Here is a 72,089-nt window from a genome sequence, read left to right on the forward strand (position 1 = left end):
AGCTTTTGGTCCCCTCCTTCTGAGGCCTTCTCCATCTCTGTTTTTGTTCTACAGTGCTATGGACAAAGTCAATGGCATGATAATTATCTGTAATATTTGTTTTTATTTTTATGATACTTTTATTTAGAAATAAAGCTATCATAAGTGTATGGAATAATCTACTCTAAAGATTTAGTAAAAAGGAATAGTGAGCCAGGTGCTGGTGGCTCACACCAGCAATCCCAACTACTGAAACCAGAAGAATAAAGTTTCAAAGCCAGCAGAAAAATCCTTGGGACTCTATCTTCAATTAGCCAGCAAAAACCCAGACTGGAGGCATGGCTCAAAGTGGAAAAGCACCAGCCAAGCAAGCAAGCAAGCCAAGCAACTCTTCAAGGTCCTGAGTGTCCCTGAACTTTTGTATTCAAGGCTTTTGTATTCTACCACTTTGAGCCACAGCACCATTCTAGTTTTCTAGGATTACAGGTGTGAGCCACCAATGCCTGGCTGAGTATGTGAATTTTTTTTTAACCAGAAATAATTATTTTCTAATGTGAAAGTAATTCTACTCATTGTTTAAAATCTGAAAATAATAGAAATACAAAGTCATAAAATAATCATCCATCTACTCACCACTCAGCAAGAGCCTGTGCAAGCTGTATGATTTTTTCCATGGTTTTCCCTTGAATGCTTGCTTTTCTTGAATGCTTAATTTCAAAGGTTTTATCCACCACTTTTACTTCATAGTTTCCTTTCGAATCTTGTGGCTCTGTATTTCTAACCAGAACTTTAAGTGAAATTAAATTCACAAACTGTTCAGTAGAAATTTGCCTCAAGCAGAAAAGGAAGGCTATATATCAGAGTGTCATTTGGGGATCAGACAGAAATTATTTTTTAAAAGCGATATCATGAAGTTCTAAGAGCCAACACGCAGCTGCAAACCCATAGAGCTCATCTGGGGACTATAAATCTCAATTACATGAACAGATAAAGAAGTTAGTGGATATTTGAAAGAAATGGAAAATGTAGCCCCTTGCTCCATCCACCAAGAAGCATGTGGATTTGTCCATTTGAAGTCACATATACAGACAGACCATGCAACCAGCAATCTGGGAATTGAATTAAATCTCTCATGGGGCGTTAATAAGAGACCATTTAAGAAATTATTTGTTATGTAGGCAAGTTACTTAGATAGTAATCTGAGATTAATGTCAAGGAACAGAAGTTCTCTCTTCTACAGTTCATGGGCTGCTCAGCAATCAATAAAGATGAAACAGTTTCCTAGGTAACTGGATGTGTTGAAGAGTGGAATCAAATCTGAACACAATAAATTCAGATATCAAAACATATAATGGATCAGAGAAGACTGTAGCAAAATCACTATCTAACTTTTTTGTACTGAAACCAAAGCAAAAGCATTTTCTACTTGCATCCTTTGACCTGGATTAATTCCAAATACATTGTCATCTTAAAAACAGCTTGAGAAGTCCAGCATTTGTGCTCATATATGTAATACTAGCTAATTAGGAGGCTGAAATCTGAGGATTGCTGTTTAAATCCAGTGTAAGCAGCCTTGAAAGTCTGTGATTCTCTTATGTCCAATAAATGAACAAAAATCTGAAAGTAAAGCTACAGCTGAAGTAGTAGAGCACTAACCTTGAGCAAAAAAGCTCAGGGACAGCACCCAGGATGTGAGCTCAAGCCCAGGACCAGTACAAAACAAAAACAAACAGCTTGAGAACTTACTTACTTTCAGGGAATTATTGAAAATAAAAGAAATTGTTACTCTAGGGGCTGGGAATGTGGCTCAGTGGTAGAGTGCTTGCCTAGCATGCCTAGCCCTGGGTTCGACTCCTCAGTACCACATAAACAGAAAAAGCTGAAAGTGGAGCTGGGGCTCAAGTGGTAGAGCACTAGCCTTGAGCAAATGAAGCTCAGGGACTGGGAAGGAAGGAAGGAAGGAAGGAAGGAAGGAAGGAAGGAAGGAAGGAAGGAAGGAAGGAAGGAAGGGAGGGAGGAAGGAAGGAAGAAAGGAAGGAAAGAAGGGAGGGAGGGAGGGAGAAGGAAGGAAGGGAGGAAGGGAGAATGGAGGGAGGGAGGATGCATGCATGCAAGCAAGAAAGAAAGAAAAGAAAGAAAGAAATGGTTATTCGAATAATTTTGTAAAAGACATCAAAAGCAGAAACCAGGAAGAAAAGCTGTGGCTCAAGTGCTAGCCTTAAGTAAAAAGGCTAAGGGGCAGTACCTAGGTTTATGTGTTCAAGTTTCAGGATCTGCACATGCACACACACACACACACAAATAACAATGATTTGATTATGCAAAACAACCCATAAAACATAAAAAGAAAAAGATAAATAAAGCAATGCTAAAAGGTTTTAACTTACGGATTGCTTGCAAGAAAACCTGTCTTTGTCTGCTTCAAGGGTGTTTTTAACACATAGTCTGTTGAGAGTACTTCATTCTGAGCCTTTCCCCAGGCTGGATAACCAACATCTAGTTTGATTTTGGATGGGGCATGGACATTGTAGTGACAGCTTTATTTATTTATTTATTTTGGCCAGTCCTGGGGCTTGAACTCAGGGCCTGAGCACTGTCCCTGGCTTCCTTTTTGCTCAAGGCTAGCACTCTACCACTTAAGCCACAGTGCCACTTGCAGCTTTTTCTGTTTATGTGGTGATGAGGAATTGAACCCAGGGCTTCATGCATGCTAGGCAAACACTCTACCACTAAGCCACAATCCCAGCCTAGAGACAGCTTTTACAACTACTTGGAACTAACCTCTGCCAAGGTTTTTACTGTATACCAAAAATTGGTTTGCCTTCATCAGGAAGGCAGAAGGCTGGTAGTGCTCCAGGAATTCACGGTCTTGGAAGATTGATGAATCTTGGTTTCAATCCAGTGTCCTGGAACTGCTAGCTGAGTGACCTTAGGCAGGTTACTTATATTTCTGATCCATTCCATCACTTGAAACAGATCTAAATAAATATCACATAAGCTTAACATGATAATTACATGATATAATTAATGTATATTTAGGTCTTTAGAAGAGTACTTGATATTGAATATTCCTTGGTGGAAGCCAAATAAGAAAGAAATCAACACCACAATTCTGAAGGAGATGAGTACTAAATGAAGCCAGGGAATATGGTCTCCACAAGTTAATTTGGGGGAGGGGTGTTCTTCAATATCAAGTCAATACTATCTTAGTTGAAGTAAAAAAGCAATGGCAATATACAAGAACGAACAAAGAGTATGGAATTTATAAAATATACCCGTGTTCTTAGTGAATATACACAGCTTTCTCAGAGTAATGAGATGATTGAGTCTCTAAAATAGAAAAAGTGTCTTCCTAACTTCCGAATTTTATCATTGCAGAGGTTGAATTGGGAGCCTGTGACAGAAAAAGCAAGTAAATTCAGAGGGTGTGTGTGTGTGTGTGTGTGTGTGTGTGTGTGTGTGTGTGTGTGTGTGTGTGTGTAATTCAGCACATCTCTGTACCATTAAAAGATTATTTTCCAGAAAGGGTAGCATCTAACTAGAAAACTTGACCATGACACTGAGAAACTTCTTAGCAGAAGTTAGAAGCTTTGGGGAGAGAGCTTCCACTGGAGGAATCAGCAAACTGTAGCCCAGAGACAAATGCAGCCTATGGCTGGAAGGCAGAAACTGGTCTTAGATGGTTAAACAAAATTTCATTTTTTTATGTGAAAATTATATGAAATCAAAATTTTAGTATGCATAAAGTAAATCCATTTGTTTAAGGATTAGCTATCTATGGCCTTTCATAAGGACAAGGATGAGTAGAATGTTGGAGATTATGGTCACAAAACCAAAAACATGCTCTATCTCATCTTCTCCAGAGAGGTTTTTCCATTTGTGGCAACAGTCCTACATTACCGTTAGTGCCCAAGCTAAAAGTACTGTGATTTTGAAAAATAACATTATCCATCTTAAAGTTTTAATTTATATTTAAGAACAAGTTACATTTGATGGCATTTATGCTTACTGTACAGAAGTGGCATTTTGATTGGAAGTATTACAATACCAATATGTTGATAATTGTTATCTAATACACAATTGGACAGAAATATTAAGGGAAGGTTAAAAAATGGGATAATTTCATTTTATTTTCTTTCAGTCAGTTCTGGGGATTGAATTCAGTCCCTCACACTCTCACTTGCTGGTGTTCTTCTATTTGAATCTATCTTTCTGCTAAGTAATTGGAGATAGTGTCTGCCTGGGCTGGTTTCAAATCTCAGTTCTCTGATCTCAGCCTTCTCAGTAGAGAGGGTTACAGCTGAGAGCCACTAGCACCCAGTGAGGTGCTAGGAGCCAGAGATCTAAGGATTGTGCTTTAAAGCCAGCCCAGGCAGGAAAGCCCAGGAGACTCCTATCTGCAATTAATCACCAGAAAACTGGAAGTGGAGCTGTGGCTCAAAGTGGTAGAATGATAATATTGAGCAAAAAGAGCTCAGATACAGCACTCAGGCCTCAGAGTTCAAGCCCCAGGACGGACAAAAAGGAAAAGAGGAACTTATTTTTATATAATTAATATGTGATAGCTTCACAAATTTGTTTGTTTTGTACCCATCCCAGAGCTTCAACACAGGGACCAGGCACTGTCCTTGAGCTTTGGTGCTCAAGACTAGTGCCCTATTTCTTAAGATACACCTCCACTTTTGGCTTTTTATTTTTGCCAGTCCTGGGGCTTGAACTTAAGGCCTGGACACTGTCCCTGAGCTTCTTTTGCTCAAGGCTAGCACCCTACCACTTGAACCACAGTGCCACTTCCAGCTTTTTTTGTTTATGTTGTACTGAGGAATTGAACCCAGGGCTTCAATGCATGCTAGGCAAGCACTCTACCACTAGGACAAATTCCAATCCCCACTTCTGGCTTTTTGGAGGTTAAATGGAGATAAGAGTCTCAAGGACTGTCCTGCCCCAGTTTGCTTCATAGGGATCCTCAGATCTCAATCTTCTGAGTAGATAGTATTACAAGCATGAGAACTAGTACCCAGTCTCCTGCTTACTTTTTTTTAAAATTGGGCTTTTAATGTGTAGAGGCTTTAATAGGCAGTGACTTTGAAATATTGAGGGTAATAAGCTTTTAAAAAATTATTAGGGGCTGGGCATGTGGCTTAGTGGTAGAGTGCTTGCCTAGTATACATGAAGCCCTGGGTTCAATTCCTCAGTACCACATTAACAGAAAAAGTTAGAAGTGGTGCTGTGGCTCTTGGTTAAGAGTAAGAAGCTTTTAAAGAAGAAATGCATGTAAGTGACTATTTCTCCTCCAATTAGATCTGCTATCATCAATCATTAATGTTCCTATCTATATTTCTAGAAATCTTATCTTAGGATATGTTCATTTGTCTTCTCTCTTCATTCTTTACTATGTATAACTGAATCAAGGCTTTGGTTGTCTGCTTAGTAAGTCCAGATCAGCTAGGACTAGGAAAATTTACAATAGTCTACTCTATTTTCTCTTAGGCAACAAAAGCAAGACCAAGAAAAAAAGACTAATGTGGAACTTACCTCACAAGCCACAGGGCTTTCCAACACCCTCAGGAGCAGGAAGTGGCTCTTTAGACTCTCTTCAAAGAACTTCAGTTAGGAGCATTATCCAAGTGTCACTAGATCCAATCACCATGATTCATTCATTCGCTTAGTCCAGGAAATTCTAACCTTACAAAAAACTGGAAAGAGAACACATCAGAAACAGCTTTTAGGAAGAAGCATTCTATTCATGCAGAAAACACTTTAAGACATATTCAGTTTTTTTGAACAAAGATTTAAAGAATTCCATGACAACAATCACAGGGGATGGTGATGTTCAACAAAGTACTGGGTTTGCTAATAAATTTTAAATCATTTTACAGAAGAAGGGATGCCCATCCATCGAAGGAAATCAAGACTTGAATACCAGTTTACGACAGTACAAGGGACATATGATGTAATGAAAATTATGAATGTCTTCCTAACAGTGTGTACAGATTATATTGGAAAAATTTGGAGGGACTGACAATTTCATAGCAAGTTCCTAAATATAGCCTTAGGCCTCTTTGACGTATCTTGAGCAGGAATTGCTGTGAGTCATGTAAAAAATCTTACACCTAACAGGAAAAACGTTAATTATACCCAGCTTTCTCTGGTAAGAAAGGACAAAGCAGAGCAAGAAAGTGAGATGTTGGCTAACATCTGGCAAGAATAGTTAAAAAGTCAGCAGCAAAGAGGGCAAGTGTATGTGTTCCTTTTTAAATGTTCTGAGCATTTACTCAGCCTGTAGCTATGTCATTGGTGGGTATGGCATGCTTGTAGTGGAAACAGTGAAGGGTTATGCATTGAAGTCTCTGCTACACGGAAGCTGGCTGTCTTAGCCCAAGCAAGAGTTCTCTACCCTTGGCCTCCTGGCCTCTCCACCTCCCCACAATGCCTTAATGTGAAGTCTCAGAGCATAAATTCCATTAAGTATTTATTCCACTAGGCACACAAAGAGAAGTTTAAAACACATGAGGGGGCTGGGAATGTGGTAGAGTGCTTCCCTAGCAAGCATGAAGCCCTGGGTTCAATTCCTCAGCACCACATAAACAGAAAAAGCTGGAAGTGGGGCTGTGGCTCAAGTGGTAAAGTGCTAGCCTTAAGCAAAAAGAAGCCAGGGACAATGCTCGGTCCAAACCCCACGACTGGCCAAAAATAAAACCAAAACCCAAAACAAAGCAGAACTATAACTATACTGATTATGAGGACTGTGAGGTATTTGCAATATCTGTGCATAAACTACAAATACATAACTATAGAAATAAAACTCCTCTACTAAAAGTTAATTATGGCAGGATATAGGTGGCCTCAAGCCTGTAATCCTAGGTACTCCAGAGACTGAGATCTGAGGATGAAGGCTACAAGCCAGCCCATCCAGAAAAGTCTGTAAGACTTTTATCTCCATTTAGCCACCAAAAAAGGCTGGAGGTGTGGCTCAAGTGGTAGTGTGCTGGCCTTGAGCAAAAAAGGTCAGGGACAGGTCTAAGACGTGAATCAAGCTCCAGGAACACAAAACCCAAACAAACAAAAAACAAAAAAACATTGATCAGAAAGAGCCTACATCCAGGCTCTGGCCAGTAATCCTAGCTACTCAGGAGGCTGAGATTAGAGGATTGCGATTTAAGCCAACCCGTCCCCCCCTTCTGCCCCCACTCAAGTCCTTGAAACTCTCTTCTCCACTTAACAACCAGAAAAACGAAAGTGACACTGTGGCTCAATGGGTAGAGTATTTGCCTTGAGCTGAAGAGCTCAGGCACAGCGCCCAGGCCCAGAGTTCAATCACCACAACTGACCAAAAAAAAAAAAAAAGGATTTTGGCTGGGAAGTTGATTAGTGTGATTAGTGGTAGATTGTTTGCCTAGCATCCATGAAGCCCTGAGTTCAATTTCTCAGTACCACATAAGCAGAAAAAGTTGGAACTGGCATTGTGGCTCAAGTGGTAGACACTACAAAAGAACCTCAGGGACAGTGTCAAGGCCGAGTTCAAGCCCCAGGACTGACCAAAAAAAAAAAAAATTCATAACTTCGTGAAGAATTTACATCTAGAGTGAAAGATACTTCTGTATTTTTCTATGATCAATATAAAAACAGTGGGCAACACTTTTAGAATTGAAGGTCACTTCCTAAGAAGTCTGGGGTCCTAAGTACCTCATCTTAGAGTACAGGAAGTAAATGCCTCATCTCAATGCCAACACCCATAGTTCAGGAGTGACTGCTTGTTGAGAAGTGCATCCACTAGCTATGTCTGCCTCTGTGTAAGGGGCTGCCTCAGGTACACTTACCTTCCATTAGCCATTTTTGGTTTAAACTAAGATGTTAATGGACACATACAGGTTAGAATCTAATATACATCACTTAGTGCTGTGTGATCCATTAGGCAAGATGCTTGAGTTCCTTAAATCTGTGACCTCATTTGTAAAATAAAAGCATTTCATCTCATAGAATATTCAAGGCCTAATGGATTAACTTTCAAGAGCATGTAAAAGCAGAGTCTGGGGCTTGCTAGACACAAAAGCTACTTCAACTCTTCTTATTATTGTACATAAATATCTTACAATTAATTTAGTATCTAAATATTTTTTCAAAGTACTGAACCCAGAAAGCATAAAGAGTTAGATAAAAGTGAAGATGTGATGGGTGAGACCTGGCTGGGGGCTCAGGCCCCACCTACTGCACTCAAGCCAACCCAACACCTAGCCTGGCCAGAGGCATCTTCAAAGGCCCCTTGAACCCCAGAGCACAATTTGAAAATCCCAAAAGAAGGTTATTTAGAAGTGGAAACAATGGTCTCTTTTGAGAGTTGCCTGCATTTGTTTGTCAGTTAGGCTTAAATAAGAAAGGTCACAGTCTGGGCAAAATGGACAGTTTTGAATTCAGAGAAAGCCTAGGAATGTGGTTTAGTGGTCAAGCGTGCCTAGCATGCATGAAGCCTTGGGTTCGATTCCTCAGTACCACATAAACAAAAAAAGCCAGAAGTGGCGCTGTGGCTCAGGTGGTAGAGGGCTAGCCTTAAGCAAAAGAAGCTCAGGGACAGTGTCCAGGCTCTGAGTTCAAGCCTTGGGACTGACCAAAATAAATAAATAAAATGAAATCAGAGAACAAAACATTAAGAAATTGTCCTGGAAGTTAGGTAATCAAATCAGGCAGTCAGGTTACCTGGTTGATGTTAAATATGAAAAATGAAAACATCCAGATTGTTTTTGGCAAATAAAATACATTTAACTTTTATTTTGAGTAAGCATGGGGATACAGTTAGTCCTTAACGTAGTATTTATGGCCAGATATGGTTAAAAGAGAACTTGACCAGAAGAAAAAAAAACTCCCCAAAGTTAGCCAACAGGCTAAAATAGGAATTCTGAGACAAAGGAGAAAAATATATGGACTGTCAGTCAAGCCCAAATGCAAAGAAGAAAAATAAGATATTAAAACCATGCATTCACTTTTAAAATTCATATTACACATAATTTAAATAGGTTATTTATGAAAACAAATAAATGATATTACTAGAAATTATCCAATAAAGAACTCTCTTTAAGATACGATTATAAAGTAGAAATGTTTTGGTGTGTTTGAATAGATTATGCTAATTAGCCAGTGTAGAATACAACTTCCATTTAGATCAATACTTACTGAAGAAAAATCAGAGTTTTGAAGAAAGCAATAAAAATATACTTTGTGGGCTGGGGATATAGCCTAGTGGCAAGAGTGCCTGCCTCAGATACACGAGGCCCTAGGTTCGATTCCCCAGCACCACATATACAGAAAACGGCCAGAAGTGGCGCTGTGGCTCAAGTGGCAGAGTGCTAGCCTTGAGCGGGAAGAAGCCAGGGACAGTGCTCAGGCCCTGAGTCCAAGGCCCAGGACTGGCCAAAAAAAAAAAAAAAAAAAAAAATATACTTTGTAACAACAGTGATCTAATACTGTACTGAGTGGTCTGGATATATTAAAGGAAAACATTCTTTATTCACCAACTTTCACTACTCAAACAAATAAAGCCAGTTCACATGAAACGGTAGTTTATTCAGAAGGTTTCTAAATCACATGTGTAAATAATTGAAATCTGGCTTTGAATCATCTTTGCAAATGGTGCCTCCTAACTTCCATACTCCCCTTCTAATGAAGAGGAACCTCATTCATGAGCTAGAACAGTAAAGCTCTCATCTCTGAAACTGAAATATACAGGCTTTAAATACATGCTCTAGTTTAATTCCCCAATGAAAATATTTTATACTTCAATTATTCTGATGGGACCCAGTGATATGATACAATTGTTTAAGAATCTTTAACAGTATGATCAAACTTTGCTTTTTGAGTGCATGTGATTAAAAAATAACACTGGTGGACTCATGCCTGTAATCCTAGCTACTCAGGAGGATGAGGTATGTGGATCATAAAGCCAACACAGGCAGAAAAGTCACTGTGAGACTCTTGTTTCCAATTAACCACTCAAAAACTGGAAGTGGAGCTGTGGCTCAAAGCAGTAGAGCAAAAGGAGTTCAGGGATAGCATCTAGGCCCTGAGTTCAAGCCCCACAACTGAGCAAAAAAAATATTTTTGTAAAATATCCCCAAACGTATTATGTTAATAAAGGAAAGATGTTGATAAATATTCATAATGTTATTCAGTGCTTGCTTAGTAGACATGATACCTTAGTTTTCCACAATTCTGTACCAACAAAACAGCAGGACATTAATGATAGCATGAAATACTGTAAACATTCTCAAATCTGATTTTGTTTTTGAAACAGTATGTTGCTATATAGTCAAAACTGGCCTCAAACTCACTATGTAGCCTAGACCAGCCACAAAGTCAGTCTTCCTGCATAAGCCTCCCTAGTTCTGAGATTATAGGCCTGTGCCACAGTCTGCTTTGAATCTGATTTTCCAGTTTACTTTCAATATATATGTAAAAGACTTTTAAACACAATCTTGTAAAAAATTGGCATCCCAATAATGTTTAAAGAATGAACATGGGCTGGGAAGGTGGCTCAGTGGTAGAGTGCTTGCCTAGCATGCATGAAGGCTTGGGTTCCATTCCTTAGTACCACATAAACAGAAGAAGCCAGAAGTGGTGCTGGGGCTCAAGTGATAGCACTAGCCTTGAGCAAAAGAAGCTCAGGGACAGTGCCCAGGCCCTGAGTTCAAGTCCCAGGACTGGCCAGAAAAAAAATAAAAAGAACATATGCCCTTCTTTCATATCAGTAAATTGCTGAACAACACAAAGAAATCCATCATAACCAAAATGTCCTAGGTTTCAAAGCTCTCTTCATTCTGTACAAAGATAAAGATGAAATACATAGTAGTAATTTTCAACTAGCATGCAACTGACTTTACAAAATGCACTTTGATATTTATGTTATTTCCAACTTCATGGTTTTAATTTTTTTGCTTTTCTTTGAGGCAGTCTTGCAATGTATGACAGGCTTCAAACTTGCCCTCCTCCTGCCTCAGCCTCCTGAATGCTGGGATTATAGTCAGATACTATCAGGCCCAGCCTGATTCATTCAAACTCCAACTATTTAGAAAAAATATTAATTGAACATATTTATATTAAGCCTATGCCTAGGCATTCAATACTTTAGGACTTAAATTGTCTGTTTAGTAAGGATAAAATCTGTCCATCTTAGTAACATTAATAAGGAAGCCTATACTCATATTTTTTCAAAATATGTATAAACACAAAAAAAGCTACACAGTTGTAAATTTATACTGATACTTACGAAAAGGAATTACTTGAGCCTTTGGGACTTGAAGTTTAACAAGAATTTAAAAATAGAAATTAAAGTACATCTCATTTCTTTTAGAATATAATCTGAAAGGTAATTAAAGAAAAAAAATCTCATCTTCCCTATAATGTATTTTCTAGGAAGAATTGAATCATTAAATTTATAAATGTTAAAATTATAATGCATTAAGTCAATTACTTATGAAAGTCTTAGAAGCCTTGATTAAGTGACATTGGATTTTTAATATCAATTTGCAAATTTATGATTGAACTTGCTACTCTAAGGTAAGTGTTATATCAGTGCCAACAAATTAATATTCTGAATATTAATCATTTAAGATGTTTTAAAACACCAATTTTTCATATTAAATGTGTAAAATATTCAATTCAAAATGATAAACACCATAAGCTTCTCACATGATACTTATAGGAGAACATCCAGAACTGTTTTCTGAGCATCAAAAATTGGTAAGGCCCCCAAACAAATGTCAAACAGAGTGTACCTTCCTCTCAGTAACAGGAATAATTGTATGGAAGGCATAGAATGATAATGAAATTAGGCTCAAACCTTGTGACTTCTGGAGATGGAAAAAGGGATAATTGGGTAGAAGCTACAAGGAGAGATTTTCACTTGACTTGGTTAGAAAAGAACTAGTAGAAATACTCCTATATTACCTAATATGAAATTATATAGTTAATGAACGAGGCATCAGTATTTGTGGAATGAGTTACTGTAGAGGTTAGTCAATGTATCAAGAGGAGCAGTTTCTAACATTACTTTAGTTCTCAGATTCCACCAGTCTGTTATATATGGTACAGAACACATACATGTTGATATGACATGATGAAGCCAGCTAGCTACCACTTCATCACACAGTGCTGACATGTTTAGCAGGCTTTAAAAACCTTTAGAAAAGTCAAGAATTTTCTAAAGGTGACTTTGACAGACATAAACTCATGGTGAGACTCCATACAGTAAAATGTAAATCTAAACACCTTTGAGAATATCCAACAGAAACTAAGAAACTATGACCCAAATGAGGAGTGTGACTGTAAATCCATTATGCATCAAATGATAATGTTTGGTCATTAAGGCAAATATCTGTGAGCTCTGAGGGCCAGCTGTACATATGTCACCAGGAAACTAAAAAAGGACACCAAAAGAAAGAACACTAGAAGTTAGTATCTAGCAGAGAACCAAGGGAAGACCAATCCTCTTTTTTTTCTTCCTTTGGAGACAGGGTCTTACTACATAGTCTACAGAAATTCCAAACTCCTAGAATCAAGTAACTCCCAGCCTCAGTCTCCCAAGTAACTAGGACTGCTGGCACACACCACTAGGCCTAGCCAGGAATGCCTCTTATAGGGTCGTTTTGTCTGAAGGAATTTAGTCATTAATAATACTAAATGATGCAGGAAGTGGTATAGAATTGGAAATCACTTACTCATGGCCTTTTCAAGTGGCTTCACTCAAATACTGAAGCCAGAATCTAGGCTACAGTGGGCTGAGTTGTATGTGGGATATGTACATACAACAGACCACACGATCATCTGGGGAATCTGATTTCTGTGTTACCTTAAAAGCTAATTAGTTCTTCAGGGGCTAACTAGTATTTTTCAAGTCACATTGTAGCTCACAAGCTTACTTTTTTGTATATGCTGGTCCTGGGGCTTGAACTCTGGACCTGAGCTTTTAGTGATCAACACTTCTACTCTACCACTTGAGCCACAGCTCCACTTCCAGCTTCTTGGTAATTAATTATGGAGATAAGAACTTATGGATTTTCTTGCCCAGGGTAACTTGGAACCTTGACCCTCAGATCTCATTACCTGAATAGCTATGACTACAGGCATGAGCCACCAGCACCTGGTACAAGCTCACATTTTCAAACTACACTAAAAATCTACAAGTCTAATTTACTAACATTTTTTTTTGGCCAGTCTTGGGGCTTGGACTCAGGGCTGAGCACTGTCCCTGGCTTCTTTTTGCTCAAGGACAGCACTCTGCCACTTGAGCCACAGCACCGCTTCTGGCCGTTTTCTGTATATGTGGTGCTGGGGAATTGAACCCAGGGCCTCATGTACATGAGGCAAGCACTCTTGCCACTAGGCCATATCCTCAGCCCCTAATTTACTAACAATTTTAATGAATAACTTTCACCTACAGAAAGTCAATGTCATAGTACTCAATGTTGAAACTGTTCAAAACCAGGATCTAAAATAGCATGATTCTAGACTGTTGAGGGCAATCAGTAAGGGAACTGTTGGGACGCAATAATTAAAAAAAAAAAAACTAGTAAATATAATCGAACCACACAAGTTTTATGAAAATGGCTATGAAACCACTAAAACATTAAGTGGAAAAATATGATCTAAGTACAACTATATGCTGAAATTGATTGCGCAATCAATTTGTGCTAATTTTTAAGAGGTCTGATTAGGAATATACATTTTGCTGGTTTCCTTCCATGAAGTTTTGAATGTATTCCTTCAGTGTATTCCTGAACCAGATCTCTCTCCTCTCTTTCTCTCTCTCTCTCTCTTTTACTAAAGTACTATGATATAAGTGAATCCCTAATAAGATGTTAGTTTTGCACTGGCTTAGCTTTTATGATGCCACCAAAGTCTCTTAGCTACTCCAGATTTTTGACTCTGGAAAGAAATCATGGATGAACAAATTGTGGCTTGCTGCCTAGTTTGTTAAAAAAGCATCACAAGTGTTCATTTACACGTTGTCTATGGCTGCTTTGGGGCTACCAGAGAAATGAAAACCTAATCAATCCAAAAGCCAAAATGATTATGTGGTCCTTAACAGGAAGTCTGACAATTCCTGGACCAAAATCCTGACTACAGTGAAAATACATGAATGTATGCTATCTATATACACAGAAAAATTAGAATTCTGGACACAGATTAATATTTGAGGCTAAGGCATGTAGTGTTTATGTGCCAATGCAGTGAAGTTGTGCAGACACTAAGCTTTCCTTGAGAAAAAATTGAAGTTTGTGGTTTCATCCTGAACAAAGGTGATATCTCTTCTACCAAAACCAAACTAAACCAAACCAAAATGCAGAGTGAATACTAACCCTTAAGTACTTGTCATTTTACTGAACTGTTGGTTCTGGGATGGTAAAGGACAGGAAAATACCTTTAAATCAAAGCTCTTCCTTGTGTAGGTTCCCTGAAATAGAAGGCAAACTCTCTTATGTGTCATTTCTGAGAACATGCTGAGTTATCTCGGAGAATAGCTTGTCTAATTCTACATAGCTGTCAATACAAATGATAGAGAAATCAAGAGGACTACAAAAATGAAAGATTCCTGCTCTAGGAAAAGGCAAAACTGGCTAATAGTAACTTATATGGCTTCCTAAGACAAAAATCAAGTTGATGACAAAATGAATGAGTAAAGTTATACAATACTTTCAGGTATCTTTACCTTTTTATGTTGAATAAAGCACTGTATATATATTGTCTCAACTTAATCTTCACTATATACTCATCCTACCCGCCTACCTTCCTACACTTTCATTTCAAAAGTAACTGAAATGGGGCTGGGGATATGGCCTAGTGGCAAGAGTGCTTGCCTTGTATACATGAGGCCCTGGGTTCAATTCCCCAGCACCACATATACAGAAAATGGCCAGAAGTGGTGCTGTGGCTCAAGTGGCAGAGTGCTAGCCTTGAGCAAAAAGAAGCCAGGAACAGTGCTCAGGCCCTGAGTCCAAGCCCAGGACTGGCCAAAAAAAAAAAAAAAAAAAGTAACTGAAAGTTTTGATAAAATTTGTTTATACTTTGCACTTTTTTTTGCCAGTCCTAGGGCTTGAACTCATGCCTCATGCCTGAGCACTGTCCCTGAGCTTCTTTTGCTCAGGGATAGCACTCTACCACTTGAGCCACAGTGCCACTTCCAGCTTTTTTTTTTTTCTGTTTATGTAGTACTGATGAATCGAATGCAGGCTTCATGCATGCTAGGCAAGCACTCTACCACTAAGCTCCATCCCCAGCCCTTTGTATTTTGTACTTCGTTACACATCCCAAATAGTGTGTAGTACTAGTGACTAGTTATACATACTATAGATCTTTATCAAATGGCCTAATCATTTCCTCCCAAAATGGCATTTTATCTATCTGTATCTATCACGGGTGGACAAGGCGGAAGAGCCTATAGACTTTATAAAACAGGAGCTCATACCTGGACGTGGCATAAGTCACCAGTAAAAATAAAAAGACCAGAAAGATAAAGTAGGATGCCAGAGTCAGCCACTTACATAGGGAAAAGGACCAAAAAGTTGGATAAGGCTTAAGTTGTATAGTTTCACTTACATAAATTCTAGACATTAAAATCTTTTATTTTTCTTTGTGTTATGTATGATACAACCCTGAACTTGGTATAATCCTAGAGATTGGACTTCTGCACTTGCTATACTCTTTGGAATTAGCAAACTTAAAGAGTACCTAGCTTTACTTGGTATCCTTGGACTGATTCTATGGCTTTTTGTGGCTACCAAAAAATCAGAGGATGCTCAAGTCCCTTAAATGGACATTATTTAAATACAACCTACATATCCCTTCTATGTGCTTAAAATACCTAATGCAATGTAAATACTGAATAATTATACAGTATTAAGAAATAATGAGGGGCTGGGGATATGGCCTAGTGGCAAGAGTGCTTGCCTTGTATACATGAGGCCCTGGGTTCGATTCCCCAGCACCACATATACAGAAAACGGCCAGAAGTGGCGTTGTGGCTCAAGTGGCAGAGTGCTAGCCTTGAGCTGGAAGAAGCCAGGGACAGTGCTCAGGCCCTGAGTCCAAGCCCCAGGACTGGCCAAAAAAAAAAAAAAGAAAAAAGAAAAAAGAAAAAAGAAAAGAAAAGAAATAATGACAATGTGAAACGTTCAGTACACATGAAATTTTTTTCTGGTGACTTTCAGTATAAGGTTGGCTAAATCTATAGACAGATCTGTGAATATAGAGGGCTTGGATTATACTTGAAAAATGTGTGGCAAATCCTATGTTAAGAATTGCTGTCTTAAAGGTCTAATATCCAAAATATACAAGGGGGTGAGGATATGGCCTAGTGGCAAGAGTGCTTGCCTCGTATACATGAAGCCCTGGGTTCAATTCCTCAACACCACATATACAGAAAACAGCCAGAAGTGGCGCTGTGGCTCAAGTGGTAGAGTGCTAGCCTTGAGCAAAAAGTCAGGGACAGTGCTCAGGCCCTGAGTCCTAGCCCCAGGACTGGCCAAAAAAAAAAAAAAAAAAAAAAGAATAAACAGCTTTCCTGATGATCCTAATATTTATACATATGATCCTAATACACACACACACACGGAGTTCAAGAAACCCCTTAGAAGCCGGGAACAGTGCTCAGGCCCTGAGTTCAAGCGCCAGGACTGGCCAAAACAAAACTATCCCCTCCTAAACCTTATAAGCCAATCAACTAAGTGGGCAAAGGAGTTAAGAAGAGAGACTTCTCAGAAGACAAGGTAAAAATGGCAAAGAAACTCATGAAGAAATGCTCATCATTCCTGGCCATAGAAGAAATGCAAATCAAAACAACTCCATCTTGCCCAGTTAAATCAACCAGCATTGTTAATTACAACAAACATTGGGCAGGATGTGAGGAAAATGGAACCCTATTGCACTGTGGGTGGGAATATGAACTAGTATAGCCACTCTAGACCGTGACCTGGAGGCTCCTCAAAAAAATAAACATGGATCTTCCCCTATGATGCAGCCACACCACTCCTGGGCAGCTACCCGGAATATCACACGCCAGGATCCCATAAAGACATTTGCACACCCATGTTCACTGCTGCACAAGTCACAATAGCCAAGATATGGAAATCATCCAGATGCCCTACATGAGTGAACCCAAAAAAAAAGGAATTTTACACAGACATGTCATTTGCAGGAAAATGGATAGACCTGTAACAAATATTAAGTGAGGTAAGCCAAGCTCAGAAAGACAAATGGTTCATATTTTCTCTCATATGTGGAAGCTAGATTTAATCTACACTAGAACATGGTAAATTATATATATAGGACTTTTCTGTGTAATTTACAAATATAGATGTTCACAGTGAAATCAAAGTAGGATAGTGTTAGGAGTGGAACACAAAGGTACAATTCTATGTGCACCTGGCCATATAAAATATTAATTGAAATTAACTTCAGGAAATGGAAATGAAGTTTTTTTTCTTGTGGCCATTTGTTTTCTTTTTATCTGTTTATCTGTCTTTGGGAGGGTAGAGGGGGGTACAGGAATGGGAGAACAAAGACTGAAGAAATAAATTCAGCAGTGGTACTTACTAGGCACTGCTCTGAAAATGAACTATAAATCTTGTTGTGTGGAGGATCAGAGGGGAAAACTGAGAGCAAGGATGACACTGTCCAAAAAGAAATGTACTCTTTACTTGACTTAACTATAATCCCCCAGTACATCACCTTAATTACAATTTTAAAAGTAAAAAGGAATCATCTTTCTATGTAAAGGTCACAATCCCAGTTTAGGTGATAGGAAAAATCCAAGTAAATGACTAAGAATAGGTGTAGGTTGGCAGAGGTGCTAATAAACTCACTTATCTTTCAGGTGAATGAACACATTGTCTTTCATATGGTAAAATGCAGCATCCAATATGTCTCTTCACAAACTGAAAAATCATAATGGCAAGTAAAATATAAGCTCAAAAATACCTTTATTGATGCATTGCTGCACTGTACATCAAAACTTAAAACGGGGCTTTCTTAGTTTTTCACATATGCACTGAGTGTTACACGTTTTTTAATTAGTGGAAGGTATGTCAGTTATTATAAAACAGCTACTTAGCAAACAGCTAATACTTTGAGTTATATAGATGACTTAGGAAATTCAAATCATGAAATGCTACTTGTAGTTTCCCTAGTATTTGTTGTAGGGTGTGTTTGGCTATTACATCCTGCATTATGGTCACCTATACGGTCTTTTTTAGTTGGGGAAAAGGTCCTTAAGGTTCAATGTGACCCAGATATTTTCATGCTTGTTAACACCTCTAAGTGAAGTTGGCTTGGTAGTTCCAGAGATAACTATACTACCCATGGATACTAATAAAGCAGAATCTTTAAAGTTGCTGACATTACTCACTAGTAAGCATCTTTGAGGCAGAAAGTCTGTATAGTCTAATTTGTCTTCCCCTATCTCAAATTATTTCTTAAATGACTTTGGCACAGAGAACATACTAAAATCAAGTTTCAGTCTTAGATCCTAAAATCAACTGCAAGGTCATTCTCTGGGGAGTTTTCATTAGCCTCTTTCAACATTGGTAATCACAACTGTCTTGAAACTATATCATATATTGTTGTCCTACCAATAGCTAGGGCATTTATCATAAAATTAAGCAACTTTTGTGTATCTTTTGCTAAGGTCTAACATATTCTTCATTAAGCAAAAATAAGATTATTCATGTTGTGAAAAAACATCAGAATTCATAGCAGATAAGGTACCAAGCAGTTTTGGAGCTTTTTTTTTTTCTTAAACTCAAGGCCCTGGGGTGCTGTCCCTGAGCTTCTTTTATTCAAGTCAAGATAGAGCTCTACCACTTGAGCAAGAGCTCTACTTCTGGCTTTTTTAGTAGTTTATTGAAGACAGCCTGGGATGGCTTCAAGTTGCAATCCTCAGTTCTCAGCACCCTAAGAAGCTAAGATTATAGATGTGAACTATCAGTGCCTGGCTGGAGCCTTTTTCTTTTTTGTTAATTAACCCAAAGGATTTCCTCTAGATCGTTTAAAGTTCCTTTAGATTCAGCTTCACTTATGCCATAAATCAGATTACAAACTTAATCTTGCATATTCATTCATAAATCCAATAACTGAACTTGTTATACAGCTCCAAACCTTGATCTGTGCAATTCTTCCCACAAGACTAAGCTTGACTTCTAAATTCTAAATTCTAAATTTTCTAAACTGCGTTTTAGTATCAAAACACCCTCCATTAAACTGTTACGCATAGAACACAAAATTTTATATATTATTTTACTTAAGCAAAACAATGTAGTAGCAAGTTTTACATCTAAAAAAAAAAAAAAGATCCACTCTGAAATATGTTTGGCCAATACAGTCTTAACCAAACTGTCAGGTAAATCTATTCACTTTTCTACATCTCCAGTGGTAGGCCTGTTCTTGCAAAGCAGCCCCGATTTATCTGTCAAGTAAAAACTACTTTTTAATCTTGGGCCAAGTGGACCTTCAATAATGTTTGGACCCACATAGACTATATCTTGTTTCTTCTGCCACATAAAGCTCTGCTTAAAGATAGTAGGCACTATGTGCTATGTGACCCTCTCATTTCTTTAGTAAAATTAAAAAGTATCTGGACATTCTGATTTCCTTTGTTCCATGACCTTAAAAAATACCACCAAAAACCTTTAAAAAAAAAGTCCTCTTTACATTAATGAGGTTCAAAGACTTGAAATTTCTAACAGTACATTTACTTGTAATCTGTTAGTCCAATATACACTAAATGAGAAAGAACGGTTTTACCAGTTTTTCAACCCCAAGATCACAGAAGTCTAAGTTACAGGGGATTTTTAAAAAGATGTTTTCTAAAACCTGGATAGCATCCTAAAAGTAAGAAATATAGTCAATACAAATCACTGCTACATATTAATTAAAGCAGCCCTCCAAGGAGGACTAGGAGGTAGTTTAAGTTCTTTCTGGACTTTCATATAAAAACATACAAATAAAACTCCCTCAGAATTCTACAATTCAAACATGTAACTCTTAAGTACAAATATATTTGAATTATACATAAGTTTTCAAAGGTGTTTCCCCTACTTCAATTAGGTCTAAATTAGTACACTTGCAAAAAATTACGAATTAAATGCCAGTCAATAAAATTCACAAAGCCAGAAGCAGTTTAGTGCTCACACGTTTATATTTTTAGTTTTGATAAAAGATTCCTGTGTATTTTCTAAATACACTGACAAAACAGTTTGGAAGTTTACATACATGTCTTAGGACACTTATTAGGTAGGTAAATTACATTAAAAAAAATTGGTCTTTGTAAAAGATCTTCCCAGAGAGCTTTTACAAACAGCAGGCAGAAAAGTGTTGTTTACAGTGTTTAAAACGCTGATTCTTCCATTTTATAATGGCCTCAACTACCCCTTCCTCAACCCAAAATGTTGTTCTCAATAGCTGAGTGTTCTCCAAAATTAAGTACCCAATTGTCATAAAATTCAGGATCAGAAGACATCTTTCAGAGTGTGCTTATCCCTAACACATCTAGAGTTATTCAATTCCACTTGAAAGGGATACAGCAGGGTGGGGGGAAAACCCTTCCATTTTAAATTCTAAAGTGACTCAAATACCTGTTTGTTAGTCCTAAGTGCGTATATTAGGTACCACAAAGTCAAGATTAAGGATCCGGGTGACTGAACGGCACACAAAGATATCTAATGTGTCAGATTAAAAATCTCTTTAAAAATCAAAATGCCACACCCCACAAATAGCATCTGCTAAAATGAGGTCCTGTGGCTTGTTTAAGTCAAAGTGATAAACAACTGCTTTATCAAGGGAAAATGATATGAATGTTTATTGGGGAAGAGAAAGGACATTCACAAAATTCCTAGCATAGTTTTATGAGGACAATATAAATCTCAATAGACAAGAACTGTTTATTCTACAAAAAGCTGTTTCAGGAGGCAGTAGAGCCTCCTCAACCGGCTTCACATCTGATTACGCCCCAGTCCTATTACAGTTAAATTAGGCAAGTTTATGAATCTTTGAGCCTTTTCTTATCTATAAAATGGAGACAGTAGCACCTATCTTACAGGGAAAAGTGAAATAATGATGATATCACAATGGCAGGTATGGGCATTAAAAAAAAATTGGTAGCTTTTGGAATCCTTCAGAAAAATGTATCTAAACCTTTCATGCAATGTTCAGAAAATTCTCAAAATTAAGCTAATTGGGGTTCTCAATTTTAAAAAAAATTTAAGCATTTTCACCACACTTTCCTCCATATACCATGCCAGCCAATCATCTTCATCTTTTATATCACTATATTTACACCATCGTATTTCGCGTCCAAATGCTTTCATTTCCTATTTTCTCTCCTTTCCACGTCTTTTCCTTTCTCTTTTTCTATTAAACTACTATAGTGTGTGCCTGTGCCTACTACTGTGTACGGTGTCAAGCTCACTCTTTTCTACCTAGATGACAATTTAAACACCAGCCAGTGTTTTCCCCCTAAATTTCAAAACTATTTCTATCTGTCCAGTTTTCTCTTCCTCTTTTTTTTTTTTTTTTTTTGGTTTCTAGGGCACAAAAATTTAGCAAATTACCTAGTAAATGTAACAAAAACATAAGGGTCAAGAACCAACAACAAGGGGACTAATTATATGACTACTATCTTGGAGAATCTCTAGGAAATAATGTGACCTCGAGAGGGCTATATGAAATATGAAAGTTTATATTCTTCCCCTTCATTAAAATTAAAGCTCTAAAATATTTTTCATTTAAAATATAAATTATAAGAAAACTTCAAACGTGTAATATCATTTTGCCAGCGTTCCATAGACAAAATTATGAATTCATTCCATTATCTCTGAAGACCAAATCTTAAGGTCTTAGAATCTACTGAGTTCCTGATATATCTATTGACTTCCTGAAATTGTTGTACTGTATGTTGGAAAAGGAATATATTTAAAAAAATAGAAACGTACAGTAGTATACCTTAGTACTAAAACTATTTTTTAAAAAGATCGAGAAGGGGGGAAAAAGCAGTCCTTCAAGATCATGAAACAAAATAAGTTAGGCAGTCAGCAAGTAGAAAAATCTGTCAGTTCTGTTTCTGGTAAAATGCTTACTTCACATAAATTTTTATATATGCTGAGGATAATATATTCAAGAGTATATAAACATTCTTCCTTTGGATTACCTAAAAACAAAACTTTTAAAGTATCATATTCCAGATGACTAAAAATATAGCCAAATCTGTCACAACACAACATTAAAGGTAATGGACAATTATAGAATACTTTAAATTAACAGAAATAAGCCATCGACATCAAACCTTGCTTCCAACTAAAACCAAAACAAAAGCACAACAGTCCCGTAGTGTACCAAGTGTATATTTCAATTTACTGCACGCAATCTAACAAAAATTTGGTCATAATTTACCAGATATACATAAGTGATTTAATAAAAGAAAACTCATCAATTCAAGAGAATAAGTTCGTATCTTGAAGTAAAAAAAAAAAAAAAGTACATTAAGAATGTAAAGCCAAGTCCAGTTTCTATGCAATAAGTGAACTATAGTCTAATAAAGCAGATTTAGGTGATTTTTTAAAAAGATATATATCTTTTCTCTTTAATATATATTTATATATAGACAGATCTACCAATTGTAAACTATGGTTTATTTTAAAGGAAGGGGATAAATGGGCTGAAAGAAATCTTTATACTACACTTACATATTCACAAAGCAGAACATTTTAAATTTAAAATACTTTTCCATTCATAATTACTTGCCCAACTAAATCTACTTTGGACCTCACTAGAGTTACATTTTACTCATTTGTCTCAAACACTGAGAGTAGGATGTACTCTTCAGTCTTAAACCAAAATCAAACCATAACTATGCATCTGCCAAGTTTATAGTTATATAGATAGTACAATTAAGTTTAGATGACAAAAGATGCATCTAACCATTTAATTGTAATTTTTGTTTGATTCATCTAAGATACATTATTGTCTGGCATTAAACTATTACTCTACTGAAATCAGAGACAATGGTAGTTTGTCTCCTAAAAAAATAAGCTTTCAACTTTGATCAGATGGAGCACCAAATAGATTGCATCTGTCAAAGCATCTTTGCAATTTCTTCCTACACAATGAGCATAATTTAGTTACCTGATATAAAATAGGAAAATATACTCAATTTTTATTTGAAAGAAAGCTGAAAACATGATGTGTCAATCATATAATATGCATTATGCTCCCAATAAATGTCTTTCATGTTAGTAAGTGAAATGTTGGAGAGTACCACAGTGAATTCTTTTCTCACCAGGCTAATGAAATCTAAACAATTTCAACATAATTTATCACCCTTTATATCCTACTATATTTAGTTAATAATTAAAGCCTCTGAACTTTATTACTTCAAAGATTTTTGTGGATCATTCAATCATGGGTGACCAGAAAGACTGAATCAAGGTGTGGTGACATTAGGAAGGACTGGAAAAATAAATTATCAACCATTATTTCAAAACACTCAAAATATCCCAGTAAGTATGAAACAAAAGAGAATGCACATTTTGTGTTAATTTTAATGATAAAAAGGGCACAGGAGGTAAAAACCTGATATTTCACTCATATTGCATAACAAGCTAACCAAACTGGACATGGAGGATAAATTATAAAACAAATCATTAGACTTATTGTTTCTATGACTTTTCTTCAATCAGATTTCTGTCTTCCAAATAAGGCTGAGGTATAGTACACTGGCAAAAATAAGAGGCAAACAAGAATAGTGCCAAAGTAACAGATACCCAAAACCAAAAACTATGTCAGAAAACATCATATAGTAACCATTTATCAAATTAGAGCAGCAGGAGAAAGTTACTTGTAAATCATAATCATTTTAGTGGTATTTGTCAGCTTCGCCACGTAACTTCGCACATCATTCTTCATTTGTGAAGTACTAAAATTCATGTCAAAAAGGAAAGGGGACTGGGGGACGTCAGTTAGTTCATTCCAATAAATTACCTCTCCAGTTCTTATAAACATGCCTATCAGCACAAAATTGAGAAATAATACCTAAGACTAGAAGAGACTTGTTTTTTTAAGTTATAAAGCAAATTAAAATGGACAATACAAGAAAATAGAACCAATGGGGTTGAAAAAGCCCCTCACTGAAAAATCTGTATTAAAAAAAATAAAATTAATAAAAATAAAATAGAAACAAAACTCTACTAGTACAAACTAGCCTGAGTGGTTTGATGGACAGAGCAATTGGGTCAACTGTAATTGTACTCCACAAATGGATTTTCTTCATTCATGTTAAAGTGGATCATGAATGCAAGCTCTATAAAGAACAAGCACTATATTTTCATAGGACCCAAATAGTTATTGTATCTCATATAAATAAAAATATTTTACTTTGACTGAATATGTGGGGACTCCATGTAAGCCAACCACATGGTTGTTTGCTGACAGTCCTGTGCAAATATAAAAAAAATTTTTTTTGCTATAAGGCTTTTTGACCCTACAGTTTCACAGCAACATAACTACCATCCAGGGTGTACCATATTTTGCAAGCCTTCAAAGTTCAACAATCCAAATTGTCGATTCATATTATGTCCAAATGCAGCATCCTTGAGGAGTATAGTATAGGTCAGTTAATCATCCAGAGACATACAAACATCTCCTGATTCATCCCATCGAGATGGATCATTCTGATCTTCTCCATCATCAACCAGTTCTTCATCAGCTTCTCCTACTTCATTTTCTTCATATTCTTCATCCCGAGGGAATTCTGTATCCTGTCCCTGATCTACACCTTCTTGCCCTCCCGGTTGTGATTTATCTGCACAGTCTACACAAACACCATAGCGTCGAGATCCATGTCTTATTCCAACACTGGCTGCTAACATGAAGATCTTCTTACACACCATACATTTGTATTTTTTATCCTTTTTATGCACCTAGTTGAAGGGGGGAAAAATTCAATATAAGGATAGTATAGAAATAATATTCGCTTGAACTAAATTAAACCATACATAATAATGAGTGAATATATACCAATGTTTTTCTGCATTGTTCATAAATCACTTTGTTTAAAAGCAAACATAATCTTAAATTTGAAAATAACTTAAAAATGCTTTCTACTTCACTGACAGACCAGTTTAACATTACTTACCAGGGAATGTCTTTTTACATGTTCTCTTCGAGTAAACAGCTTTCCACAAATGTCACAGCTAAACGATCTTACTCCCGTATGAATGAGCAAGTGCCTTTTTAGTGTTCGTCTGTATTTGGCTACATAGTTACAATGAGGGCATTTTAACTTGTTCATGGTTTGAGATGACTCACCTGTAAGAATATTAAAACACACTTATTGTACATTATTAAACAAAAACCTCACTATGTCAACAGCAATTGAATATTGGGCCACGATATACTTTTATAGAATCATGTAATTTTAGAATTCTGTGTTTGGATTATCAATACTTGCCATTTTGCACTGTTTCTTGTTTTGGCCAAGATTCTGGCAATAACCCATACTTGAAGTCATTTGAAGCACCTGGTAGCAATCCATACTTGAAATCACTTAAAGTACCCGGTATTAATCCATACTTGAAATCATTTGAAGGACCAGGCATCAAACCATACTTGAAATCATGTGAAGTACCTATTATAATTGAAAAACAGTGATTTTTTAAAGTAATTATGCTATTTATATAGTATAAAATACATTTATAGCCTACAAGCACTTATAGAGAACTGAATATAATGTAAATAGTAAGTCATGAGTCTCTAGCAGTGTAAACTAAGTATACCTTTTTTCTTTGTAAAATGCTTAGTGGTAAAAGAACTACTTTCCTCTGAATTTAATTCCATCTTGGACTTTGTACATTAATTTCGGGAGTAGTGGTAGTGGGGCCTGAATTCAGGGCCTGGGCACTGTCCCTAACCTTTTTTTCCCCCTTAAGACTGGCCCTCTACCACCTGAGTCACAAATCCCCTTCCAGTAATCTTGTATAATAGGAATATATAACCAGAATCCTCTATAGCTATCTAGTCACCCTGATCCAATCAATCAGCACTTCTAGCCTCTGGGTGCCAACTGTTTTCCTGGTTCTAGCTGTTAATGTTTCAGAGACTGTATTCCACAGTGCAACCAGCATTCTTTGAAAACACTAATTCAGGCCAGTCACTAGCTCTTCTCAGAAGGCTGCAGAAAAGCTACTCATCTAACACAATAAAAGGCCAAAACTTTCAGAAGTATCCTAACAAGCCTTACCTGATAGAGCCCCTTGCTTCTAATCACCCTCATGGGGGCCTCTCTGCATTGTTCCTCCATGGTAAACAGGGTTCTCCTTCAAAACACTTAGTAACAATTCCCCCCCTTCAAAATTATGACAAATTTAAGATGTCCTCTTAGATGAAAGTATCAATATACAATGAAGTTTAAGAGGTCTCTATTTTTTAAAATTGCACATTACTACTAATAAAATTGTTTCATTTTTAGAATACATTTACTATTTTTATGTAAAAAAACCCTCTGGACACATAATTATATATAATTTAACTACAGTGGGTTATCGTTAGGGAGGAAGTTTTTTTTAAATTCTAAAGTGAGATAACATTTCCACATGTATGGGATAGAGATGAGGATGAGAATGGTAGCCTGTGGAGAACAATCTATCAATTTTTAGACTCAGATTTCTAAATAAAGCCAGGGCTTTGTGAGTCATTTTTTACCTGAATCAGTAGAACATTAAGCTTAAGGAGAACAAGGAGTGCCTATCTTTCTCACCTTTGTATTTCTAGTTTAAAACATATATACGTATATGTACACGTATATACGTATGTATACATGCTCTCCAATTATTTGTTGAACAAACTGGCAAGGGCCAACTTGTAGCCCAGTGAAGGTGACTCATGCCTGTAATTAACCACCAAAAAGCTGAAAGTGGAGCTATAGCTTGAGAAGGAGACCTGGCCTTGAGCAAAAAAGTCAGGGACAGCACCCAGGCCCTGAAGTTCAAACCCCAGGACCACCACCCCCAGCAGCAGCAGCAGCAGCAGCAACAAAAAGCCAACATGTACCTATTATTTTTTATTTGCTCAAAATACTTAAAACACTAGTATGAGAAATAAAAAATGAAGTGGCACTGTGTCTTAGATGAGCTCAGGGACAACACCCAGGCCCAGAGTTCAAGCCCCATCACCAACAAAAAAAGAGAGGGGAGGGAAGGAGGGAAGGAGGGAAGGAGGGAAGGAGGGAAGGAGGGAAGGAGGGAAGGAGGGAAGGAGGGAGGGAAGGGAGGGAGGGAGGGAGGGAGGGAGGGAGGGAGGGAGGAAGGAAGGAAGGAAGTAAGTAAGGAAGGAAGGAAGGAAGGAAGGAAGGAAGGAAGGAAGGGGAAGGAAGGAAGGAAGGAAGGAAGGAAGGAAGGAAGGAAGGAAGGAAGGAAGGAAGGAAGGAAGGAAGGAAGGAAGGAAGGAAGGAAAAATGGTAGCCGGGCATTGGTGGTAATGTCTGCCTGTAATCCTAGCTACTCAGGAGTCCAAGGCCTGAGGGTCACAGTTCAAAGCCAGCTCAGGCTGAAAAGTGTCCTTGAGACTCATCTCCAATTAACCATTAGAAAACTGGAAGTGGATCTGTGGCTCAAAGTGTCAGAACTCAGGGACAGTGATTAAGCCCCAGGACTGACCCAAATAAATAAATTGTAACATATTATTTTCAACACAAAAAGGTTGATTTAAGAACAAAAATCCAAGATTTTATTTCTTTTCTTTTCTTTTGGTCTGAGATGGGGACTGGAACTCTTGGTACCAGAGGGCTTTCACCACTACCAGCTGAGTCACACCTCCAAACTCTCAAAATAATACTTAATACTTGAAATTCAGGGTTTTTAGATAGTATCTGTGGTAAAAGAAGATTTATAACACACACTGAAGTCTATGTCTCTCCTAATTTTTATAATTTACTGAGGTAACTCCAGGCATTTGAATAAAGATAATGTGGTTCTACACTTATACAGATATGCATATATTAATTCTCTCTGGGCATTGACAGACTATTTTCTTTTTTGCACCATTCCTGGGGCTTGAACTTGGGAAGCGTGGCTCAGGTAGTAGAGCCAACCAATGGGCAAAAGCATCAGATACCAAGTTCTGAGTTTCTGTCTTGAAAGAAAAAAATATCCTTTCTTATGCATTACCTGGGGAAAACAATGTTTTTGAAGTTGCAAGGTAAGTCATATGACAAAGTCTGGCTCAGATGCAAATATATCAATGAATCAAAATATCCCCTTAAGGGACATGTCTTTGCTCTTCAGAAATTATGTCTATCAAGTTTAAAATTTATATATAACTTTCCATAGCCCCATTAAATATATCCTTGTAAAAGACTTTTTTCCTTGTAGCAGACTTCTAAACCAAGAAAGTTACTGCAATAAAATACTCTTGCTAAGCAATTTTATGAACTAGGTTGGGGCGGGGGGAATCTTCACAATTCAATACATCTCACCTGCAAAAGGAAAACAACTTCAGGCAGTTTATTCAGAACAGCGGCTTAATTTAGAACACAGTATTAAAAGCCCCTACCTGGGGATGGAAGGTGTATATCTTTAATCTCAGTACTTGGGAAGCAAGTAATCTAGAATTTAGAGGCTAGTATGTGCTAATAACTATGCTAAAGACTATGTTTGAAAAAACCAAGGGTTAGGAGGATGTGGCTCAGTGGTAAAGTTTGCCTAATATATGCACAACCCTGGGCTGGAATCTCTAGTACCAAGGAAACAAAGCAGAAAAGGGAAAATGGGGGTGTTGGGGGGTGTTTGAGAACTAATTTTTTAAAGCAGTGGTCCAAATAGTCTTCTTTCCAGCATTGGCAATGAAAAGTATTTTTAAAAGCTACATAAGCTAAATAATTGAATATCTAAGTCTTGGCCTTTCTTTAGCATTGTTAATTTTGCTACATGTTCTCTTTGTGTGTAACACATAATACATTTTTGAACAATTTTTAAAACTTGCACTTTTACTTCAAGCCTAAATATATATAGGATGTACTTTACAAACCCACAACCCAACCAAGAAATGTAAAATGAAATGCTGTTTATATTACATGCCCACATTCCCAACTGTTCCTAATACCCCCTTTAATCCTAGAAAGACAATCCCCCTGGATCTAATCTACTATTCCATTTTGCTTCATTCTTTTAATCTACAGGTTCCTCTGCTTATTCTTTAGACATTACAATTTGGAGCACCTGCTATGTGCTGGATTTACTCAGATTTGCTTGATTATTTTTTTCTTCAGTTAGATTCGGGTTAAAAATTGAACAAGAACATTACTCTATGAAATGAGATCATGTGACTATGCTAGTCTCCAATAACCTTTCACCCAATCATAATGGGCAAGCATGTTACTAACAGCTTAACATCCACTGATGATTTTTTTTTTTTTTTGCCAGTTCTGGGCTTGGACTCAGGGCCTGAGCACTGTCCCTGGCTTCTTTTTGCTCAAGGCTAGCACTCTGCCACTTGAGCCACAGTGCCTCTTCTGGCCCTTTTCTATATATGTGGCACTGGGGAATCGAACCCAGGGCTTAATGTATACAAGGCACGCATTCTTGCCACTAGGCCATATTCCCAGGCCCCGCACTGATGATTTTTAATTGCTTCCTATGGGGGAACTACAAAACAGTTCTTTTCCTGGACTAGGGTATAGCTTAAATAGGATAGCTTGCCTACCAAGTACAATACTGGATCCAAACCCCAATACTGCAAAAAAATGAAATTAAAATTAAAAGTTATTTTTCCAATTCCATCACTCTTGTTAGTTTAACATTTTAAAGTAAACCAAAGTCCCAGTCCCCTCACACACTTCTTCAACTCAAGACCTCAGGACCTCATACTCTTGCCTTTTCTGCTCAGGCTGGGGTCTATTCCTTGAGCCATACCTCCAAACTACACCTCCACTTCAGGCTTTTTGCTAGTTAACCTGTGCCAAGAGTGTCTTGGATTTATCTGCCTATGCTGGTGGTTTCAAATCTGGATGCTCACATCTCAGCCTCCTGAGAAGTTACAGGCATAAGCCAGCAGTACCTAGCTACTTCAAAGTATAATCTGAGTTATATGCAGTCCCAATTTACAGCTGCTACGATACTTAAAAATAATCAATATTCTACCGCCATCAACAATCATACCACTATGGTATGGTGCCAATATGATATCATATCAATTAAAATACACTAGTTAACCCTCTGATAATAATCCTTTCCATTCTATCCAAAAGCTAGCAGAAAACCATAAGCTCTATTAACTACTTTAGATATTTATGTTTTTAAACATTCAAAACAAGTGAGTTTTTCAAACAAACCAGAAATATCAATTTTTAAAAGAAATACCAATTTCTATTTACTAAGCTTCCAAAGTCATTGTAAGTACAGCAACTACAGATTGGGACTATTTACATAAAGAAGAAACAAACTATATACTAGTTTCTAATAAATAGTATGAAAACACTTCCCAACCTTCAAATCCTCTTAAATTTTTTGCTAAAAATCTTACTGTACCTACCAGTATCACCTCCATCTTGACCAGAGCAGGTTTCAGCCAATAAATTTGCATTCATATTTCTATCACCATCTGGCCCTGAGAGTAAAGCACCATCCAAATCTGAAAAGGAAATAAAAGTTCTTTTATAAGCTACATCTTAGCCATTATAAAAGCACTACTTTTTCTTAATTATTTAATCTGTACAAAAATTTCTATCTACAAGTGCTGAGTATCTATTATATGCCAAACATTGTAATGCAAAGAAGCATGTGTAAATCAGTACAAAACAAAAATTATACTCCAGGAGAGCAAGGCCTGGCCTGGTACCCATTTTACTCACCTTTGTCTTCCTGGTATCTAAAATATATATCCTCCCATAAAGGAGGGGAAGAATTTAGAATTTTAAGAGCTAATCTTTTCTTCTTTTTAGGCTAGAACTAATTCCTTCCCCACTCCCCAAACCCTTGCCCCTTGGTTGTGGAGCTTGAATTCAGGGCCTGGGTGCTCAACACTTTTGCTCAAGGATAGCACTTACTCTACCACAGTAGAAGTGGCACAGTGCCACTTCCTGTTTTCTGGTAACTAATCAGAGATAAGAGTTTGACAGGTACTTTTCAGCCTGAGCTGGCTTCAAATCTCCATCCTCGGATCTTAGCCTCCTGAGTAATAAGCTAGGATTACAAGAGTGAGCTGATCTTAACATACAGCCAACTAGTGAGATAAATCTAAATTTCCTGCAAACAATATTCAATTCCATTGCTGCAGTCAAGTACTCATGATTACTGTCCTTGATAAGTTAACTAAAAAAATCAGTTTCTAATTTCCTCATTTCCAAAACGTATTTGTTTCCCAAAGGAATCTTCCTAAAATACAAAGAAAATTATCAGTGATTTATCAAGACTTTTAGGATAAACACCGAACCTTTTAGTTTAATATTCACATTCCTTTTACATCTAACTGTAACCAAAGCACCCTCTACTTTCAAATGCCTTGTGTCTGAAGGTGTGTGTGTGTGTGTGTGTGTATGTGTGTGTGTGTGTGTGTTGTGTGTTTGTAAAATTAGGCAAATGGCTTAAGTGGCAATATTTGAGTTCCTTATGCTGTCAATGAACAAAATTCCTGGTGAATAATCTCTCAACCAACCTCTCATTTCAAGACATTCACAGAAATGGAGGATTAACAAATACAGCAGTGATACACACTAGACACTGTTTTGAAAATAAAGTATACAACTTGTGGAAGGGAATGCAAGAGAATACAGGAAGAGGTGACATTCATAAATAAACGTACACTTTATCTGAGTTAGGCAAATGTAACCCCTCTGGATAGCACCTTTATAATAATAAACAAGTTTTAAAGACTTACTGATCATCTTTGGTGTTACCATCCTTGCTTGCTCTGGACCCCCCAAACGCAAGGTTAAACAACCATCACCACAACAAAATACCCTCCTAGGACTTGAGCTCTGAGGATCCTTGTTCAAATAAAGCCAGCCCATGCAGTAAAGTCTGTAAGACTCTAAGCAATTAACCACCAAACAGCCAGGAGTGGAGCTATGGCTCAAGTGACAGAGCACTAGCCTTGAGCAAAAAACTCAGGGACAATACTGAGGCCCAGAACCACCACACATAAAAAACTCACCGTGGCGGATATGGCAAGAGTGCTTTGCTTGCCTTGAAAACATTCCCCAGCACCACATATACAGAAAACGCCCAGAAGTGGCGCTGTGGCTCAATAGCAGAGTGCTAGCCTTGAGCAAAAAGAAGCCAGGGACAGTGCTCAGGCCCTGAGTCCAAGGACCAGGACTGGCAAAACAAAACAAAAAGTCTCTGTGGGCTGGGAAAATGGCTTAGTGATAGAGTGCTTGCCTTGTATGCATGAAGCCCTGGGTTCAATTCCTTAGCACCACATAAACAGAAAAGGCTGGAAGTGGCATTGTGGCTCAAGTGGTAGAGTGCTAGCCTTAAGCAAAAAGAAGCCAGGGACAGTGCTCAGGCCTTGAGTTCAAGCCCCACAAGTGGTAAACAACAACAACAACCTCGTTTCCTTACAGAAGTATTTATAGTGGAGCAAAGAAATCATGATATATTCACATAATAAAATGTTATAAAACCATGGTTCTATAGTGTATGGTTATAAAACCCAGAGTAACTTACCAAATTTAGTACTATAATTTTGAGAAGCTAAACTAGGGTTGATTGTCAAAGAGTAAACTTATGGCCAAGTATGCATAGTATGTCATACTAATTCTTGGTAATGAAGTGAGTTCATTAAAGCCATAGGAAGGATTTTTAACCTTTATTTTCAAAAGGGTACAGTGATTTAAAATGGAATTTCAATTTTTACCTTTACAAGTGATTTTAGTAACTCAAGTGAGGTCTGGGGGGGGGGGGGTTGTAACTTCGTTGGTAGCAGTGGCAAAGGGAAAGAGTGAAAGAATCTGATGCTAATACAGCCTGGTGGCAGAGTGAGAGCGTTTAGGAGAGTGTTTAAGGTAATAATAAAGAAAGTTTATCCAGAAAGTGGACTAGAAAAGGAGATACCAAGTGAAGTAAAAATAAATAAAGATAGATAAAAAGGCCACAGATGGTGGCTCACACCTGTAATCCTAGCTAAGGTTTTAGGATCTTGGTTTGAAGTAGCCTGGGCACAGACTCTTACCCTTAAACTGACCATCAAAAGGCCAAAAGGGGAGATGTGGCTCAAGTGACAGATGACAGCCAGCCTTGAGTGAAACAGTTAAGGGACATGTTCACGCCCTGAGTTCAAGCCCCAGAATAGGCACCAAAAGGGGTGGGGGAGGAGTTTGTTTCAGCCCAGCATCAAATATCTACTGTCACTTCCTGAATGTGAAACAGATCATTTCACTTCTTTGATGCACTGGTTCTCAAAGTCACTAATACCAGTATTAGAAAAGAATGTGCTAGAAATGTCAATTCTCAGATGCTACCTTGGATTTACTACACTAGATACTTTAGATGTGAGACCCTGCACTTTGTATTATCACAAGCCCTCTAAGTGATTCTGATGTCAACCAAAGATTGACAACTATTTTAGTATAAAAATGAGAGGAAAAGTTAATGGTCAAATGAAATGTCATTTGATTCGATTATTTTTTTCACTTAGTTTCAAGTACAGAAATTTAGCAACAAAGGTAGAGATTTGGTGCTTTAGCTGGAAAGAAAAGTAAGTTTGAGCTGTCAGAATACAAATGGCAGTAAACAAATAAGACCATTTGGGCAGAGGGCAGGGGGAGAAGTATACAAAATATCCTAGCACTTAATAATATAAATGATACAAAAAGGCTTTTTCAGAGGAGAAAAAAATAAGCTTTTAAGGGAAAGTAGTATATGAACCTTGTCAGTGATACCTAGAATTCCAGATGAGGACTGAAAATGTACATTATTTTAATTTTATCCAATAAGCTTCTTCTACAAAGTCTCTGACCTATTAAGTGAGTGATACTGGGTAGGTCAGTTGGACAAAGTGGAAACAAGAGTGCCCAGTGTTGTGATTAGAAGATGACCCATTAGGAAGTGGAGGTGCGGCTCAAGTGATAAAAGTATTAGCCTTGAGTACAAAAACTCAAAGCCAGTTGCTGGGCCATGAATTCAAGCTCCAGGCCCAACAAAGACAGGTAGGCAGGCAGGCAGGCACGCGTGCATGCACACATACGACAAAATCTGACTACAAAAGGGAAGCATGAGAGCAAGTACAAACTTTTTCTAGTTGGGAATGGTGGCACAAACCTATAATCTCAGCACCAGGGAGTGAAAAAAGTCATGAATTCAGTCCAGGTTTGGACTATATAGTCAGACTTTCACTGGGTACATAGAGTGGTAGAACAATACTCCCTGGCAAGCACACTCTGAGTTTAATACCCAGAACTGCCAAAAGAGCATGCACCTCAATAAAATGAAACAAACAAGAATTGGCTTTCTTAGGAGGTAAACATTAAATGCTGACAAGAAAGGAGACAGTGAGAAAGGGAAAGATTAAAAAAGGTATTGGAGAAACAGTTAATTTTGTAAGACTCCTAAGTAATCTGAGATCTAGAAGCACAGGTTTGGACACTTCTAGAGACAGCAGTGATAACTATATGTATATAGCTAGGTTGTATTGTTGGCTCCTATTTTCTCTGTACAATACAGTATGAGGTAACCATCTAAGTGGGCAGAAAATACTTTATGTGGAATGCAGAATGACAAATTGACTCCCGTCCAGGTTCTTTGCCAGTAGGAATACTGCAATCTGTTTTTCAGTTTATTACCATGTATGCCAAATAAAAAGACTTTGAAAATGTTAGATCAAGCAAGAAGCCCTAACTTTAAATTCCAGGACTACCCAAACAAACAAACAAAAAATCCAAATCTCGGGGCTGGGGATATAGCCTAGCGGCAAGAGTGCCTGCCTCGGATACACGAGGCCCTAGGTTCGATTCCCCAGCACCACATATACAGAAAACGGCCAGAAGCGGCGCTGTGGTTCAAGTGGCAGAGTGCTAGCCTTGAGCAGGAAGAAGCCAGGGACAGTGCTCAGGCCCTGAGTCCAAGGCCCACGACTGGCAAAAAAAAAAAAAAAAAAAAAAAAATCCAAATCTCAAAATAGGTGAGCTATTCCAGGTTGACAATAAGCTTATACACAACAGTGTTCTGGACTTGGTAATCAATTTATCTGACTACCACTGTAGCTTTATTGGAAACCAGCCAAAGTATTAATCAAGCAATTAATTGTTAAACTGATAAGAATGGAATAGAAGCCAAATAACCAATGATTCATTTGCTCCAGAACTGAATTTGGTTTCATAGGATTAAAAATAAATAAGCAAACAACCTTTCAGGTTGTTTAACTTAGCAAAAAAAAAATCTCCAGTTTGAGGTCCACTATCAAGACTATCAAGACTCTTTAAGTAGAAGAACAGAATAAAACACAATAAACAGGAGAACAGAAATAGGAGAGAAACAGAGTAGAAATAGAACTGGATAGAACTATGAAACTTGATAGTAGTATAGAATAGTTCACAAAATGACACCTTTTTCTCTGACTGGGACCAGGTACACATGGACATGTAATGTTGAAATAAACAACCTAGCTAAAAGGTGACTACCTGACAAAAATCAATTTTTATATCCAGTAGTTAGTTCTTTCACCTATCCCACTTAAGTTTCACTACATAGGACTACACATTGTACTTCAAACCTCTCATTTCAGCTATTTGGTCACAGGCTGGAGATTGAAAGGAACAAAAGCAGAAAAGTTCAAATTTCAGTACTATCACCCTTTAAAAATTATTTATATCCTCAGTTTTATTCATGAAGATTCTAAGGCTAAATGGAGGTCAGTAAACTAATAGCTGAGCCTTCTTTTTTAATAAAAAAGCACCAAGTCTCAGGCAATCAAAAACCTAGATAATACAAAATCCTGAAAGTAAGTGTGGAAATATACTCCCATTTATCTTGTTAGTGATATTCAATATAAATTTTTAACCTTCACTCTATACTATACATTCCCTTATGTTGATACATTCTAAAGGTACAATGAGAATGATATTACAAAACAAAAATACTGAGTACATTTTTATATAAAACTATTAAAGTCTAGTCAATCTTGGTGTCTATGGTCACAGTAAGGCATCCCTTGACATTAGACTGGCGACCCTTCTAGATGTGGGAAGAAATCCCAGAGCTCTACCTTAGGTAGAGAGCTTCTTATTCTCAGTATGTATGCTTCTTATTCTCAGTACCCAATATTCTAAGAATGACCCAATCTAACCAGGGTTTTCTTAGAACAAAAATACTCTGGAGAAGATTTAGATAAGAACATAGCAGAAATGAAAATAGTGTTAACTCCACTGTACAAAAAGTCCTTAAACATTCACTAAGATTTATTCAACTTTCATTTTCATTTAAATACATTCTTCATAATTTATTACCTCAGCATAGAAAAATAATGGTCAGCAACAGGTTATCCTCTCTGCAGTTTCAAGATAAATGAAACAAGTCTTAGTCTAATAAATAGGCATCTTAATTTTTAATTTTGCTCGATTGCAAATGTATTTTTTACATACATACATACATACATACATACATACATACATACCACACACTGCTTTTTGTCAGTTCCTATATCATTCTAGAAACATTCTGATGACTTAAGACTGGAGCTCCAGAGTTCCTTTACAATAGAAAGTCTTTAGTAGCCACCCCAGTACATTCCCCACTCAAATTCATAAACAATTATCTCCAAATATTTTTGTTTTACATGCAACATAAATAAATTATCTACTTAAAAAAACACTTGTTGGCTGGGCGTCGTGGATGGCATATGCCTGCAAGTAGGCTGAAATGTAAAACTGGTATGAAGTAAGCCTAGGCATAAAAGTCTGTGTTTGTCTCATACATGGAAGCTAGATCTAAAATACACCAGGACATAAATTAGGTATCCACATACAGTGAGATCAAAGGAGGAGCAGAAAAGCACAATGTCTATGTGCATCTAATCACACAAAATAATTTCTGGAAATGAACTCCAGAAAAAGGAAATGAGGGTTTGTTCTTTTTGTTATCTGTTCATTTGTATGCCTTTGGAAGTATAAAGGAAAGCACAGAAATGGAGGGAAAAAGGATGAACAAAATGCAGTAATGGTACTTGTTAAACATTATGTTGAAAATGAATTGTACAACTTGTGGGGGGGGGACTGGGAGACAGCAAGGGGTGACATTGTCCACAAATATAAATGTACTCTTTAACTGACGTATACCGTAACCCATCTGTATATCACCTTTTATAACAATAAGAACATTTTTAAATGTTACAGAAAAAAATGTTCAAACACAGAAGGGCACCATATTCAGGATCTGAGGTCTAAATCTGTACTTTTGTCTATTTGACAGCGATAAAAATATTTACATATTCAATCATTCCCTGCAAAAAAGAAAGAAAAAAGTAAGGGCTGTGAGACTCTTATCTCCAATTAACCACCAAAAGCCAGAAGTGAAGCTGTGGTAGAGCAATAGTCTTGAGAAGAAAAACGAAAGAAAGAAAACAGAATAGTGCCTAGGCCCTGAGCTCAAGCTCCAGGACCCCCCCCCCCCCTTTAAGTATAGAACTCCCAAGTTTCTAATGAAAAAGAAATCAATATTGTGACTACTTTCTAATTTTTATAACATATTCCATGCCAAAAAGATTTATGAAAAGTTTATCTCAACATGTAGAATTAAGAGAAAGAAAACAAAATCCAGTTTTATATAAATTGGTTGTATAAAACTTTTGGGGTAGCACTCTCTTGTGCGTGCTGCGCTCTCTCTGACTTTTCTACCTGTCATGATCCATTGGATATAAATTTCCTGAGTAGCTAAGATTCAAGTGTGAGTCCCCAGCACTTGGCTCAGAATTAAAAAACAAAAAACTTTTGGGGTAAAACAGAGAATGTATAACTTTCATATTTTTAAAAAGCAATAACACTACCAACCCAGTGTGGTCTAGGCTCACACGCTATAAATGAAACATTAAAACTGGACCTAGTAGTATAATCCAACTTGTTATTCCAATACTAGGGAGCCTGCATTAGGAATGAAAGTTCAAAAATAAACTGTTCTACAAGACAGACTCTACTGCCACTGTCACCATCATCATTACCATAACTATATAGTAAAATATGAATATCCATATTTAAAGGAAATTTTAAGAAACATAAAGCAACTAGTCTTGTTGTTAAATAACAGCTTTTAGAACTTTCTATGATTCACAGCCTTTTTTCCCCACAGAGCTGAGAACCAAACTCAGGGCCTTACACTTGCTAGGCAGTGCTCTTCCACTGAGCTAAATCCCCAACCCCTGATTCAGGAATTCTCAGCTAGATTTTTTTAAAACTCCTTTATACTTGAGGCCTAAAGCCCAATTCTCTTTTTATCAAAACTAAAATTTCCAATTTCATGGTTGCTGAAAATATTTTAAACACCTTATATCTTAATTATACAGCAAGGGCAAAGTAGGATAAAATATAATCCCCTAAACTATGATCACTTAAAAAGCATTCTATATATGGTGCCCCAAATTATCAATTATTACCCAATAAATGTGAGGAAAATGCTGGCTACTATAATTCTAACTAAAGAATAATTCACTATAAATATATGTCTCATTAGGATTCCCTGAAGCTATGTAGTTTGAACATTCTTTTGTCAAAATGCTTTCTAAGTACTACTCAGAATTTCTTAATCCAAAGCATTATTTGGGGATTTTTTTAACCAAAAATTAGTTATACAAATTGAAAACGTAAGGCTTAAATATCATTTCAACTTTACTTCTAAGGAGAATAATTCCTTTCAACTTTACTTCTAATGAAAATAATTCCATGAAACTTTTTCCAGCAGAAATCTAGGTGAGAGAAATGCTAGATATTCTAAATTTTACTTGCTGAGTAAGTAGCATCACTACCATAGACTTAAGTGTTTATATGGCACTAAGAAAAAAACTACAAGACAAGCTATTCCCTTTCCCCTGATTGGCTTTGTATAGACAGAAGGTCAGCAAACTGAAAAAGGCCAAAATACTTGCAGAACACATGTGCCTCCCTCACATATTGTTCTTTGGTGTTGTTTGGTTGGTATCTGTATTTTTTTAAACAACAGTATACAAATGTAAAACCTATGTTTAGCTTGCCTCTACCAAAACGGGCCATCGTCAGCAGAACACTGAGAATTAGCATCGTTTTTATGTATGATTAAACCCTCTGTTCAGCCATGTTTTGTTATGTCATTAGGCAGTGGATTCCATGAATCCCTTAACTCTGACAGGTATTTTAGATCATGAGCTCAACAGTATTCTTCAAATATGGCACACATATTTTATAAAAAGAACTTGAAATGTAAATACTGTGTTTGTGCTGCAAAGTTACACATTTCAAAAATGTTAAAAAAGTTTTTAAAAAGTTAAATAAAACTACATGAACTCCTATCAACTTTTGTCAAAGATGAAAATCAATCACTGTGTATAAAATCTACTGCTACATTAACACTGAAAGAAACTGCACCTTTACAGTACTTGGTATCAAATTACAAAAATCTACTGTTAGATTTACCAGTCAAAGCGGATAGAAACTGTACCTTTACAGTAATTGGTATCAATGATAAACCTCTATTAGAGAAACCTTTTGGAAGTTTTTGTTGTTGTTCATTATGGGGCTTGAACTCTGGGGCCTAGTGCCCCTGAGCTCTTGCTCAAGGCTGGCACTCTACCACTTTGAGCCACAAATGCACATTCCACAAATGCACATTCTTGAAGTTGTTTAAGAAGGGAGGAATGTAAGGGACAGTGTAAGGGGGGGGTGTGAGTTTGATCTGGATATATCGTATATATACCTGTGAACATGTCACAATGCAACTCCTTTGTACAATTAAGCTAATAAATTAAAAAACAGAACAAGGCAGGGTGAAGGTAGCTTTTGCCTATAACCCTAGCTACTCAGAAGGCTGAGATCTGAGGATTATGGTTCAAAGCCAGCCTGGTCAGGAAAGCCCATGAGACTCTTATCTCCAATTAATGACAGAAAAAGTCAGAACTGGAGCTGTGGCTCAAGTGGTAGAGGGCTAGCCTTGGGCTGAAGAGCTCAGGGACAGCGGCCTAGGCCCAAAGTTCAAGCCCCGATGGCCAAGAAAAAAACAAAAACAAAAAAAAATAGGAACTCTTCTAATAAAAGTTTTACTTCAAGTACTCCTGTAATATCAGCAATGATTAAGTGAATCTCAGTATTGAGTTAAGTAACAGATAATACTATCACTAGAAGCTTTATGGGGCACTCAAAAAATTCCATTTTCATTAGAGCTATGGTTTACTAAGTAGATAAGGAAGTTATACTTGAGGAAGGTATCATAAATCCAAAAGGACAATTCATTAAAAATTCACTTACTTTCCGAACCCAATGTTTTCTTAATAAATGGTAACTAAAGCATAACCAATTATGTAGGAGTTCAGTTAAAAGAGACTAATTTTTCTTGCTTACAGATGAAGCTCTACCATGCTTTCACTCCTAAAACAGACTTTTTTTTTAAAGACAGGAGACAGAGACTACATAGCATCACTTATCTCAAAAGACATGGACCTTGATGCCAGTGGCTCAAGTCTATAATCATAGCTCCTCAGGAGGCTAAGATCTGAGTATCTCAGTTTGAAGCAAGCCTGGGCAGGAAGTCGCTTATATTAAGGATATCTCCAAAAAGCCAACTTAACCACCAGAAAGTAGAGCTGTGGTTTAGGAGATAAGAGTGCTAGCATTTACTGAGAAAGCCATGGACAGCACCCAAGCCCAGAGTTCAAGTCCAACCTTCTCTAAGTATTTGTTTAGGGATTGCAATCAGTGGCAGGAGGGAGGGTGTAAGTGTTTAAAGATCTTAAATATTCTCATAAGGAAACAAAACAATGAGACTTGTAGAAATTGTTCTAGGAAAGAGGTGAGATTGATTGGAACACATTGTAAATGCATGCCAAAATGTCACAATGAACTTACCTCCCAAGCCTTGTGTAACTCAAGTTATGCCTATAAAAAATCTTTAAAATTTTTTAAAATTATTTTTAAATGTTTTAAGTGGCAGAATTAGGATATTATGGAGACATCAATTTTGGCTCAATATATAAAGACTTTGTAAATCATGGTCATCCTATTCACAAACAGGCTGCTCCAGAGAATATCTTTCTTTGTAAGTAGCCAGACGGTCAAACTAAAGCTCTGTAAGACCATCTGTCTATCTAGCCAGGCATCAGTGGCTCACTCCTGTAATCCTAGCTACTCAGAATGCTGAGATCTGAGGATCACAGTTCAAAGTCAGCCAGAGCAGAGCAGGAAAGTCTCATGAGACTCATCTCCAATAAACCTCCAGAAAACCAGAAGTGAAACTGTGTCTCAAGTGATAGAGCACTAGCCTCCAGCTGAAAAGCTAAGGGACAGCATCCAGGCCTAGGATCCAAGGCCCACAACTGACAAAGAAAGAAAGGAAAAAGACCACCTATCTAGCCTCAATGGTCTTTCCCAACTTTAATAAGGGAGATTACAACACTATGGTAGCTCTTTCTTTGACACCTAGTTTTCTTGATAATCCTATGGACTAATCACCACATTTTTTTTTTTGTCTTTGGGAGGGTAGGGAAATGGAGGAACAAAGGGTGAACAAATGCAGCTGCGGTAGTCACTAGAAATTATGTTAAAAATGAACTATACAACTTGGGGAGGGAAGGGAGGGAAGAAAAACTGGGAGACAGGGAAGGGATGACACTATACCAAAGAAAATGTACTCATTACTGGACTAACTCTTCTGTACAAAATACAATAACAAAAACAATAAAGGTAAGGAAATTGATGAGTCTCATTTAATTTTACAAAAGGTCACACAGTGGCTAAGTAGTAGAGTTGATTCTGAAATCCATTGTGTGATTCAGTTTAGGCTCTTCATTGTTAGTTAATCTCAAACCCTGATTCATAGTAGAATCACTTGCAGAATTAAAAAAAAAACAAACACATCCAGACCACATAAAATACCAATTAAACTAGAATTCCCTAATAAAGTGATCACACAAGGATTATGGTATTGTAATGCTTATAAATGATTTCAGCCTGTAACTAAACTATAAACCACTGTTCTGTTCCAAATACTGGGACTACTTTCATTAAAAACACCTAGTATGGCAACACCTATATGTAGACATGTTTATACATTGCCTATGATTGCTTTCATGCTCTAAACCACAGGGCTGAACATAGTTGATTCTTGTCAGCCTGCCAGCCCTATGTAGTAGTATTTCCTAATCATAACGATTTTATAAGATACATTCTTTTCTTTTTTAAAAGTTTGTCTTATTTTATTTGGCAGTAGTGGGCATTTGAACTCAGAGCTTTTGGCTTGCTAGGTACACTACTATGTGAGCCATACTATCTTTAAAAAAAACTGTATTACAGACCCAGGCATTGGTAGCTGATGTCTGTAATCCTAGCACTTCAGGATGCTGATGATATGTGAGGATTCCAGTTCAGCCCTGGGCGGAAAAATCCACGAAACTCTCATCTCCAGTTAAACAACAAACAAAAAAAGCCAGAAGTGGAGCTGTAGCTCTCAAGTGGTAGAGTGCTAGCCTTGAGCAAAAAAGCTTGGACAGCACCCAGGCTCTGAGTCCAAGCCCCAGGGCCAGCATAAAAAAATAAATCAATACCCCAGACATGAAATAATGGGAAGTCAGAATAATAATCTGTACTCTTAAAAGTCATAGGAGGGCTGGGAATGTGGCTTAGTGGTAGAGTCCTTGCCTAGCATACATGAAGCCCTAGGTTAGATTAGCGCTATGCTCAAGTGGTAGAGTGCTAGCCTTGAGCAAAAGAAGCTCAGAGACAGTGCCCAGGCTCTGAGTTCAAGCAAAAAATAAATAAAAGTCATAGTAAATATATACATCTCCTTTTTCTGCTATTGGAGTTATATTTCAGATTATTCTGGCATTCATTTGGGGCAAAGTATAGGAAACCAATGGAAGGTAACTTTAATTATGAACCCATTTCTCAGAGGCCAGTAGCTACTTATTAACAAAAATAAGACTGCAGTATAGTATTCACAGTGCTGGTTAGTCAGCTGCATAGTTTGAACATTCTGTTACTGGAATAAAACCAGGGTAAGTGTGAAGAATGGTCCCCCCAAATCTCTCTTGTTTTTAGCTTGCTAAGATCCAGTAACACCTCAAAGGCTTTGACAAAAAAAATTTAAGTCCTTAAGCTGGGCACCATGTGTTATGCCTGTAATTCTAGCTACTCAAAGCTGAGATCTGAGGATCACAGTTCAAAACCAGACCAGGCAGGAAAATTTATGAGACTCTTATCTCCAAGTAACTACCAGAACACTGCAAGTGCTGCTGTGGGTCAAAGTGGTAGAGTACTAGCTTTGAACAAAAGAGCTCAGGGATAGTGTCCAGCCCCAGAGTTCAAGCCCCAGGACCGACCAAAAAAGCAAAATACCATGTGCCTAGGATAAGATAGTGCTATTACCTCCACATCCTGTGCAGGTGGGGGTCTTTGCCAGTCAAGGCCATTTATTGTATGGATAAAGTATAAACTGAGGAGTACCTGAAAATATTGGTCTGACTGGTTGGTTGCCCTACCTTACATATCTCATCCTTGGGTAAGATAAGATCTATTTTCTGCCACCAAATTATACTGATTTAGAGACACCAACAGATAGAATGTACTTTATCACTGATGAAGCCAAGTTTGTGAGTGCAAGCAAGTACAGGTGTGGAAGTGCTATCCATGGCATAAGAATAAGATTGTAAGAGATCTGAGGGACAAACTAAAGACACTAAACTGCTAGCAATTTTGACAGGCCAGGTTCATTGATACAATGACACTAAGATATTTGGTAACATAATTACTAAGTTGTTTTGTAACTTTACATTATAGCTCTATTAGTGATTTTTTCAAGTCACATATTATATGGTATTAATTTTAAGAACATAGCTTTAATTTTGTCATCACCCCAAATATCTGCTTATTTTCTAAAAGAAATTTGTACATGTGCAAATGTTCATATGTATTTTAAAATACAACAGAATTTCTACCATACTGGGAATATGTGCAGCCAAAAGCCAATGTAGCTCTCATTTTTGAGGACTGTACATATTAATAACGCCCCTCCCCCAAATGCCAACTAAAGAGTTTATCTGCCCTATATATTTAACAAAACTGCTTCAGGGATTTTATTGCTAAAAAGTTAAGGACACGGGAAAGAGTAGCAAATCGTATTCTCTCTCTCTCTCTATATATATATACATACATACATACACACACACACACACACACACACACACACACACACACTAATTTTCATAGAAGTAAAATTTCTACCAGTGAAAACTAGCCCAAATCCAAAAACCAATATTTTGTCCTCTGGAAACTAAAAACATAGTCCTTTTCTTCAACAGAAAGTACTCCATCCTCAGATAATCAACAGCATATAAATCAGACACTGAGTAGTCATTGCACTTTGAGGCAAAGCAGGCATATAATCATATGGCAGTCATGGACAAACCTGAGGCATGCACAGAAAACCTCAAACCCACAGTGCTGTTTCTTCAAATAAATTCAGGTGTAGTTAGCTAGATTAAACTCAAAGTAAAAATTCAAATCTTTGTAATGCTACTCTGACAGTAGTTCTCTACTCCATTTTGAAAAAGTTCCCTATTAATGTAATATAAGATTCTTGACTATATTCTTTTAGGATTATGGTAAAGAGAAAAATCTTGGATACATCTAACTAATGCAAAGGAGAATGAATGAAAATTAGATGGTGCCAATGAATATATCCCAGTTTCTGAAAGACCTATAGAGAACATACAACAGTAGCCCTAACTAAATTTTACAATCTCAAAATTAGCAAAATTCTATAGAACACTTAAGTGTTTGGATAAAGGATGCTAAGAAGATCTGATCAGTGTCTCCAAATGATAGAGTAAGTAATGGGTTTTATATTGCATCTAAAGGCTATCTTTCCTATCACTGGTAAAATTATGAGCCAGAGGATACAGCAAGCAAAATCAAAGTACATACATGCAACTGGGACTATTTCCTTAACAAGAAATGCTCTCCTATTTCAGATGGTTCAGTGGTACAAAAAGTATACCTGTACAACCACTTTTTCATTCTCAGCATATTACTTTAAATTTTTTCCTATTACCCATGACAGTGTGAGATGATCTTGCTGAACTGCAGGTCTTTTTTAGCCCATTCTGAGCACAGTTAAGTTAGGCTAAGTGTATTAAATAATTTTTGGCTTACTGATAGTTTCAAGCTCATCCTATGTCAAGAAGTACCTGTATATGCAATATCTGGTTACTATTATAAGTTAAAAATTCACTAAAATCAAAATATAGCAAATATTTTGTAATTTATTCCCTTTATTCTACTTTAAGCATTCAATTGTAGCATTGTGCTTATTGCTTTTATAATAAGACATTGTTAATTAAAAGTATACTGGATAGATACCAAGTTGAAAATAAACTGTACAACCTGTGAATTAGGATGGGAGAAAAGACTGGAGGGAAGGGGCCACAATGTCCAAAAAGAAATGTACACTTTACATGAATTATGTAACTAATCCCCCTCTATATATAACCTCTATAATAACAATAAAAAATTTCAAAGCCTGTTTCAAGATCTAACTAGACTTAGAATGAAAATAGAGACAGTACCGCATATATAATAATATTTACCTGGTTCTTCCTTGATGATTAGGGTCTTATTTTCTTCTGGATAGGCAACAGTTGGCTGCACCACTGAGCAATCTTCCAAATTTGTTTCATTAGGTGGTATATTATAAATAAATCTCTTTGTAGTCTGGTTTTTCCTCCTTGTTTTGCCAGTCTCTTGAATTCCCTGGGAGCCCATATTATTCCAAATAAACACTTTTGTTTGGCCTTGAGATTCATTTTCAGCCAATTCAGGAGAACCATCCTGGACCCAATTACTGTCATTCATTTGGTAGTTTTCTATTTGGCCCTCGTCGACATTACAACCATCATTTTCAATTTTTATATTACTTGCCAAATTGGTAAGATTCCGTGTTGCCCAAAAGCTGGCAATTTTTTGATCCCGTGATGAAGACAGACCATCTCTATTAACTGGTTTTCTATTATTATAGTCCACAACTACAGACTCTGGAGCTTCTGATTTAATGCTTATATTTAAGGCATCTTTAATGAAATTTCGGCAAGTTTGAACAACTTCACTCATTTGAAGGTAGCTGGCCACTGTCATCACTTCAATGGCATTTTGGCTTGTGAGCACCAGGTTACCAGAATACAAGAAGTCCAAGATGACTGAAAAACCTTGAACTGCAGCAATATCTAAATGGGTAGTATTGTTTTGGTTAGGGCTTTCTTTGTTTGAAACGCAATATAAAGTCTTAAAGAAACGGCTGCCTGCAACCAGGATGTTCTTATGAGCTTTAAAGATTTTCCCGCTCACCACAATGCTGACATCGCAAAGAATATCTTTCTTTCTCTGTTCATCTAGTTGTCGAAGAAGTTGATAGCAATAAGAGTTTTCATTTGGCCTACTATTAAAGTCACAGTACCCCTCCTCTGATGGTATTTCTGACTCCTGAAATTGGATGGAAAACATTATTAAACTTTATGTACAGTTAAACCCCCGATCAAAGGAAAACAAATATTATCAACATGCACTTTATTAAAGTACTAATCAAACATACAATTCTGAGAAAGGAAATGAAGGAAAATGAAACAACTCTGACTGTGGATCAGCAGGATTTCACGGATAATTATTTTCAAATATAAACTAAGGACATGAATTAAGATAATTTAAAATGAAAATAAAGTCATTTTTTGTTTGAAAAAAGAAACTCATTTATAGGTATCAAATTAGTCTGCTTTATCTCTGACAGGAAAGCAGCGGTCTCTTCCCAGTGAGCTTAAAATATGCTATAATACAGTGGGGCAAATCACCTTATCTAAGACTACTAAAGAGGTAAAAAGCAGTTTAGGTTAATTAAGATAATTAAACCTAAATAGTGGCAAAGTTCTAGATTGTTAGGAGGAAATGTGTTTCTACTATAGGAATAAATGTCCTAATCAACTCTGAAAATACCTCATCACTTTAGGGACATGAATACCATAAACTCCAAGGTGAGTAAAATTCCTGAATTTCAAAGTCTTTCTTGTATATAAAATTTACTTCTTACTAATCATACCTACTACTCATTACAGATCTATTTAGTATCACTTTCATTTAGGTAAAATCCTATATAATAAACATTCTGAAAGAATAACAGCCGTGGCAGTGGCTTTACACCTCTAATCCTAGCTACTCAGGAGGCTGAGATCTGAGGATAGAAGTTCAAAGCCAGCCTGGGCAGGAAAATCCATGAGACTATCTCCAATTCCACCAGAAAACCAGAAGTGGCGCTGTGGCTCAAAGTGATAGAGCATAAGCCTTTACCAAAAACAACTCAGGGATAGCACCCAGTCCCCAAACAAGCCCCATAACTGACCTAAAGAGAAATAAAAAGATTTCCTTTCATTTTCTGTTTACCTTGCACCTAATCTCAAATGTATTATGCATAATGCCATTCTTCTATTGTAACACCCCTTTCCAATGTCTATCAAATCAGAATGTTCCACATTCTAAGTTAGCTTACTTCTTTAGCTCCTACCATAACACTTGAATCATCTTCAAAAACCAGTAACAGTAGTGTTCTGGGTGCCTGTGGCTCATCCTAACTACTCAAGAGGGCTGAGATCTGGAGTATCGGGATCCAAAGCCAGCCCATGAAGAAAGCAGTGAAATGAGATTCTAAAATAAACAGGAAAAAGAAGTCAGGCTAGAGGTATAGCTCAAGTGGTAAAGGTCCAGCAATGAGCCAAAAAGACAAGCAACAGCTTTAGGCCCTGAGTTCATGACCCTGTAAACAGGTTTTGTTTAAATACGAATAATGGTTAAGGATAAAGTAATCAAAACAAATCCATTCATTAGAAACCTTCCAAGATTTTTGCTTTTGGGGGATAATGGAGTCTGAGGCACAAAAAAAATTGAGGGGTGGGGTAGTACTAGAGATAAAACCCAAGGACTCATGCATTTGTCATGAGCTCTACCACTGAGCTCTACCCACAGTTCCAATAGGTTACTTCAACAAAAATCTTATAAACTAAATAAACTCATGTTGTGGAATTTCAAAAATAGAAAAGGGAAATGAAAATATTTAAGACTTGTCTGGATATGAAAAAGTAAACCAAGACAATACTAAAAATGAATTACCTTTACAGCATAACTTCCTATAAAATTATACTGTTTATTTTTTTCTTTAGAGACTACTTAATTTGCATACTCTACAAAAAATTCTGAACATGAGAGTTATGCACACTGTGCACCTTGGTAGTAAATTCAGTTGCGATTTAATGTCCTATCATATAGATAACTAGAGTAAAAATATATGAATACCTGGAGGAAGCAAACAATTTTAAACACCAAGTAAAACCATCACCAATCTATGAAGTGTTTGTGGATATACTGAATTAGCACCTTCAAGTTAATAACTGTTTAAAAGAACTGTTTAAAGAAACAGCTCAAAACAGTGTAGGAAGTAGTTGTAGTTATGCCTATGTAGGCTATCTTCAGTGCCCAGCATTTTCTGGGCTGGTTCTTTGTCACACCGAATTCCTGGTATTGGTGATCACTGTCCCTTACCTTTTATGTTCAAGGTTCATGCTCACTTGAGCCACAGATCCACTTCTGACTTGCTGGTAGTGATGTGGAGATAAAAGGGTCATCATGGACTTTCCTGCCTGAGTTGGCTCTGAACTGAGATCCTAACATTTCGGCCTCCAGAGTAGCCAGGATTACTATAGGCATGAGTCATGATCACCCAGCTAAATGTCCTAATTAAAAAAACTAAAATCATAAACCTACTGACCATCCTCAGATGCCAATTATTTTGATACAGTAATTCAAATCAAATACTATTTTTATTATTATAAGAACATTAATGTCCCTTGCTTTTACAAATTATCTTTATTTACTAAAAGAGTATATTATTTGTAGTTACTGAGTGTGCTCTTTAAAATGAAGAGATTACAAGTCAAAATATGTGAGCTTTTTGGAGGATAATCTCCAAAAAGGTGATCAATAGAAGCTTTATGTAAAACAGCTAAATATGCACATACCTGTGAGTAACCTGCCAATACTATTTTATGAACCAAATAAATCATGAAATTCTTGCTACTAGAAACAAAGCTTCTGAGTAGATTCCTAAAATCTACAAGTTAATTCAGTTCTCTTTTAGTTCTTTATTAATCTATATCCACAAGTGATAGCTTAGGTATCACTAATGAAAAATAATTCTCATGAAAAGATTTAAATAGTTACACAAGTAGTCTTTTCAAATGTAGAAACTTTTTCTATCCCTTTTGAAAACATGAAAACAAAATTTGGCTAAATGAAATTTTTAAGGAATTCTGAAATTAAATGTGAAGTCTTGAATCTTATTTATAACAATACCTACAAATAAAATAAGATTTTTAATCTGGATAAAATTAGAATCAATTCTTCCAAAATTGAGCAAATATAGTCTACTTTAAGTCCAGTAGGTTTTAAGACAGAGTGCTATAATCCTACTCGGGAGGCTGAGATTTGAGAATTGCAGTTCAAAGTCAGCCCAAGCTGAAAAGTCCCCTTGAACTCCAATTCACCATTCAAAACACAGAAGTGGCACTGTAGCTCAAAGTGGAAAAGAAAAGCACTAGCCTTCATGAAAGACTTCAGAGACAGGCCCAGGCCCTGAGTTCAAACCCACAACAAATAGAAAACAAATAAAGTATGTTTTAAAATAGTAAATATTCTACTCAGAAGAAAGTGCTTAAAAGCTTTAAAAACCAGCTCAAGATTTAGCTCAAGAAGTAGAGTACCTTGACTGCCTTACATATGAAACTGTAACCCCTCTGTACTTTACTTTGACAATAAAGAAAAAAAAATTAGTGTAAGTTAAAAAAAAAAAAAGTAGAGTACCTGCTTAGCAAGGGCAAAGCCTCAAGTTCAAACTCAGTATCAAAAAAATATAAAAGGCTTGAAAAATACTGACTCTAATGGACAAATGACAAAGGTCTTAATTCATTCTATATGCATGGGTAAAAGCATGAATACATTACCCAGTCTGTGCCAGGAACCAAACTGATTTAGGTCTGCACTTCAAGTCATTGATAATAGGAGAAAAACTTAAGGTACTAAAGAGTACAAACAAGGATGTTATAATGACAAAGGATGAACATTCTAATTTCATGGTAATTATAATGGTGTATTAGCTTTAAAGATATGAGCAGTAAGGGAGATGAGCACGCTAAGCAAATGAAGTAGCATGGGAACAAAAACAAAACTCACAATTCTAAATTCATGCAAAAACTTCAGGGTGCTCCTCCAAACTCATGAAATGAAAACAAGCACTTAAGACACATTAGTGGTAAATGTTCAGCATCTATCAGATCATAGAAAACCATTGCCTTGTGGTAGTAAACACAGGTAATCCCAGTATTTGATAGAAGATGTAGAATTTTCAGGACAGAGACCCTGTGTATGTAATTATATATATGAATAAACATATAACATGGGAAATATGGAACACAGAGAACATGGAAGGGGGAAGTAACAGAGATATGAGGGTTCATAATTTTGAGTTACAGTGGGATACTATATACATGAAAACAGTGTAAAGAACCTCAATGAAGGCTATAGGGGATGGAAAATAAAGAAAACTGGTTCCTTGGGAGTTGAGTACTACTAATGAGGAGGTTGGGCTAATATGAAAGACAATAGATATGATCCAAATACATTACTAGAAAGTATGAAAATACAACTATGAAAATTGTTGACAATTATATTAGGGAAGGAGGAAGAGAATAAAGGGCAGAGGAAAAAGAATGGGGCAAGACTGACAGGGATACATTGTATATATTTGTGGATATGTCAGGATGATAACCTTCTTGTACTGCTAATATATTCTAATAAAAAATTAAAATACTAATAAGTAAACAAATCACTGTTATGGGCACCTTCCAGAGCTACTCTGTATATATACATATTCCAGGACTGAACGAACCTAGGGCCAGACTTTTTAGAAGCAGTTATAGGATTGGACTGGGAGAAGATATGACTGTGGTACCAATGTGATGGATCACTATCGGGGGACTGAAAATATTGTGACCAGTTGGAAACTACTGCTCAAGGTGTTATTTGCAAGAAATAAGGACTTTGAAATGAGGAAGAATGTTAATGAAAGGTAGTCTGGAAAATATTTAAAAGAGTTTGAAATAGATGGAAGAAAGAAAAGAAAAGGAATGCTATCAACCTGTAGAGCTTCCCCCCTTTCCGGGACAAAAGAGGATGAAAGAGAGGCTAACTTTCTTTAGTTTCAAGTAATATAAACTTCAAGAAGCTTATCTACAGTCTATCCATTAATGATACAAGGTCACTACTTAGCCAAAAATCAACAAGTAGTATTTACTTCCCTAAGAATTTCAATTTTTGATAACTTGTTAGCAGAAGGCATTTCCTGTACAAAACAAAACAATAAGCACCATTTAAAACATCATCTGTATCACTTTTGTTTCAGCCTTTCATTGGAGCAATATATTGGAAAACACACACTAATTTCCACTTCCAAATTCAAATTTTAGAAAAAATAAAATTCAATATGAAACACAAGAAAAGCCAGGAGCCAGTGTTCCACACTTGTAATCCTAGCTACTCAAGAAGGAAGCTGAGCTCTTAGGACAGTTGTTCAAAGCTAGTTTGAGCAGGAAAGGCCAAGAGACTCTTATGCAAATAAATACCAAACAAGCCAGAAGGAGAGCTGTGATTCAAATGGTAGAGGACTAGGCATGAACAACAACAAAAGCTCAGAAACAGCGCCTAGGCCCGGAGTGCAAGCCCCAGGACCAATGCAGGCACCCATATGGGTATGCGTGCACACAAGACAGATGGCACTTGTACTGGCATGACATATTATAATAGTTGATAGAGAACAAAGCTTTCTTTGGACTGGAGGCATACTTGACAAGCCAAAAGAAGACGGGGAGGGAAGGAGAAAAAGATAAGCAGAGCTCCTTGGTAGTTTTCGGATCACCTCCATGATACACTTGAGTGACAGCATTCCCTTGTGGATTATGTACTATGCCCAGAAATACTAATTCTATAAGAAGGCAGAGAAAGGAGATGCATCTTCAGGTGTTTCTAACATCCAGTCTACTTTGGTCTTCATTAAAGATACTTTATTGCCAGGTTTCTCCTTAAACTCTAAACTGGAACTATGCCTCTACACACCTCATATACACATCTGATTATTCTTCTCTAGTTAAAACTGCAGTAGCAGTGTGTTAACAAAATGTAATCTTGTTTTTGTTTTTTGTGCTGGTACTGGGGCTTGAACTAAAGACATGGTGCTGTCCCTCAGCTTTTTCACTCAAGGCTGGCACTCAACCACTTCAATCATAGCTCCACTTCCACAAATGTAATCTTTACAGTATGAAGCCTGGAGTCCACCTTCTCTTTCAAGCTTAACTTACACCCTGGGCTCAGGAGCCATACTATACACTTCTCACAGGAATACCAACACTTCGGGCTGGGGATATGGCCTAGTGGCAAGAGTGCCTGCCTCATATACATGAGGCCCTGGATTCGATTCCCCAGCACCACATATACAGAAAATGGCCAGAAGTGGCGCTGTGGCTCAAGTGGCAGAGTGCTAGCCTTGAGCAAAAAGAAGCCAGGGACAGTGCTCAGGCCCTGAGTCCAAGCCCTAGGACTGGCAAAAAAAAAAAAAAAAAAAAAAAAAAGAAGCCAGGAATACCAACACTTCATTTTCCTTTTTTTACCTGAGAGGGGAGCTGGGGAGAACATTTAGAATTTGAACTCAGAGCCTTGTACTTACTGAGCAGGCACTTTACCCTGGCTCTTCCTTCCCCTGGGCCAGATCCCCAGCCTTCAGACACTCTTCTTCATTTTCCTTAAGATCCTTCCAAATGCAGTGCCTGAAAGCCTTCCCTTCTTGGTCAACACCTATATGGTTATTGTACTTAATGACAAGATCTTTCAGCCTTGATCATCCTTAGTATCTTTACTGTTCCATGAACATACTTCTATGATACAACCTTTCTCATTTTGTCACATCTGTCTCTCAGCAGAATAACAAGTTCCTTGAGGGCAAAGAAAGTTTTATAACCAGTACCTACAAGCTACCTTCCCTCATTTTCTTTTTTCCAGAGCTCAGTACTGAACTCGGGGCCTTGCACTTGCCCAGCAAGTCCTCTTCCATTGAGCCAAATCCCCAACCCTAGTAAATTTGAGAAAGAACCCAACCACAGCTATGAGATACAATACCAAAAGCAAAACACAACACAACAAAACAAAAACCCACAAACAAAAGCCGACAGCAAAGATTAAACAGCTTTATTTTAAAAAAAAAGGGAAGGAAGGAATTAATTTTTGTGTAACCAGATGATGGTAGTTTATGTCTGTAATCCAAGCTACTCAGGAGGCTGAGATATAAGGATCATGGGTTCAGAAAGCCAGAGTGGAGCAGTGGCTCAAGGGTAGAGTGCTAGTCTTGAGTAAAAAAAGGTCAAGGACAGCACTGAGGCCCCAAGTTCAAGCCCAGAATGGGCACTAAATGTGTAGACATACAAAAATTATCGTACAATGGTAACTTAATGAAACGGGCCCATTTAATATGAATTTAAAACATACTTTTACCTTAATAGTAATACCTATTTAACATTTAATACTAATTTTCCTGCCAGTGTCTTTTAAACTTTCTTCCTAAATTTTTAAATACTAACCAACCAAATAAAAATAACAGAATACAAGGAACAACAAAAATCCAACAACTAAACCTTTAGTCCTATTTGGGCAAAAAAGCAAGAAAGGGCAGTGCGCCAAGAATTCTTTCCTAGCTACTCAGGAGGCTGAGATCTGAGCAGAGCCATTTAAAAGCCACCCCAGGGAAAGACAAATCCTAGACTCTAATCTCCAGTTAACCATCACAATGGTGTGGCTCAAATGGAAAAGAAGCCCAGCAGGAGCAGGAGGCCTAATTCCAGCAGCAAAAAGAGAAACAACAAAAAGGCTGGCAGATCTCACACTTGTTTGCTTCACCTTACAACGTATCAATCAGCATTTCAATCACCTCACTGGTGACTGGATATATTACCGAATTTCTGGAAAAGGTTAACTAAACTTAACAATAGTAATAATTCAGGTGCACGTTACAGACTGAGTAAAACTATAAACAGTTAGCCAGGCTTGTGTGTATGTAATCCTAGCTATGCAGGAGGCTGAAATCAGAAAAATACAGTTCAAAGACAGCCGAGGCAGAAAAGTCAGTGAGACTATCTCCAGTCACCCCAAAAGCTGGAATTGGAGCTGTGAAACACAGAGTGCTAGCCTTGAACAAAGAAAGCTCAGGGATAGTGCCAGCATCCAGCCCGAGTTCAAGCTCCAAGACCAGCACCAAAAGAAAAAGCAACTGACAGAATGATTTAGTCCTAGAATTTCACAACTGGGCATAAAGTGGTCTGAACTAGGATAAAGTGGTAAGTAATCACTGTAATTAAGGCAATTTTAAAGTCCTCTAGGCCAGATAGTCAAATGCTGAATGAAATCTGACGATCAAGGTTCCAAGCCAGCCAGAAAAAGTCCCACCTCCTCATCACCCCCTAAAAAGTCAGAAGTGGAGCTGTGGCTCAAGTGGTAAATCACTACCCTTGAGCAAAAAATACTCAGGGACAGTGCCCAGGTCCTGAGTTCAAGCTCCAGGACCAGCACTCATGCCCACACCAAGCAAACAAACAAAAAGAACTAGCATCTCAGTGCCCTCAAAAGAAAAAAAAAAAAAAACTAAACATGTGTAATCCTAGTTACTCAGGAAGCTGAGATCTGAGGATCCCAGTTCAAAGCTCACCCTGGCAGGAAAGGCTGTGAGATTCTTATCTCCAATTAACCACCAGAAAACCGGAAGTGGTGCTGTGGCTTACCTGGTAAGAGTACTACTAGCCTTGAACTGAAGAGTTCAGGGACAGTGCCCATGCCCAGAGTTCAAGCCCCACAAACAGCAACAAAGATTTTCCCTAAAGCTGAGCACACTGGCACACATCAATAGGAATTTGAGTTTGTAATGCCAGCCTGAGGCGGGGATGAGAATGTGGAAGCCAGAGACAGTACTCAGGCGCAGTTCAAGCCCCAGGACTGGCAAAACAAACAAAAAAAAACCCCACCACAATGCCAATCTGGTCTACACTAGAGACCCCCATCTCAAAAATAATTAAATAAACAATATGGGAAATAATTATTAGTAGTAATATACTAAGATCTGCCCCAAACTCCTCCCCAAACAAGGAGTGTAGCTAATCTTAAAATACAATATACGTACATGCAAAGGATGATGATGTCCCAAGGTATAATTAATACATGATGACAGGAAGCTGTCATCATGCCCATGGCTCATGCTTATAATTCTACTTGCTCAGGAGGCTAAGATCTGAGGATGGAGATTTGAAGCCAGCCAACGCAGGAAAGTGTGAGACTCTTACTTCCAATAAACCACCAGAAAACTGGAAGTGGGCCTATGGCTCAAAGTGGTAGAGTGCTAGCTTTGAATAAAAAGTTCGCACTTAGGGACATAGCCCAAGCCCTGGGTTCAAGCGCTTTTATTGACCCCCCCCCCAAAAATGACAGTAAAACAGGCTCTGTTGGGGAGAGGGCTCAGCGGGTGAAGGATAATATCGTCAAAGTATTTTATAATCACATATGAAAAGAGACCACTGAAACCTGTTGAAATTATTTTGAGGAGGGGAAGGAATGATTAGAGAGAGAGAGAGGAGGGGGAGGAGGAGTAAGAGTTGTGTCCTGGTAGAGAACGGTATATGGAAATGTCACAGTGAATGCCCTTGTATAACTAATATATAGTAATAAGAAATCTTAATAGAAAATGGCAGTGGGGGGACACCAAGCCTTGGCCTAGAGGCTTGGTTCAAGTGGCAGTGTGCTGGCCTGGCAAGCAAGCAAAACACCCTGGGCTCAAACTCTAGTACTGAAAAAATTAAAATTAAAATTAAAACAGGAGAAATAAAGGGAGCAAGTCACCTCTTGCCTAAATTCCACAGTTCTTATTTCAAGGTTCATAGAGACAAATAGACAATGTAATAGAAGATAATTCTTTGTGAAGCTGAGAAAATTGCATATATGAGAAATAAACTCAGAATGTTCAGCAAAATTCTTACAACCAGTCTTAGAAGGTAAAAAGAAATATTTTGCACTCTAGAATCAAGAGTGATTCCATGAGACAAAATGGCTTGAGAACTCACAGAACTGCTGCAATCAATATATACCAAGTAACCAAGTGCAGCTCAGTGGTACAGCATTCACTTAGCATGGGCAAGGACCTACACTGGGTCTCTAGCACTAATATTTAAAAAATATTTTTAAGTAATAATCATGATAATAACATTTATTTATGAAATTACTATGTGCTGGCCCATGTACTTGCATGTGAGGGTATTACAAGTAATTTTCCTGTTAAGAAAGTAAGAGGATCAAGGACCCAAGGATCAGTCAGACCTTGGACCCAAGAAATTTGCATTCAGGCTGTGTTATACTGCCTCCTACAGGTAATCAAAACCTTCAGGGCAACAACTGTATTTTGTTCAAAGGGCTAAGATTAAAAACCTGACTCTCATACTAATAAGATAAAATTGTAGGTGTTATTTAGAATAGCAAAACATCCCCCAAACTAAAGTAAATGAGAAATGACAAGGATCAATTCAAAGTGGAAACACTCAAAACTCAATCAATGGAACTAATAGACCGCCTTCAGACAAACCAGGCCTTCAAATTATGTTTTACTGTGATAGCTAATGCCTAGAGAAGGATCCACCCATACTAAATCTATCAGTTAATTCCTTCTGGATTTCTTGTTCGTTAAGCAGCTAATTCTAATCTGCATTCCCATTCAGATCTGCCTACGGGAATAAACTAGGCTTGTGATATGAGAGTAACTGGTCCAAGGTAGATTAAGAAAACCCACTCCAATTGTCCTTTAAATTGCTCCTTAATAACAATCTACCAATTATGGGGGGGGGGAATCAGCTTTTATTTTCACAAGTTGCCCCCTTCCATCATCTTAACTTCAAATACACATTACTTAACCTTTTAAAGCCTGAAATGATTTTTTCTGTAAAATGGACCAATAAAATGCGCTATCACAGAAGGCAAGAAAAGGTTAGCTGTCTCATTCCATTCCCTAAACTCACAAAACTAGTAACTTCAGAAAGCATACTCCAAATCCACTCTTTTTTCGATTACAACAGTCCTTATAAGTTCTAGTCTCAGTCACCCAGGACTTAGGGCATTTTACACAAGACACGACTAGTATCCAAATGTTGACTTTCAAAAATCAATGACTGGCTACCAATACAAAAGAATGAATTTCATCATCACCACAGGCTGTCACAAAAAAAGGAGAGCTAATCAACATGTGTTTGGCTATCAAGATAAGATGGTTAGGCTACTTTAGATTAGGAATCTTAAGACTAAAAACTATTCTAAGGACCAATGTTTTCCAGGAGTTTGGAAAATAAATGGCCCCTACCATTCAAAGTCAACTATTCGGCAAAGAACTTCACATTCTCAGTGCTAAGTTTGAAGTACTTCAGGCAAACTGTGAACAACGAAGCTTCTGAAAGGTTAGAATGTGAGAAAAATCTCAGAAAAGAAACCTAGGTAAAAGAGAAAACCACAAAAGCCAAGCTTTGCCAAGAAGGTTCAAAAAGTTCAACAGAGATGAGTTTGTGCAAAATCATTCGCGAGAAAGAAGTGCTATTCAAATAGAGTCCTCTCCGCCTCTATTTCACGTGACCTTGACAAGATAGAAAAATGTTTTCAGGTTGGATGTCTTCCTGACAGGGATAGCATCAAGGCTTAAGGAAACTGACACTCTTTCCCTCAAGTTGCCAGATTTCCTCCAGTGAGCCTCAGTGCTCCCGGGAGGCTTCCCTAAAATCACAGCTGGTAAAATTATTTTGACCCAAAGTCAATCTCTTAAGTTAAACTCTTCAACCTCATGTCCCCGTTCAGCTTGAGAGGCAAAAGGAATTTGGGCCATAAAAATAAAAGAAATTCCGCGCTGCGATCAGAAAATTGTCATCCCAGTTTTCTCCTCGACACAGACACAACTTTCTAGAAAACTTTGTTCTCTCCAGCTTCACCACCACCACCACCACCGCCACCGCCGCCGCCGCCGCCGCCGCCGCCGCCGCAGCCGCAAAAGCTCCCCGCACCTCTCCTAATTAATTGGCGCGACACCTTCACCAAGGCAAACCACGGTTTAGTTGCCGCTAAAGCTTTCCCGGAGGGGGAAAAAAAAAGATCAGAGAGAGGGAGCAAGATATCCTGTACCTGGGCGTTGGCTTCGTGGAGTTTGTGTTCGGTGGAGACGTGGTGCCTGAGGAGTAAGGTCTTCTTGTAGTTGCGGGTCCCTCGCGAAAGCTCATCGTGCCCCACTTGGGGAAGCTCCACGGTCCTCCCATCCTCAGAAGACTTTTGGCACCAGCCGCAAAACATCAGCCCAGTCTCCTTCGAGTAGCGCAGCCAGGGGAAGTCCTTGAGCCAAGAGGTCTGGAAGGACCATTGGAGCTTTTCCATCAGGGACTTGGGCCGCGCGAGCGGGAGGTGCTGGACAGTCTCTCCCTCGCCGGGTCCCAAGGCGCTGCCCTCCGCTTCGTCCCCGCCCGACCGCCTGCTGCTGCCGCAGCTGCCGCCTTCCGCCCCGCTGCCGTCGCCCAGGCTCGCCCCCTCCTCCTCGTCCTCCGTGCTGTCGCTCAGGGACGCGCCGTCCGGCATCAACTCCTTCCCCTCCAGCGCGTCCAGCCCCAGGTCCGCCGCCGCCGGCCCGCGCCCATTGAAATGCCTCAGGGGCCACGCCGAGGTCTCGGGGCGGCCGCGGCTGCTGCCATTGTTGCCGAGACCCCCGCCGCCACCACCTCCTCTGAAGGCCAGAGTCCGACGGTTCCTTTCCGCTAGCAGGGGGCCCCCCACGCCACCGCCGCCCAGCGACATGGGGCCGCCCGCGTCTTGGGGGAGCAGCAACTCCTTGGCTTCCTCGGCGGCGGCGGCGGCGGCCACCCCGGCAGAGGCCTCCGAGTCCTGGGGCTCCAGGCCCTCCAATTCCATTTCCTCGTCGGCCCCCCGCCCATTGGGCTGAGGGAGCGCGGGCGGCGCCGGTGGCGGGGGCTGTCTTGGCTGGGGCTGCTGCGACCAAACCGAGGCCTCCGCGCCCGCGTTATTGTTCGTGGAGGAGCCGGCGCTGGCGGTGCCCAACCCGCCTCCTCGGAACGCCAGCGTCCTGCGGTTCATCTCACTGAACGACATGGCGCGCGCCGCCGCCGCCACCACCCGGTGCCCCGGCTCGCGCCCGGCCTCGGGCCGCGTCCCGCGCGCTCCCCGCCGCTCCCCCTCCGTCTCTCCTCCGCCTCCGCCCCCGGCGTTTGGGTCTCGCGGGGCTCGGCCTCACCCTCCCGGCCGGCTCGCGCTCGCTCCCGGGACCGCCGCCGCACGCGTCCACGGCCGCCGGGCCGCCGCCTCCGGCCGTTCTCCTCGTCCTCCACCCCCTGCCCCGCCGCGCTCCGGGCAGTGTCCCGCGCGGAGAAGGGGGCGGGCGGCGGAGCGCGGAGCCCGGAGCCCGGGCGCGTGGGGCCTTCGAAGTTGAGAAGCGGAGTGCGGGCAAGACCCAACGCTGCGCCCGCTGCCCCCTCCTTGAACGCAGAGCGCACCACACCGACCCTCCAAACGAGATATCCTTCCTCCGGCAAGCTGAGGAGTCCCGACACCGACGCCGACTTCCGAGGCGCTGCGGGCCAGAGGCGCGTTAATCTGCTGGGCTCCGCCACATAACGAACCGACAATAAAGCCGGCGGAGCGCTTCCGTCCGACCAGGCCCTGGCGGAGGTCGAATGGCAAATGAACAACGGACCGTGCGCCCACAATGCACCGGGGTAGCAGTAACCGCTGGAGGGGGAAAGGGTGGGGGCCGGCTGGGGGAGGGGGGCTGGGCTTGGGGCTGGGCCGGGGTGGGGTGGGGGCGCCTGGGGACCGGGAAAGGGGCCGGGCCGCGCCTCTGGCCTGGGGGCGGAGGTGCGGCCGCGGGGGAAGGAAGTCGCCCAGGGGCGGGGAGGGGGGGGGGACAAAAGGCCGGGCGTCGGGCTAGGGGTCTGGGGAGGGGGCGGGCGTGTGCGGCCGGGGCCGGGCTACGCGGAGGACAAACAGCTGGCGAGTGTCAGGGTCTGGCCGCCTCCCCGCCGCCCGCCCGGCCTCCCGCACGCACCTACCCGCGCCCGGGACGCACATTTTTCCTCTGTCTCCACGAGTTCACCTGGGACTTTGGAAATGACTGCGGTGGCAGCTGTGCTCCAGCCTTGTCATTTGCTGAGGGGGCTGGGGAGACGTTGGGTGGGTGGCGGTGCCCAGGGAAGAGAACTTATTCGGTTCCTTCACAAAAGACTGGAGCAGGCATTGCCTCTCACGCGAGGAGGTTCCAGCCTCGGACACCTCCTCCGGTGCATTGTGTGCGCGAGGCAGCACCTCGGGCCCCAGGCAATAATCATTTCACAGAAAACGCACCGCCCCGAGTGTCTTATTGCTGTGATGAAATGGAAATTTAAATAAAAGGTCGAACACGTGCGTTCACTGGGAAGTATTGACATGGGTGTTACATCACCAGCAGCCAATCAGATAACTCTAGTCGTGTTTATACTTCTACAACCACCTTGTGAGTATTACAGTATGTCATAACGTTATAAATATTAGGCAGGGTTTTCCCCACGAGCGGGGAGGAGTCTGCTTGTACCGGCGTCGTGCGCGGTTCCCAGGATGTGTGTAGCTCCCGAGAGCGTGCCTAAAGGCAAGAATTATTATTTTTTTTAAAGACTTTCGCTGTTCACATTGGGTGGTATTTAGAATGGTTCGAACAGATTGGGCTGGAAATGACCCTTCCCAGAATTACGATCTTAGTCGGAGATTTTTTGTAGAAAAAAAAGGGGGGGGATGTTCACTTTAGAACCCATATTCTCCTGGCTTTTACTTAAAAAAAAAAAAAAAGGTAAATCTAGCAAACACTAACGTGGTTACTAATTTGCCATGTACAATAAATCTGAAAAATAATGTTCAAGCCTATTTTAGGTCAATTTTTAAAAAAATGTTAGCAAGCTGTGGAGCGCCCCCCTTTAAAGAAACTGTTTAGGAGTTGGAGGCGTGGCTAGTGGAGCACTAACCAAGGAGCAAAAGCATTAGGTACTCAGTTCTAGTCCCAGTCTTGCCCCCCAAAAAAGAACAGAAAAGAAAGGAATGTATTTATTAAAATTAAGTCACAAACTAATATAAAATGTGTTTAAAATAATTGAATATAAAGATTAATGGGCAAGCTTTTTTTTTACATTTACACCTTAGGATCTGCATAGAAAAATGAGAAATGTAAGTGAACCATTTACAGTATTAGATTGCCTGATAGGTATATGTATTTTTTTAAAACACACATTTTGTGTCCTCTAGTTTTATGGTTCTTATTGTCTTCAAAATTTCTATTTTTTTAAATTTCTATATTTTAAGTAAGGACAATATGGAAAGCTTTAATAATTGTATAATGTGGACTATGGCTTGGTTTTGATATTAACTTTAAAAGGCAAATTTCCCTAGCATATTATGCTGTTTGCTTTTTTGGTTTATGAGATCTCTCCGTGTATCCCAAGCTCTGTTGCCCTGCCATAGCATCTTGACTGAACATGCATATGCATATTCATAATATTGATCATACAGATTTTAAACTTAATCCACTGTAATTTTAATATCTGTGTAAGGGAAGAGTGTTAAATAGCAAACAAATTCTAATTTCATTGCAGATTCAATGTAGTTTCAGTGTAAGGAGTGCAAGACGCTATTATCCACTGAAGTCTTGGGTTGAGTTATTTTCCCAGTAATAAACTTATTGTTGCTCATCCCCTGACAACCAGGTGATAAAGGCCACTTGTTCTGATAAAAGGCTACAGATGAGTTCAGTGGTAGGTTCTGATTTTTAGGAAGTATAAAATAGGATGAAGGGGCTGGGAATATGGCCTAGTGGTAGAGCGCTTGCCTTGTATACATGAAGCCCTGGGTTCGATTCCTCAGCACCACATATATAGACAAAAGCCAGAAGTGGCGCTGTGGCTCAAGTGGCAGAGTGCTGGCCTGGAGCAAAAAGAAGCCAGGGACAGTGCTCAGGCCCTGAGTCCACGCCCCAGGACTGGCAACAAAAACAAAACAAATAAACAAAACAGGAAGAACTGTGACCTGGCCCTTAGTTTGTACTTTGGAGAAAAGAGAGCATTCTACATGGTATGACTATATATTTTCTAATATAAGAGATACCAGTATGAAGAATGCAATAGTGAGCCCATGTTTTTCCATAACGAGTTTTAAGTTCTATATATTTTGTTTAAAAAATACTATATTTTAACCATGTATGGCCACTTTCCCCTTGAAAAGAGGAATTACTGAAGTTAATGTTTCATCTAAGATTAAGGTGATAGAAAGTAGAAATGGACTCCTTTTTTCTCTTTTATTTTGTTTTGCTTTGTTTTGAAGCAAGTTCATGCTACATAGCCCAAGCTGGCCTCAAACTCAAGATTACCCTGCCTCCACTTTCTGAATACTAGGATTAATTACAGATATACACCAACATGCCTAGCTTTCACAAAGCATGTCTCATATTTAGATTCAAATATTAACTGATTACGAATGTATCACTCGATTGAAGCAATACAAATAAGTGACTTAAATTCCAGGACACTATGCTAATAGCCAGGCAGTAGTTGTTAATGGGATGGCTTTGTGTGTAGTTTTGTATTCTCTCTCTCTCTCTCTCTCTCTCTCTCTCTCTCTCTCTCTCTCTCTCTCTCTCTCTCTCTCTCTCTTCTCTATCACTCTCTCTCTCTCTCTCTTTCTGTCTCTCTCCCTGAAGGAAGTTTGGAAACCCTAAAGGAATACAAAATAAACCTCAAGTGGACAGCAATCACCACTCAGAATACCCTGTAACAAGGGAACCTTGGGTAACAAGGGGATCTCCTACTCTGTTAGTGTAGTTTTTAGGAATTCCCCCACCTTCCCAGTCTCCTACTTGCAAGCAGGGATCTGTTCTCCCCTCCAGCCCCTATATTTTCTGTTAGGGTTCCACCATACTTAAGGTAATTCCCCCTTTTGTTTACCAGGGGAAACCCTCAGAAAGGGGGCATCCCCAACCAATTTGTCCCCTAATTTCACTTTAGACTAAGAAAGCTACTAGAGGTTGAAGTGCCAGACTTTGAAGTCAGGCCCCATTTTACCACGTGAACCCCATTTTACCACGTGAACCCCACTTTACCAGGTGAACCTGAGATAAGCAGGCCCTGTGAGCAGACCCAGGATAAGCCCATTGGGGCCCAGTCGGTCTAGAACTCTAACGGCTGGGAATGCTTAACTCTGACCACCCCTGGGGTACCTCGAGCCCTGAGCCAATCAGATTTGTACCTGTATCCTAATCTTGCTTGCTTGAACACCTGATTGTTGTAACTTTGTTCTTTGCCTTTATAAGCCCTGTGTAATCACAGCTCGGAGCTCTCTCCTAACCTCCGCTGTGTCAGTGGGTAGGACAAGGCCCGAGTTGCAGCTCGCTTAAATAAAGCCTTGCCTTGCTTTTGCATTTCAGAATGTCTGAGTCTCGGTGGTCTTCTTGGTGGTGGTCTTGCAACTTGGCACAACAGAGGTAAGGCTTGATATTGACCTACCATAACTCTGTGATGGGAATTAATTAGCTCCCATACCTAGCTCAGCTGATTTTTCAATTTTACTTTTATTTTTGGTGCCAGTTCTGGGGCTTGACCTCAGGAGCTCACTCTTGGCTATTTCAGCCATAGTGAACATTGAACCACTTGAACCATACCTCCAATTCTGGCATTTTGTTGGTTAATTTAAGGTAAGACTCCCTTGGATTTGTCCAGCTATATTACAGGAATGAGCCAAGGATACTTTGAAATTTATTCTGTAGTTCAAGCTGACCTAGATCCTCCTACCCCATCCTCCCAATGATGATATTACAAGTTTGAGCCACCATGCCTTTTCTTAAAAACAAAGATTTGTAAGAGTACACTAGGGCCCTGTAACCTCTGCTACTCAGCAGGCTGAGATCTGAGGATCTCTGTTCAAAGCCAGCCCTGGCAGTAAAGTCTGTGAGACTTTTATCTCCAATAAACTACTGAGAAAAAGCCAGAAGTGTAGCTGTGGTTTAAGTGGTAGAGCACTAACTAGCATTGAGTGAAAAGAAGCTCAGGGACAGTGCCCAGGCCAAGTTCAAGCCTCAGGACCAGAAAAGAAAAAAAAGTTAATCTTGAAAACACAAGTAGGGTAGGAGGAAAAGATGTGCAAAGGAATATATCAGAAAATTGACAAAAGAAAATTTAAAGTTGGCACTGTGGCTCAAGTGGTAGAGCGCTAGTGTTGAGCTGAAGAGCTCAGGGACAGTGCCCAGGCCCTGAGTTCAAAGTCCCAGGACTGGCAAAGACAGAGAGTACTGATTTGCCCCTTCCATCACATGCAATGACAAAACAAACAAGTCCCTAGAACTGGTACATAGATATAATTACAAGATATAATTGCAGCATGAATGGGAATTAAAAAGATGTTCATCAGAGTGAAGGAAAGACTTAGTAGTAGAGTCTTTGCTTATTTTTCTATGGGGGTACAGTGGGGAGCTGAGACAGGGTCTGACTGTAGCCCAGACTGGTATCAAATTGGCCTCAGCCTTTTGAGTGTTAGAATTACAGGAATGTAACACCACACTTGGCTCTATTCATCTCTATACCTCCTGACATGTATAATTCATATTAAGTATATAAGAAAAAATTAGTAAAGCTATTTTTACATTGGAGAAAAACATTAACTTCAGTAGTTAATGACAGTTCCCCTAGGACTTTGGGGAAAACTATGGTTCCTTTCTACTAGTATAAACTAGTTTTACCCTACCCACACCCACACTTACCCCCACCTCCAATAAATAAAAAATCCAAGAGGTAAAAACAGTGTTTCTTTTCTTTGAAAATATCAATCCTTTTAAAACATTATCTACCTTACAAAAGCTTAAGTTTACATGCATATATTTTCAGGAACAAATCTATCACAATTTCCATACATTCTCACCCTTTAATTCTTTGTCTAGAGAAGCCTGTAATCTCAAAATGCAAATCTGATTTTGTCACCCCACCCACACTAAAGTTTCCTAATCTCTTCAGGCCTAAACCCTGCAGAGTTTTAATTATTTCATTTGTTTGCTTTCATATTAAAACATTTAAAAATACTGGGTGTAGGGGCCTGGGAATGTGGCTTAGTGGTAAAGAGCATGCATGAAGCCCTGGGTTCAATTCTTCAGCACCACATAAACAGAAAAAGCTGGAAGTAGGCACTGTGGCTCACTCGGGCCCTGAGTTCAAGCACCAGGACTGGCAAATAAATAAATAAATAAATAAATATAATACTGTAATCCCAGCACTTTCAGTGTTCCTAAGGCAAGATGGAGTGTGAGGCCAGCCATGACTGCATCGGGAGACCTGTTTCAAAAACCTGAAGAAGAACTGGGCACCAGTGGCTCATGCCCATAATCCTAACTACTGTACTCAGGAGGCTGAGATCTGAATATCACAGTTCAAAGCCAGCCTGGGCAGGAAAAGGCCATACCAAATGGCTTTTTTCTTTTCTTTGCTTTTTTTTTTTTTTTTGCTACTCCTGAGACTTGAACTCTGAGCCTAGGCACTGTCTCTTAGCTCCTTTTGGTCAATTCTATCATTCTACTACTTCAGCCACGGTGCTACTTCTGGTTTTTTTGGTGGGTTAATTGGAGGGAAGAATCTCACAGACTTTCCTGGCTTTGAACTGCAGTCCTCAGATCTCAGCCTCTTCAGTAACTAGGATTACAGGTGCAAGTTCCCAACACCTGGCTCAAAAAATGTTTTAAAATGTCTTCAGAACCCAACACAGTGTGGTATACCTACTACTGCTTTGTTTTCATCTCACATTGATCCCTCTCTTCCCTCAGGTTTCCTTCAGAACCTGGCTTTTTCCTATCCTTTATATTTGTTTGGATCTCTCTCTTACACAGACTGTTCTCTTTCTGAAATGCTTTTCCTTTCTTTCACCTAATAATGCTTTCCTTCCTTTTTCCTACAACCTAACAGTCACCTACAACCCGATATTTTAATATCCTGTTCAAACTGAAGTAGCTTATTGGGAGAGTTCCTGCATGCCACCCCTCAAAAAAGTACCTAATGATGTCCTGATTGAAATTCTCTAAAGATACCAGACCATAGTCCAGGCTTGAGTTTATTTTTATGCAACTGTTAATTTTTTAATATTTTATTCTTATAAGGGGTTACTGTTTCACTAGGCAGATAATGAGTACATTTCTTTTTGGACAATGACACCCTTTCCTTCACTCCGTTTTTTCCTCGTCCTCACCCACACGTTGTATAGTTCATTTTTAGCAGTGTTTAGTATCACTGCTGCATTTGTTCACCCTTTGTCTCTCCATTTCTGTGTTCTCCTTACCCTCCCCCCCAAGACAGATAAATGGAACAAACACGATGAAAAGAAAACAAAACAACAAAGAAAGAAAGCTCTTATTGCCATTTCCTGGAGTTCATATAAAGTAACATTTATCTAAATGATCAGAGGAACAGAGACATTATGTCCTTATGTTCCTCTCCTAAGAATTTCCTCCTTAGGTCTCACTGTGTGTGAATGCCTAGAGTCCTGCATAATTCATCATGTCCAGGTGCATCTTAGCTCTACATATAAGAGGAAACATGATGTTTGTCTTTCTGTGATTAGCTTACCTTTCTTATGATTTGTTCTAGGTCCATCTATTTCCCTGCAAATGACATAATATTATTCTTTCTAATGATATCTAACAGTTAATTTTATTTTAAAGTATCACGTTGTAGCACCCCATGCCTGTTATCCCAGTACTCCTGAAGCTGAGACAGGAGGATAACGAATTCAAGGCCAACTTGGGCTCCATAGTAAAACCCAACTCAAAACAAAATAAAAAGTACTGCAGATATGTGTCTCTGTATGTACATAGAAATAAAGTCATTGCTTTATCTGTGAACTTGAGTTTTGGGTTTAAAATTTTAGGAATTCAAAAGTTAGCTAAGCATTTTATTATTTTATTCTCTATTCTGTTTCATCATGAATATGAGGTAGCCCAGTACATTTCAAAGGAGATGAAGTGAAAAAAGGCAAGTCTTTCCTTGTATATAAGAAATATGCAAAAATAGATTATTTTATCAATTGATATGGTGAGAACAAAGGAGCAGTGAAATAAAGGGTTTGATATTCATTTGTAGTGGAAGTATTAAAGCCACATTCACATTACTGATTTTTATTAATTGACAGACCTATTTCAAATATTTACTGACACTTTTGGGGTCAGTTTCATTTTCCTGGTAGGTTGAAACACAGATATCACAGGAGTACACTTTTCTTATACATTCATCAAAACAAATTATTTTTACATGGATCTGACAAGAAAATATTGGAAATGAAAAAAGATGCCAAGGGCATGAAGAGACAATGTACTAAGAAATTCCACAGGATTGGAGGCATGGCTCAGATGGTAGAGTGCCAGCCAATGAGCAGAAGCATCAGAACTAATTTCCAGTCCAGGTCTCAGCCAAAGAGAGAAGGAAAGAAAGAAGGGAGGGAAGGAGAGAAAGAAAGCAAAGAAAGAAGGAAGAAAGGTAGGCCACGAAGCAGGACTTTGCACACCATTTTATGCAAAACTTCGCCTGGGACTTTGATTCTAAATAGAGTAACTCCCACCTCCCAGAACCTGCAGATAATGTCAAGATCAGAAAAGACTTCACCTTGAAAACTAAAGCTAACAAGACCAACAATGTAAGAAAATGCCATCAGGATTTACAAAAGAAACCTGGTAAGTCCTAGATGTGATTAGGGTGTTTTCACCTTCTGTCCAAGATTGAGGATACGTCCTGGGATTAAAGTTTAACTGTTTAAAAAACAACAACACCTAAATTCTTTCAGGTCTAGGCCAGCATCCTTCAACCTGGAGTTCGATTAACACTGGAAATATACGATAGGAGTACACAGGCTGTTTTTAAGAAGTGGTTCACAGGCCTTGAACTTCTAAATGGACCCTTTCTGACAAGCCCTGGTAGCTCACACCTGTAATCTCAGGAGGCTAATATCTGAGGATGTAATCGTTCAAAACCAGCTCAGACAGAAAGCAGTGAGAGTCTTCTCTTCAGCAATAAGCCAGAAGTGAAAATGTTACTCAGGTGGTAGAGTACCAGCCTTGAGTGAAAAAGCCAAGTGAGAGTACTGAACACAAAACCTGAGCACTGGCACAAAAACAAATCGAAAAGAAAAAAGTCTGGAGGTTGTTGGGTAGGTATTTTACTCCTTGAGTCACACAGCCCCCACCCCACTTTTCCCCTAATAGTGGCCTGCATTTAATACCTAGGTGGCCTGAACTTCCATCTTCCTATTTACATCTCTCATGTAGCTGAAATGACAGGTGTATACTGAAGTGCCAGACTTTGAAGTCAGGCCCCACTTTACCACGCGAACCCCACTTTACCACGCGAACCTGAGATAAGCAGGCCCTGTGAGCAAACCCAGGACAAGCCCATTAGGAGGGCCTAGTCAGTCTAGAACTCTAACCACTGGGAATGCTTAACTCTGACTACCCCCAGAGTGCCTCGAGCCCTGAGCAATCAGATTTGTACCTGTGTCCTAATCTTGCTTGCTTGAATACCTGATTGTTGTAACTTTGTTTTTTGCCTTTATAAGCCCTGTGTAATCACAGCTCGGGGCTCCCTCCTAACCTCTGCTGTGTCGGTGGGTAGGATGAGGCCCGAGTTGCAGCTCGCTTGAATAAAGCCTTGCCTTGCTTTTGCATTTGGGAACGTCTGAGTCTTGGTGGCCTTCTTGGTGGTCCTTGCGACCTGGCACAACAATATCACCATGCTCAGCTTGTTTTGGGTTGAGGGTCTCATGAATTTTTTACCTAGTTTGATCTCAAACTATAATCCTTCTCAACCCTGCTTGCTGAGGAGCTAGGATAAAAAGAGCCACCATTCCTTACTTATTTTTGCTACTAAGACGCAAAAGATGACTTTGCTAGAGGTGAGTTTGTCGTACATTTTACTTCTCTGTTCTTCCTTTTTGTATGTGTGCTAAGAACATATGTCCACACAAAAACCAAAAACCACAGATGGTGGGGATAGAGGAGTTTTGTTTTAGCTATGTCGTGAAATTCTTTAACCTTAAACACTATGTAAAGCACCCTTTAGAGATATGACATTTGAAATTAATTATTTTTGTTGGTCATAAGGCATGAATTCAGGGCCTAGACACTGTCCCTAACCGGTTTTGCTCAAGACGAGTGCTTTACCACTTCAGCCACAGCTCTATGTCCAATTTTTTTTTGGGGGTGGTGGTTAATTAAATAAAAGTCTCACTGACTTCCCTGCCGAAGCTGGCTTCTAACCGTAAACCAGCAAAAAGCTACACTGGAGGCGTGGCTGAAGTGCTAGACCACAGAGAACATGAGGTCCTGAATTCAAATTCAAGTACTGCCAAGAGAAAAAAAATCATCTCTTTATATTTGAAAGTAAAATAATTACATATGAGCAAGCAACTGCAAAAGTTACATTAAAAAATAGTGATGTCCTAAAAGATAAAAAGTGTAATAGTTCTCCGGTTCTTATTTTAAAAAAATACTGATCAGTGTTCATGAGCAAGGATTAGAAAAGTCTAATATGAAAATTTATAAGAGGAAAGCCAAAGTATTAAGAAGACATAATTTAATTTTGGTGCTAATATATTCAACATACCAGAACAGACACACATCCTAACACTTCGGGACTTACAATGAAATATCTTAAATACTTAAGAAAGCATGAAAGATCACATGTTTTTAAAAACATTTTACAGAGGTCACTAATCTAGTTCATTATTTTCCAAAGGCTGTCCGTCATTAGTTGATGGTGAAAGAAAAAAAAGATTAGATGGATGCTGTTGGCTAATGCCTATACTCCTATATACAGGAGGCTGAGAGCTGAGGATCATGATCCAAAGCCAATCAAGGCAAGAAAGTCTGTGAAACGCTTTATTTCCAATTAAGCACCAAAAAGCTGAAAGTGGAACTTTGGTTCAAGTGTCAGAGCACTAGCCTTGAGCAAAAAAGCTTAGAGATGGCACCCAAGCCCTGATTTCAAGCCCTAGAACACATGCACACAATAAAATAAATACATAAATACAGCTGAGGGTGATGAACAAATACAGCTGAATGTGATGGTACAAGTCTGTAATCTCTGCACTTGAAAGGCTGAGACAGGAGAATCTTAGAGTTCCGGGACATAGGAGATCCTGTCTCAATATAAAGAAAGGAGGCAGGAGCACAGGAGAGGAAGGGAAAGTATTTTTAATTTTTATTTTTTTGTTGGCTGTGGGGCTTCAACTCAGGGGATAGGCGCTGTCTCTTTTGCTCAAGGCTAGCACTCTGCCACTTTGAGCCACTGCTCCACTTCCAGTTTTCTAAGTGATTAATTGGAGATGAGTCTCATGGACTTCCCAGACTGACTTTTAACCATGATCCTCAGATCTCAGCCTCCTGAGTGGCTAGGATTACAAGAGTGAGCCACAGGTGCCCAGCACATTTTATGTTTCTTTTTTGTTGCCAGTCCTGGGGCATGGACTCAGGGCCTGGGCACTGTCCCTGGCTTCTTTTTTGCTCAAGGCTAACACTCTTATCTCTTGAGCCACAGCACCACTTCCGGCTTTTTTCTATATATGTGGTGCTGAGGAATCAAACCCAGGGCTTCATGTATATGAGGCGAGCACTTTACCACTAGGCCATATTCCCAGCTCCACATTTTATGTTTTAAGGAGATTCATTTTTTCCCCTTTATCGTCAAAGTGAAGTACAGAGGGGTTACAGTCTCACATATAAGCAGTGAGTACATTTCTTGTTCAATTTGCTACCTCCTCCCTCAAATTTTCCCTGCCTTCCCCAAGGAGATTTATTTTTAAAGGAGATTAAAAAATAATCACTAGGGTCTAAACTTAAGCCTCAAAAATATTAGGTACTTCTTCTACCACTTTAATCATACCCTCAGTGGTAATTAAATTGTTTTTGTTTTTTAAAGTTTTTTTTATTATAAAGGTGGTATACAGAAGGGTTACAATTTCATAAGTAAACACTAATTGATATTTTTGGTCACTTTAGTTATGTTTTTATAAAGTTAGATTTGTTCAATTGAAGAGATTGTCTGATAGAAATTGTAATGTTAATTGATAGTAGCCTTAAAAACATGTTCTTTCTTTGTTGATCCCCAAAATATTTTAAAATTCTTTTTATTAACCACAACATTAAGAAAAAACCCTGACCAAATCACTGGACAAATGGAATATAAAAATGAATTTTTGAACTTACTTTTTTATTTCAATTTTTCAATAGATGATGCTTCTCAAGGGAGAAAACAACCTTCTGTAACCTAAGTTGCTAGGTAAATTTTGAGCTCAACTTGAGTGGCCAGCAGTGCTCCTTGAGAGGCCACACCACTCCTTCAGGCCCTGTATATGTAGAAAGAAAATATGTGAAGATGATGTGGCCATTTCCAGCTCACCAAAGAGGAATAGTTTATATAACACCATTTTCCAAAATTATTGAGAAGTAAAGATAGCCAATTCACCAACAGGTTCAATGGATATAGTTATCAAGAAGTTTAAAGGCTATTTGTTTTTGGCTTTTCTTACTATGGGTCAAACATAAAGATGCACAAAAATAAAAATTGTCTTGACTGTCAAGAAAACCCATCCTTTACTGAGGGTGGAAAACAGTTTAATAAAATAAGGTATAGCTCAATGGTAGAGGACTTGCCTACCACACTAAAGATCCTGAGTTCATCTC

General features: G+C 38.8%; 1 protein-coding gene across 1 annotated transcript; it reads right to left on the bottom strand.

Annotated features, from left to right (window-relative positions):
- Positions 1 to 23,851: 23,851 nt before the first annotated feature.
- Positions 23,852 to 59,472, bottom strand: Zbtb10 (zinc finger and BTB domain containing 10). The gene is made up of 6 exons (XM_048358745.1): positions 58,496 to 59,472; positions 45,757 to 46,645; positions 30,538 to 30,636; positions 25,463 to 25,639; positions 25,148 to 25,320; positions 23,852 to 24,932 (listed from the first exon to the last, which is right to left on the bottom strand). The coding sequence occupies exons 1-6, from the start codon at positions 59,465 to 59,467 to the stop codon at positions 24,627 to 24,629; spliced, it is 2,616 nt and encodes an 871-aa protein (XP_048214702.1). The 5' UTR covers positions 59,468 to 59,472; the 3' UTR covers positions 23,852 to 24,626.
- Between the last annotated feature and the right edge of the window lie 12,617 nt (positions 59,473 to 72,089).

This window comes from Perognathus longimembris, chromosome 12 (genome assembly GCF_023159225.1).
Source record: "Perognathus longimembris pacificus isolate PPM17 chromosome 12, ASM2315922v1, whole genome shotgun sequence".
Classification (NCBI taxonomy): Eukaryota; Metazoa; Chordata; class Mammalia; order Rodentia; family Heteromyidae; genus Perognathus; species Perognathus longimembris.

Bases quoted from the DNA above. Each gene is read 5' to 3' on its own strand.
- Zbtb10 (XM_048358745.1), bottom strand. From the start codon at position 59,467: ATGTCGTTCAGTGAGATGAACCGCAGGACGCTGGCGTTCCGAGGAGGC. The intron at 30,637-45,756 runs GTAAATATTATT...TTTCCTTTTCAG, and splicing joins AATCATCAAGGAAGAACCAG to ATTTGGATGGTGCTTTACTC. The intron at 25,640-30,537 runs GTAGGTACAGTA...CAATTATAATAG, and splicing joins TCAAGATGGAGGTGATACTG to GTACTTCACATGATTTCAAG.